This window comes from Anopheles moucheti, chromosome 3 (genome assembly GCF_943734755.1).
Source record: "Anopheles moucheti chromosome 3, idAnoMoucSN_F20_07, whole genome shotgun sequence".
NCBI classification, from domain to species: Eukaryota; Metazoa; Arthropoda; class Insecta; order Diptera; family Culicidae; genus Anopheles; species Anopheles moucheti.
The window spans coordinates 7,860,384-7,932,472 of NC_069141.1; the positions used below are offsets into that span (position 1 = coordinate 7,860,384).

Genomic DNA, 72,089 nt, shown 5'->3' on the forward strand with positions numbered 1-72,089 from the left:
AACAGAAAATCAACCTATGGCCAGATCTTTTCCATTCGACAAACCTTGTTAAAGAAAGAGGAGCAGCAGCCGCTCTTATCGACTACAAGACCGATACGATACGATAGCATAACCAATGTCTAAAACTGACGGACACCTGCTAAGATGTAAGATTTGTAATATAAGAAAAACAATGGAGGAGCTGCTATAATGACGATCTGTACGATGAACCCTGTCGTACAGCGAATCAGACTCACCACGGTCCGATGGACTGGTCATGTGATAAGAATGACACCGGATAACTCAGCCCGTAAAGTTCTTTCATGTCATCCACATGGATATCCATATTGAGATGCAGTGATGACGTTGATGCATGTAGCGAATTCAGCGTCTTAGTGTGTAATATAAATAAGTGAATAGGTAAGTAAACACACTTTTACACCTAACTTATATTATTATACTCAACTTTTACACCAGTTTACGATTTACATAAAAACAAATCATGATATTTCTTCTCAAAACATAAATCCCCGTGCAGTGGCGCATACCCTAGCGTACCTGCCATTGCAATCACTGATTTATGGCACTAAATCAATATCTTTCCGCGCAACGAAGGAAATAAATGGCGATCGCCCGGCGTTCTGTTTTTGCAATCGAAATCGACACCGTGATCTGAACCCACCAAGTGCTGCACCGTTGCTTATCAATCATTTTACAGAGCACATCATCGCCACGTCATCGCTAAAATCGCACACCACAACGTCTGACGTCTGTGTTTCCTTACCAGGTAAGTGCACCACGCTCTCTCCGGCTCTTTTTCGACCAGATTTTTAAAACTTCACTGCAGTCAAACCTTAACCCCCACCAATCATAAAGCTCAACCGAGTGCAGCGCCCTGCGCGTGGGTGTAAATCCAGCCCCCCAATGAGGCGCGGGGGTAAGGTGAAAATAAATTATGATTGCACCTCGATAGGAGTCTGGGGCGCTTTCAGCAATCAATCTCGTAAGCCCACGAACCTTAGCAAGCCTTTTTTCTGCTTTCGCACGGTTTCGCGCCGGCTCGCCGTTTTGCTGATGACGTAAAGTTTGATCCGGTAAAGAGAAATTGTGCAGCACCGATTGTGGGTGCATTTTGTGTGCTTTTTAGGTGTGCATAAAAGTGGTTTTCGGTGCGAAGGCGAATGGAGAATAGTAATTTCTAGTGCATTCGTGCTCACTGTGGAAACGGGACGGTGAAAACAGAAACCGTCGCGATGCGATCTAATATTTAGACGTTACGAGACATTTTGCGCCGTTACGAACAAAACGTCAAATTTGTAACGTCTCACCGGGTTTTTGTCATAAATCATGTAACCATGATCAAGGGAGACGAGTAAGGTAAAGGGAGAACCCCTTTGCGAGGGGAGCAAATTTGCACAACCGATGCCGTAAGGGATTGTGTCTAGCCAATGTTCGAGGCGCCCTAGACACGGTCTCGACTTGAACAGCTGCACTTCCTGTCGCGCCTCGTCTCGGCAACATACTTGCACCGCCCTTTGATGGACAAGTCTTCGCCAAGCCTGATTTCACCGGTGACCCTTGCCGAACGCGCGTATTTACACCCGTGCGGATCCGTTCAGCTGCATCTACCGTGCACACCATCTGGAGCAAAGATCGCTTACGAAACGTCGTCTAAAAACGGAACCTTAGTACTTGGCTTCCACCTAGACGACACACAATGTTGCAACCCGTCCCAGTCAACCAACTCTCCACGGGAGCGGGCAGCAAAAGCCAAAAACAAAAAGAACAGACAACAATCGTTACAGCTCAACCCATCGCATCACCGAGCATCGGTGATCTTCATCGTCGCTAAGATCATCACCGTCCGCAAATATCTGTAACCCCTTGACGGAGGAGCAGAACAGAACAAAAAAAAACCCAAACCAGCTGGCCAAACTTTAGTGGCTCCGGCGCGTTGGTGACTCCCGCGACTACACGGTACATTATGACAGCCGGCTAAATAATGGACGTTATTTATGTTTGCTCCTGCGCTGGGGTCGCCCCGGCGCGACCAACTGACTCGAGCACGAAGGAATCGGTGACGCAACGCAACCGAAACCAGGTCGCTCTTAGAAATATGCAGCCTGCTTCAAAGCCTACCACGGAGAGCTGCTAAATAAATTATTGCAATGCGTCCAGACAGTTTTTTGCTGTTGTGTTTGTCTGCGTGAAGTAAGTGTCATTTTCGATGAAACGATATACTTTTTGATTGGTTGGAAGGGTTGTGCAGAAACGTTTTTGACAGCGCCGTGAGTCATTCATAAATGATTTCAGTTTTTTATTGGGACTTGAGTTGTACCAAGGAAGTTATTTTAAATTTTGAGAAAAATTCCCATGGCAGAAACCTCTGAAAAGCATTTTGTCTAGGGTAACCAAGGGTACCCCTTATCGTACTAGAATCGGAATAAAATTGCTACAACACAGAAAAAATTACGGCACAGTGTTCCTCCGCAATTGAATTTGACATCGTTTTCAACTTGACAACTAATCAACTCAGAACTTGTTTCAGACGACTTGTTTGAGGATTATTTAATCTGTGGTTTAAGATCTTCGGAAAGTTGCAAAGAAAGTTGGTTTATAAAGCGACAAATCTTCAATGAAGTTTCGTATGAAAGACAGTTTTAAAGACATTCAATAAGCTCAACACGAATATGTACCAAGCAGTACTTTACGCGTTGCGAGTTTTGGTTATTTAAGATTAATTTCAATGACATCCCTTCGTAATCATTTTATCAAACTTGTCAATCTTAAACTAACAATTGAACCAACAACAAAGTGCGGTACAAGCTTTTCCACTTTAAGCAATAATTTCGCCAATAACAAAACACTCTACCTTACCGACAAAACAAACAATCCCTTTTCTTCAAAAACATTGCTTCCTTCTAGCACATCAAACCCGAACCGTTTTGAAAACATAATTTATACCCCCCCAACACTTATCGTTGCGGGTCATTCGATAACAACTATCAAAAGCCTGTACCGTGCCCGAGTGGTTTATCAAAAGTGAAACAAAATATTTTGCTTGTTTCGCTTGGTAAAGTGTGCCACCTCCACTGGCACTGGCACTCATACCCACCATAATGCGATGGCCGCACGGAACAGGTGGCGGTGTTACGGTCAAAGATCCGATCCTGAGCACGCAGTTCGAGTTGGTTTCTTATCTGCACTCCGAAAGCATTACCCTCAACCGTTCGATAGGCAGCATATCTCTCCCGACGCCCGAAGGTGGACTCGTACTCGGTAATGGCTGCCCGATATCTGTGGCTGTGAGGGGTTTTTTTTCTTATTCACATCATGCCAGTGGTTGTTTTTTCGCGTGTCATTTTGGTCCGTACCAACCCCACCTCGTTGTCCTGCCGATCCGGTAGTGAACATTCCGACCTGTCCACACTCGCATAACTTCCACAACTCGAACCAGCCCGCCTGTTGATAGTCCGATTTGGGGTTTAGTTAAGCGTGGCTTTTTTTCCTGTTGTTTCGTCTGTTTTTCCACTCTCCCGTCTGTGTGCGTTTTATTATCTTCGGAACCATGTCTGGGGCGTGAGGTCTATATCTAGAAGCGGACCGAAGCGACCAAACACGGTTTGCCAACTGTAGGCGATGCGGACCTTAAAGCGAAACATGCCGGAATGCTGACGCTGACATGGGTGTACACGGTGTAAGCCACGATAAAACGGCATTGCACCGTGCCGTTTCACAAGTGGCGACCCGTTTCCCGGCAATGTCGAGGTCAAATAATTGATTCCTCAAAATTGTTATCACATTTTTGTACCGGAAATTGCAGACCCGTACCAGCGGAGGTGCTCTTCGTAAGGGCACTTGTCCTTCGAATGTCCATTTGCTGCACAACGGCAACAGACGAAGGAATTGTCCCGGTTGGGAGCGACGGGCCCAACATGCATTCGGTAGTCGGATTGCAATTTTAGCTGGAATTCGGTAAGTTTGTCAACTACATTGTAGTACTGTCGCGAACAAGATCAGTTTACAAATTAGCTCACCATTGACTTTATGGTCACAAAGATTGCAGATAAAAAGACATTATTCATGAGTCACATATTATTATTGTATCAAGGCAGAAGAGACAGTCCAAGACACAACTGTGTCTCTCATAAATGGTAGATGAAATTCTTATTACTTACTTAATTCTTCAAGTCATATAAAAAATACTGCTAATTCTCAAACTTCGAATTTTGAAGTTTAAGGTTGAGTTCAAAGATCTCCGGAAAATCTTGTATAATTACGAATCATTACATAACAACAATCAAATTGATTTCATCAATGTTTAACACGCAGAATGTCCTCACAATCTGAGAAGCCACATCAACCATAGCTCCAGTTAATAAGCCGCAACAAGTCTTGTCGTAAGCCTATGTTTAATGTCCAAACAATGTATTAAGCTTCAATAGACCACTGCAATGGCTCTTTTCAACGGTTTGCTCTCAAATAACTCACCTTCAAAGACACCGAAACCGACCTTTTCCCAACCCCATGGTACTACTGATGAAGTAATTTACTACACCACCGAGGCATACTTCAGTCCAAATGCTTCATCGACTCATTTAACCCGCTATCCGTCAACCTGGCCTTATCTCGCATCGACTACTTCGTATCTTTCTCCCGCCCAAACAAACAAAGCATCTGTTTGAAACGGAACAATCAAAGCTCAGTTGCGTCCATAGTTCACCATCCCGTGCGACTGTGCCGGCAGCTTTCCCGCGATCCCATGCCTAACCCCACATCGCACCCGAAGCTTCCAACCCTTGGGCCGATCGCTTCCAAAGTACCCCTTGGCTTTGGCAAAGTGCGAGTTTCGGAAAGGCCAGCCCAACCGAGCCGGACGAAAACAAAACCGAAACATGAGTAAACCGTCTTGCACCCTTTGCTGCACGAGAAGGGGAGACGCTTTAGTTTGAAGACTTCCTCCGACAGCACGAAAAAGAAACCAAATCAACCGAGATACAAGTTACTCCATGATCAAAACTCAAGCGGCGGCAAAATCATAATCGATGCTATCCGTCGTCGCGTCCGGCGTACCGGTGCGGCATTTCTGGCGTTCGTTTTCCGTTTCCAATGAGCGATCGGTTGTGGTATGTGATTCCTTTCTTGCGCGTTCTCCAGCACAGCTCTTGGTCCCTCTTGGTGTGCCACATGCCCCGCCGTAACGCTTATTTGCAAGTCAACCGCCGTCCTCGCCTTGTCACGATTTTTCCACCGTTTTGGCATTTTGCCTTCAACCGGGCCCTCCCGTATCCCTATCAGGGGGGGTTCATCTACCGTGCCACTCCCCAAGCATCCCATCCCACTACCCCGGGCCCCGATTTTTCGGGACGGAGGCCCGGAATAGTTGCAATTTGTAATGACACGATCATAATTTATGAGCTGATTATGCAAACAAGCGATCGATCGGTCGATTCAGTTGATTCCCTGGTTCGATACGCGCCCTCCCCTTTCCCTCAAGTTCGCCGCCACCCAGCCGTGGAATGTCACCGATCAAAAAAACGAAGGAAACGGCCGTGTATCACATCATAAGTTCCCGCCTCAAACTCCTAAATCTTGCGCGTCTCGTTCTTAGCGGATTAGAACGCGGTCCCGACGTTTGATGTGCGGGGTCTGAAGGCTAAAGTTCGGGCGAGCGAGTGAATGAGGCTCAAAACAGAGGAAAGAAGAGAAAAAAAGGTGTGATCGAGAAATTAAATCACTGGTTTTGTTTGTATAATAAAAATGGTTAAACGGTAAATTAGCTTATGAGCAAACAAACAAACAGTTTGATCGAATTAACACCGCAAAGACCTAGAAGTCGTTTTGTTTGGTACATCATTTTTGAATATTTAGAGTAGTGCCTCATATAATATAATTAAATATTTGAATAGCTCAACAATAGTTTAAAATAAATCTTGCACAGTTACACACAAAATTCAAATAGTGCATTAATTGAATGTAAGAATACCTAACTTTTGAAACCTGTCAACCATCGCCGTAACCTTCAGAATAATGCGACCACGGTTGGGAAGTTGCAGAGCATTACGGTTCAATATGCTGTCTGCTGCATCGTTGAAGTCTTTCGAATGTAGCATTCCATAGACTGGACTGAAAATGCTGGACTTCTTGGAAGAATTCGAAGATTCGTTACCATGAATTATCTTGGTACCTTTCAAATTCTGGTTATTCTATTATTGAATTGACATCATACATCAGTTAACAACTTACCAAACATCATAATGTTTTTTTGCAATGCTCTAGAAGCCGTTAAACAACATTTTGTTGAAGAAAAAAAATGAAACCAGAGCATTCTTGTGAACATTATTGCAATGCTTATAAATAATGCAGCTAGCAACACATCATCAGCCTCCACATGTGAAATTATATCGTTTATTTCCTTTCTTACCATCCATATATATCTTCCTCACGCCTTCAAAAAACACCACGCATAGCACGTCCCGTAACTAGGTGGCATGCGCTACCAACCCTGAACCCCCTGGGCATGGTGTCTCGGGCGACACTTTCCCGCTCTGATTGGCATGGCGTATGGAACGGATCCCGTGCAACCGAGCAGGTGCGATGACATTTTCACTACGCTACTACCCACCGGAGAATGTCGTCCACCATCCGAACTAGTCGGAGATGGCCTTCCGTTACCACGGCATCGGTGCAGCGCTTATGGCAGTACCATTCCCGGTGTCGTTCGATAAATGGTTCAACCTTTTTCCTAAAATCAACACCTCGACCGCAGGTGTCTGGCCGTGAGCCGGACGCTGATTTAATTAGAGCAACCAGTACGAATGTGAAAATATGCCGCATTGTTCGTCGCACCTGTAGGAGCGTTTTTTTTTTGCTCACCAGTAACTTAATGGCTATGATGGAAAAGGAAATAAAGAAGAATGTCTCCGATTTCCATTTGTATATGAATCGGTCCTCCTTTCGCAGCTTTATTACGGGTTTATTTTATTGGGCAACATAATTCACATTTATAGTGGTTTTTAAGTAGAGATCATTTAATTATAATTCCATCTCTTATCGATAAAGTGTAGCGTACTACATTGTAACTTGCTCCAAGCGTCATTCTACCATAACTTACTCGCATACATATTCATCTTCTGTGCGATCTATCATACTAGACCGCTCATCTGTATGTGAGCCACGTGCAGCGAGAAGAGCTCTCTTTCACCCTATCCATCTGGCCTCATTCCCCTACAAATACTATTCTCGATCGCATCTTCTCAGTTCTTTACTCGCTCTCAACCAACTGTTGCACGGGCAGCATAAATGACACACAAAGCCAAACCTTCCCCGCGATCGCGAATCCGAAGAAATAATTAAAGCCATACTTCCAACAACCTTTTGCACTTGCCAAATGGTCACCAATTGATGTAATGCTGCGCGGGAAATGCGTCTCATGTGCAGCACACCATGATTTACAAACCTCTCGGTTTCGTGAGTACGTTAATGCGCACACAATATCGCCTTGTGCCCCTCTCTGCCGCCGGGCCAGACCATGCCAATGTAACTGGTTTTAATCAACCGACCGGACTGTGCAGGAAAATATTTTATAATTAAAGCACATATCTATATTTCATTTAACGTCGACTGCGATCTACGAAGCGGAAACCGTATGACCGACAGTCGTCCAGATGGACCAGGGCAGCTGTTGTTCCAGGCAACGTCGAATGGTCGTGCTTGCGGGTTAAGCAAAAGATTTCAACGATTGCACAAACGACGAACCGGCGACAATCATGATGCGATACCAGCGATAGCAGTGAATTGTCGCACGTATGCTAGGATGTGCCAGGGTTTGTAGCGTAATATGCTGCACTGGCATCAGAATGTTTTCCGATAATGATGGCCCTATGATGGGTGTGCCATCCTTATCTTCGTAGCTATACACTCTCACACACTCCTTCAATTTCGAAGAAAAACTATACCGCTCGATCCGGAAAGTATCTGCCGTGGCCTTCAAACGTTTTCACCTGTCAAACCGTTTCTGTCCGACACAATGGACAATGGTGAAACACTGCTTCTTCTACGGTGTGACGGTAATAGCCAGGGAAAAGCATCCTTACCCCATGTATGCACGGAAACGGACGAATCGTTTTCATGCGACTGCAACTATCAAACATTTCTAAGGTGCAATCGTCCAAGTGTGAGAAGCGCACAGGGAACTGATTTCTCTTGCGTGCGGTGTTCGTGGTTTCGCCCTTCTGCGCACCGTTGTCACAGAATCATGCCACCAGTGTAATTACTTCTAATGAAATTTTCAACATTTTGGTCCCGGTTCAACCTGTTCGGTACGCTGATCAACGGCGGCATTCTCAGGCGTGCTGGAATACCCACCACAAACGGCCCCTTTTTTCCATGATCATAGTCTCGCTGTGGCTGAGGTTGAAAGAAACAATCCAACCGGGTGCCGGTGCGGGATGGAAATAGTGAAAATGGGAAAAAGGCTTTACAGTTTCCTTTTTTTTCACGCGTCATCTGGTGCCTATTCCAGCGGTTTTATTCCCTTTTTTCCTTCTTCCTTTTCCATGTATCATTAAGCTTTACGCCATCGTCCACTAGCACACGTCCGGTTCCAGTGTGTGATTCTGTGAAATATCTAAAATAGGTTGCCGAGTGACAATAAACGGTTTTCACAAGGATTGTTTCCCCCCCGGTCCACCGGTGTCATCGTGCGCGGGAATCCATCCGTTTAGCTGCAGACGGTGGAAAATGCTGTTTCCATAAAAAGCCCGCCCGCTGTTGCCTGTCGATCATTCATCATCTCGTCGGTGTCGAAGCGTCGCGCAAAACCACGCACATTTGCACCGGATAGCGCAAAAGTAGCGCGAACAAATAGGAACAAATGAAACCCTCGACGAGCCGGACGGGGCTGTGCCGAGGCGCGGTGGAGTGGCAAGTGGCCAGAAAGCAAGTTGTAATATTGATTGACTGGATTGAGTGTCAGGCTACAAAACAGGTTGATGGGTCCGTGTATATTCGCAGCAGAGTGTATTACATCAGAATTATCTTGCTAAACAGTTGTGTCTCTGTGAGGTTGGTTTTTCTTTTCTTTTCATTCTCCTTTATTTATTTACTCTGGCACTCTTGTTTTGCTGCTGTATAAATGCAATAAAATCTGGATAAACAATTGATACAGTTGTGCACCGAATAAAGCACACTAGGGATAAAAACCGACCGAACGGTGTGGCTGATCGATACCTTTCCCAGCACCGATTCGGACGGCGTAAGGTATGACCCGATCGGGACCCGATACGCGAAATGATTAATGCGAGCGTCGTACAAATACCTTCAGCCCGATGGGACACGATTTGTTTACCGTCCCGCTTGTCTCGATTACGATCAAAATAAAAACCGAAACCAAGCGTACGAAGATCCATTGCAACAATTATAAACGAATTAATTTCACTGCATATGAATGAGGAAATGCAGGATTCCGACACACAATGACCAGAAGGAATCCAATCATTTGGCCCCCGGGGGTTGGAAGGAAGAAGAAACCAAAAAATAAAAGCCGTAATGTAAGCACTCAAACAACACCATCCAAACGGTGCGCGGTTAACCAAGAGATGGGGAAACAAATTCCAACTGCCGCTAAGCGAGCACCCGCACGATATAAGCCGCCGAGTGAGACAAAACAGCTTTTTCCCAGCTTAACCCCGGGGTGGGGCACTGTTGCGAAGAAATGAACAAAACAACAACCGCACCAGGTTCCAGACATATGGCCTGTGTCGTCGTCGTCGTCGTACGACAAAACGCGGACGTTCCGGACGCACAAATCTGATTACGATATGATCGAGAACCGTTCCTAAATGGGAATCACTTTATCACCGAACGACACCCTCCATTTACTGATACGGGGTTGGGTGAGGCGTTCGGTGTAGTCGGGGGCAACCCACGGGGATTGAAACGGAACGTTCCGTTCCGGAGCGTAAAATCTTGATAAAACGATTACGCGCCGGTTTGTCACTTTGCCACCCGGCGATCGAATTTATCTGTCACATCGATTCGATCGCGCGCGGAACGGGTCGGACCACACCGAGGCATACGAGATGAAACATATACACTCGCACACACACACATATGGCGAGTCGTATTCCCATCCCATCTGCCACCAGATTGTGCGAAACAACGATTATTATTCGCTGTGTCCGGGGAAGGCTTTCTTTAATATCATCTAAAATAAAAGACTTCAACGATGGCGAAAGCGACGAAACGCGCGACGATTGTTTTTTTTTTTTGCACAGGACCACAATCAAGAGATAAAACGCTCGAAAATCTTACCGAAATCTCCACAAGGGTTGCGTAGAATGCAAGTTGATTAAAAGGGAAAAATCAAACATTAAGAAAACTCGAAACGGACACAAGATAAATAGCTTTTCACCTCACATTTCCCTGCGTTATTTGCTTGGCGATCGTACAGCCACAAATACATCATGCATGTGCGTGGCTGTGTGTGTGTGTCATTCGTCGTTGTAATATTACATAATCGTTCACATACTTAGTGCGACTTTTCGACCGCCCTCGACGATTCAAGTACTCGCCGGTGGACACCATAAAACAGGAAAAACCAACCAAAAAACCCACCCCGTCCACCAAATCCATCGAAGCGTGCAACCCTGTATCGCTTCCACACCAGCCCGGGCCCGGTTTATCTTGCGCCCGCAACCCAAAAAACGTATCCCAAAAAAGGTTAAACCTCGATCCCGTATTGGGGGACCTTCACATGCGTGTGCGTACCGTTTTCATACATGTGTCCAATTTACAAATTGCATCGATAAATCACGCAGTACGACGACGATTTCGGACACCTCCGCGAGCGACGGCCTCGTCAACGGTCTGTCCCCCCGGTTTGACACGGACACCCGTTGACCGATGCAGTGTCTGGGCCGTTTTTTGTTTTATGCCGCTCGCTTTCACTGCGTCGTCTTTGGAGGTTTTTATTTTCTTTGTTAACTTCTTGGAGATCACTTTTTTTCCAGCCAATCTTGAGTGGTGTGTACACTACAGTTGATTGATCCGAATGGGATTGTGTAAGTGATCGATTAAGATGTTTTGTTTTTCGTGTGGTATGATTTAAGATCATTTTAAGATACACAACAACGCAAAAAAACTATTGGGATGTGATCCAGCGATCCTTTCGTTTTAATACCTGTCACGACCGAGGAGAAATTCTTGAAGTGGTCTTGAGCATAAAATATGATTATCCAATTTCATCTCAAGTTTTTAGGACTTCATCTTTTCTGAAGCTGTAATTTTTGGTAATAAATATATTCCATATATTTTTATCACGGAAAAGCACACATTGTTACACGTACGAAAGATACCGAAATGATACGTTTCCTTTTGGATATCCAAATATCCTATTAAGGCACCAACGTTTGGTGAATTATACGAGGAACAAGGTACCGGATACTGATGCTTATCGGGTGCATCAAACATGATGCATCGCTTGTTTGACGCACCGTCAAATATTCGTCCATACATTAACCACCCATTCTGCTAGATCACCACGCATCGATACGGGCATATGTTACGTGGCAGCTTGCCAGGCTGTTCCTTCCGGGGACGGATGGTATTAAGTACCAAACCGAGTGGAGTCAACAACCACACACACATATCCTACAAAAATGTCAAAAGCTATTCAAAACTTTGCCGAAAGCGAACATTTAAAATATGAAACGAAATTATTGACCTTTTTTCAAAAAGCAAAAATTGAATTGCCCAAGATGGAGTTAAAGTGGACTTTTATAATTTTTCCGCTCCACATTGAACAACGACGCAGGCAGTATGGAAAAGCTCTTTGATCGATATTCATCCATAGCCCGAGGACTACACAACCATCTGCGTTGTATTCGCGCGGATATGCCGCAACCGATCGAAAACCTCGCCAACGATCGATCCATCAGCTTTTACCGGGGTGGTAAGGATGAAATAACCGTCCAGCCTGCAGCTCGATATTTATATGTTTATTCCTACGTCACATTTCTTATCAACCCGAACATTACGAGCTACTTGCGGTGGTTCTGGCGGAAATTACAGCAAAAACGCACTGTGCCATTTGGTAGGCCTGACTTCTTGACGAGCAGACCCTCGGCCGGTAGCCGGGTAACCGTCACATTATGCGTACGCAAAAGCGACGAACCTCCCGAACCCAACCGCCGGATATCGGATATCGGAGCAACCGCTTGTGGTTGTACTCCGCCGATCGGATGCTCCTATCGGACGCGTATTGCTTCCGGCACTGATCGAGTGTTCCGATACAGCGTCCAGCGACAGCGCAAGACATTCTACACCCGCAAGACGCACCGAAACCACGGCAGCCATCAATCTCTCCCGTACCAGCTAATAAAACGCTACATCCGTAAGGACCCGAAAGAACACAGGAACACAGAACACGAGACACAGCGTTACCAACACTTCCACCCGGACTCCCGCGGGAGCGGGTTGGAGTGATGGACGTACTGGTCACCGGACAGTTTCGGGATGTTATGGGGCTGTAAATTATGAAACCGGTCCAGTGCCGGGCGTACAGATAATCTTCCAGGCGACCGTTGTTTGTGCGAACCTGTGCAATCGGCGGGCGATCGATTTCGGATCGATAGACCATAATTATGGGGCTACATGCTACGGGGGTTGTTTTTTTCTACCCACCCTCCCCCCCCATCCCTATGTTTGACCCGCGCCGGGAGCGAACCGTTGTTCGCAAGAAAGAGAAAGAAAGGAGAAAGGAGAAAGAAAGCGAGGTCGGTCCAGCGTTCGCTAGAAAGGGGAGTTTTTGATGAATGCAAAAATCAACAGCAATAGCAACGGAGTAGCAGAGAGAAAGAAAGGACTAAAACACGGGAAAGACAGCGTTACACTAACGATCTGCAAAGACATCAAGCATCATAAAACGATCAACGGTGACATGTTTTGCTGTGGGACCGTTTGTGATCGAGTTTTTTAAATGATTCGCGAAAATCCCACAGCCTCTTTGTGGGGGATGTAAATTTTAAGTAAACAAGTAAACGGTTGTTTTAGCAAAACAGAACCGGTCAGTCCGTTTATAGAGCAGAAATGATTCCAACGAGAAACAATTCTATTGGGGGTTGTTGTTCGTTTGTTTGGCTATCGTTTGGTGAAAGATGCTTCAATAAACAATACTTAAAAATAAAACAAATTTGTACAAATATTGTTGTGCTTAATGAATCTTTTGAGAAGAGTCATTAATATGCATCTTTAACATGGAGTCATTTAAATCAGGAGTCGACTCCTGCAAAATTCCACCCTTCCCCCTCGATCCGCGATTGCCAAAAATGGACCCAACTATCATTCCGCATAAGGTCTCCAAGGAGCATGATCTACCACTACCACATCGATTGCGATTTATCGATTTTTGATTTGAATCACTCGTAACTAACGATTCTTTCGATTCGATACGAATGACTCTTTCAGGATTCAGGAATGTTCATGAATTCATGAACCCGAATCAGATTCACCCACACGCTAGGTACAACTGTTCACTAAATACCACAAACAAATCATAATAACAACAGTTTCGAGTTCACATTTTTTCCCCTCCTGCAAACCTCTTCCAAGTGTGGACAAGCAAGTGTTACTGTCCAACCATACCTAGCTCAGCAATCTATAATCCTACAGGAATGCAGCAAGTGAGTACACACGAAGTAGAAAAAAGGATTCCAAAACCAAAAAAACCCAAGCTCCCACAGAACAGAACAGATTAAATCTGTGAACATGCCAGATACAAAACGATAGAAACGTTTGCGATCGTTTGTACTTTTGCCGCGGGATCGCGTCGCACCGATTCCGTTTGGGCACACCGGACACACAGAACAGAACTGCTCTCCCCAATCCGGGACCCGGGGCAAGCGCCCCAAAAGTAATAAAAGTACCACAACGCGCCCCGGCTCGATGAAGCATAGCGTGGCGCGCCCGGCCCCGACTGAATGGTGAAACGGACCAACCACAATAGCAGCGCCGCAATGACATCGTGCGTCGGGTGTGGACGTGGAAGCGAAGAGTTCGGACGATTACGTTGTAGGTATGGAATGGAATGGAAGCGAAGGAGAGGACAGCGAAAATCGAAACACAAATCTTGATGTGTCGTATTTTTGATGGCAATCAATCTGTTTCGGGCGTAGGATTAGTACCGGTTCTACATAAAAGTCTCGCGCCACAACTACCACCGGCACCAGTATCGAGCATTCCTGCCTCTGGCCGCGAACCTTCCTGCGTTCGAGCGGTCACCATCAACCGGCCCAGATGCCCATTAAATCATCTGATTACAATGAAACGCTTGACAGCGGAGCGTATCATCGACTCGGACCCGCCAGCAAATACCAGGTTCCTCTCCGCAAAAACCCCTGCTCCCACCCCGGTGTGGCAGTTGACTATTTTATTGTTACCTTTTTGGCAAAAAACCCTCCGCGAGATCGATCGTGATCGATCGTGATCGTTCGTCGGTGCTCTATATGGTCCGCTTCGGTTCATCCGGTGCAATCAGCCACTCGTTAGGCGTTTGTGGGCTTGGTACACTCGCCAATACTTGATTCGTATCTTGCGAAATCAATCGCACTTCATTTGGGTGATCATTACGAACACAATTGCATGTGGTAGGACTGTATTAGGCACGCTAGGGGAAGATATGCTGTAGAGAAGCATCAATAAATGGTGGCTTATGAATAGACGCTATTGTTTTAAATATTGGCTATGGAGCAGCGCTTTTAATTGACTTTCAAAAGCATTCACAGCTACGAATTGAGTAGGAAGGGAATGAAAAGTATCTTCAAGTTTCCTCTCTTCACCGGGCATTGAAGTCTACCGTACAAACTCTTCCGCCTCCTAGCACTCACACGACGCCCGGTGACGCCACCAAAAGGCAAGTAACGGCCAAAACTGAGTTGCATTCTGTCATAAATCAAACGAACGCCCTCTCTTAGCAAATCAACTCACGCGCCATACGCGCTGGGCACTTTTGGGCGTTTGGTTCATTCGAGCACGGGTGAAAATTTATTCCAAAAACGCTGTTGTAGGTCAACGAAACCACTCGGACGTCATATTTTTAGCTGCGCTCACGATGGGCAATCTCGCGTCCCGCGAAACGGTGCGCCGGTAGCAAACCGAAACCGCACCGTCCACCGGTTTTCCACCGTGTTCGTGTCTGTCGTCTTTCGGAAGCCGTCGCTTTGAAGTGTGCTGATACGCGATGGTATAGGATTTGGCAAATACAGTTTCCCGCTAGCCGTCAGTTTGTCCGGTGGACGGACCCGCAAAACACAGCAGGAAGTCCCGGGCCCAAAAGGAACCGCCCGTCCGACGGAGACCGATTTAATATTCTACGCCAAACCGATTCGTCTCACACACCCGCCGTGGATGTTTTTGGAAGGAAAACTCTGCTCCGCATGATGGCAGAAGGGGAGCGAGGGATATGGGTTGGTAGAAAGCATAAAACTTGCTGATAAGCCGCCGGCCGGCCGAACTGCGGGAATGCGGGCTCCGAACCGCCACATTTAAGTCTAATTTACGATAATAACATTTAAAACATTTGATTTACGACGACACGTTCCCCACGTCTGCGACGGCCGTTTCGGTAGCACCCGAGCCCCAGGTTCAAACAGGTAGCTGCTTGCCTGCAAGGCCACCATTATCGTGCAGCATGTACACCTACCGAACAACGGAACCCGCCAGCCGGAAAACTATTCGGTACGGATCATAAACCGGGATGATTGTTTTTTCCTGGCTCCTCCTGTCGCTTCAATGCCACCAGTTGTATCTTACCCGCTGGGATCGTTTAATAGTAGCCTTCAGCATACAACGACGATCGATTTTTTTCACCAACGGCACGCGGAAAGGTACATGCATGTCATAGCCCTCGGAAAACTCGGTTTGCTCCAGAGTCGTCGGGACGACTCCCTTCTTCTTCCATTTGTTAAGCGTATCCGTGCGGATGCAGCTCTACTCAATCATATTTCATCGCAAAATGTGCCTCGTGTAATCCGCTGCTCAGATCCGCGGGGTGGGAACTTTCACTACCGGTGCGAAAGTGAAACGGGAAGTCAACCTTTTTTTACTGACGGAGGTTAAACGACACATTGGCTGTGTGTATTTGCTGTTAACGATGTGTGCACTTTCTGAGTGATTAATGAACATTTTACTACATTTGCGTGACAAGCAGTACTACAAAGCGCTATTAATCTTTAGCTGTTTGTCTAAATTTCTGCTGCTGGTAGGGAATCGCTATTAATCGTCCGTAAATACACAGTTTGGACGAAAAAAAATACTGCTGCTAAGGTTACTGAATCTTTTTAGAAGAGTCATTAAAATGGATCTTCGCTGTAGTCATTCGATTCGTGAATTGACTTTCAAATGTTAGATTAATCTTCAATAATCTTAGAAGACTATTGAGTTACTTAAAACTGCAAAAGATTTTCAATCTGTTCAGCGCTCGTCATAGATTCAGCGCTCGTCACAGTAGAGATTCAAGATCACTTATTCAAGAGTTAAAGATTCATTCAGATTAGCTCAGCAAACATGAAGAAACTTTTCGACCAACCTAAAGCACATCTTCTCTCTTCGTTCGCGATCTCCATTACCATCGTTATCGCCATCGAGACGGCGCTGTCATCATTCTCGTCAGCGTTTCTGCAGCTGCTGCTGGCCTACTGCCAGTACCGTGGCCGGACAATTCCCATCCCCGGCATCCATTCATGCCTTTTGCGGTGAAATATGATGACAGCCACCGGGACGGAAAGGAAGCAAACGTACCGGTCAACATGCGCAAACCTCGCCAACATAAACAGCGCCCAGCAAAGTCGATCATTTCCCATCCACCCTGTCCGCTGCTTGGATGAGATCCGCCGGGAAGGATCAGCCGCCGGATTCCACTCGACGGCGCCCGCGTTACTTTTATCTTTCATCCCGTACGGCTAGGGCGAAAGCGAAAGTACTGCGGCTGATCTTTTCGGTCGGGGAAAATTCGAAACGCTTCCCGATGACCGATGACCACGGGTGAAATTTATGACATGCGATCGGCACTGGAAGGATGGAAAAAAGCAGCAAGAAACCCTCTCTTTTCCGTTTTCTCACTAATCCAGTGTAGCAAACATCCAAACCCCGGAAGGTCTCGCGGTGGGTCACGCGATCAACCGGCAAATAAGGATCGGCTTGGGAAATACTAATCCCACTCGCCTATGGGCAGAAGGGGGTATCGAAGTCAACCGTATTCCATTTCGTCGCAATTTACTTTTTTAGCTTTCGATTGCGAAACATCGCGCAAAACGGTTTGCGACCCACGCCAGCGGGATTCTCCAAACGGTCGAAATTTGACCCCCAATCGCAATCGCAGCTGAAAGTAAAAATCAACTCATCAAGAAGAAACACAAAGTAACTCTCGCCCTCGGATAGATCCACGGGTCCTCGCCGATGCAAAAGGCACACGATGCGAGGGGATTTGCTACTTTCAATTCCAGCTAAATTATTTCATCCATCCATCCAACAATCCATCCGTTCACTGATGACCTTCCGAATCGGTTCTTTGCCGGTTGATGATTACGTGACGTGGTAATGGGAGTTTCGATGGTGAAATCAGTCAATCGTTAGATTTTGAGGGTGTGTACGTTACGGGTTGCGACTGTTGCGCCATCAATCGTCACAGGAATTTTGAATCTCTACCAACTTTTATGCAGAGTTGGGAATATTAATATTGAAAGAACTTGAGAGAACTGAATAGTTCGTTGGAAAGAACTAAATGAACGATACAGATCTTTCGTTCTTTTCGTTCGTTTCCTACATTCGACAATCACTTCGCTCAACTTGTCGTTCCCGGTCGCTCGCCAAAAGTTACTTTATTCGACGGGTAGTTCCCTCAACCAACCGTTCTAGTTCGCTCCGTATTTTAAACTGTAAACTAGCAGGTTTAACTGTTTTCAATAATTGCCTTATTAATTTTTCCCGAATATTTCAAGCTACCTAACAAGTAACGTAAAGCCCGATTTGCATTGGAGATTGCATACTTTCAGGTGTGTTAAAGTTCATACAGAGCATCAAGCAAGTGTTCCATTCGGTAACTATGGAAATTCTTCTATAAATCATCCAATACACATAAAGTAAGATATTCCTCATTAACACCACCCCTATTCGGACGGCATCAAGCCAAATCCATAGTAGTATCGCACCATCCATTTGCTCGCCTGTCAACAAACACACCAATGATGCATGCGTGGCGAGGATCATGTCAGATCCAACGGGTAAAGCCTAGAACCCATCGACGGCGAGTCTAACTTAATAAATACAAATACCCTCATCACTCACCCGATTAAGCAGACACCGTGGAGGGTCTCGGCTTCAGCTCTATGACTACTCCATTCGATGCGCCCGCCAAACGGTACGCCATCCATGCTACGAGCACTTCAACACCGTACTTTCTACCGAGCGAATTCCCCGTGAGTGAGGAACAATCCCTCACACACCAACACCCAAAACTTCGCACACTTTACAGGAGCTCGGAGTCCAACGCGCCCGAACACGGGTGTTTTCCCTCTGTCTCTCCTTTCTATTCTAGCTGCAGTAATTGAATTAAACCCTAACTAACGATGGGCCGTAAAAACAGAAATTGAAATTTAGCACCCATTCAAATCATAATCAAAACGCATTTTACATCCCAGTACCAATCCCGTCATAAATTCAGCGCTTCACTTCACGTACGTCCTTGCGTCGTCGTTCTATTCCGACATTCGCGGACAGCGAGCGGGATGACCCCGTGCCGAAGAATGAAGGCATAAATTACACTTTTATTTAGCACGTACCTGGTTCTCTCTGTTGGTGGTTCCTGTTCCGCCGAAGAAGAAGATGGTCTCCAACGGTCTCACATCCCCTAGGCACTGCCGACTTCTCCTCACAGTAGTGACACACTTCCACCACCCCCGGGGAAGGTTTTGCCCAAGGATTCCCAAGAGCGATACCTTATTCCATCCGGGCCTATTGTTATTAATGTTGATTATTTGTTAATCGACTAGCTAGCGCGCGTACCTGGAGGCTGCGATGTGCGTGGTGCGATAGTTCATTTTAATATTCGTCCCCCTAGTCGCGGTACGGAATCGGACCGGTATAGATCAATTGTAGCGTACGCGTCTGGTCTGCGATACGCGTCCAGGTCTGCGACACCTCCACTGTTCCTTTACATCACGCGTAAGCCTCCGTTTGGTGCGATCGCGCTGGTCACTTATTCACTTTCCATTAAGAAAAGAACAACACGACCAAGCAGACGGGATTTCGATTCCGTATGGCTTTCAGCGGTTAATGAGATGGAAAGGAACTCGCCATCTCTCGCCATTGCCATATTTGCCGCAGTTGTACTGTACTGGTGCCCTCACATTTCGTTGCCCGTACTGTTGGAGATCAACTTTTAGTTGCTGTGGCTGGGACACACACTCTTGCCTCTTAGTCGCGAGTGTAGGCCGCATGCTCTTATCTGCCAAAGCGTTATTACCTTGCGGACCGCCGCGCCAAGTAAATCACCCAGTCAAACGCGACTCACCGTGGACCGATCGTTCGGAATCGACCAAACTGCCCCGCGAGGTGTTATTTACATGTCCCTGAGCGGCTTATTAGGACATTTCAGACTACGCACCGTACAGCCGTTTCCATCTCGTTGCTTCCACCCGGTGTTCTCCGGCGTGAGATAGGGCAAGGGAAATTGATTGTCCGCCGTTGCCGGCGTTGTGCTTTTCCGTTTCGTTTCACACTTTCTGAACTATCCTGAAATATTAACACTATAACAATGCGAGGACTGCCCAGTGCGTATCTTAACTTCACACGGGTTGATGGTTGAAAGTTGCTGCAGGTTTTTACGCGGGAAAGCTATTTGGTTGGAGAAATGGTACCACATTAATGGGATGTGATGATTGTTCGAACGACCCGTTTTGCTGTATTTATTTTTACCTTTGCGATTTGATGACCTTTACAGGGACACATGACACACGGAAAACACATGACTTATATAAAAATAACAAGTTAGTTATCACTAAAAATTGAAAGTATGATGAGCCGAAATGCCCGGAAAAGTTTGTTTATCCAAAAACCGCGTGTCTTGAACAAACACTAGCGCGTTTTGGTATAATACTCTGGCGGAGGATTTTGAAACTACGGTTAGTTTTTGTCTGGGCTAAAACTGCAATAAAACATTCAATGGCGAGAAAACTAACACGGATCACATTCTTTACTTAGCCAAGGTTCTCTATTTACAAAACACTCAAAATTCTGCGATGCGTTTAAGCGTAAATTTTATTTCCTTTGGTGTTGCCGCCCCTTTCAAAATATGTTTTATAGCAAACTGAGCAGCTGTGGTATAAAATATCAGTTGATCTCGAATGACAGCTGTATGCTATTTGGGCCATTGTTTACATTCGGAATCCTCAGTTGACGTGTCAAACCGCAACAAAACAGAGATATTCGGAACCAACATTTTATCACTCGCTTTTTACGGTGTTTAAAACACCAAGTGTTATGCGTGTGCCCCTGTTTTTACACCATACAACTGTAAATTTTCTTCATATTGTTCTAGTATAAAACATAATTGTCCCAGAAATGAGCAAAGTGGTGCTGGTTACCGGCGGTACCGGTCTAATCGGAAAGGCTATCGAAACGGTGATAAAGGAAGAAAATCCTACCAATGAGCGATGGATTTTCGTCCGCTCAAAAGATGCCGATCTAACGTAAGTTTTGGGCTAAGGTAGTTTTAAAATGTACACCTTTTTCGAGATGTACAACCGTAGCTCCATGTGGCATAAGCTTGTGACCTAATTTTCAAATTACCATCGGTGAAAATTTCTCTTATTTAAAGTATGAATTATTTTTGTAATTTTAGCGATTTAACTGCAACCCGGCAAATGTTTCTTAACCATCAACCAACGCACGTAGTTCATCTGGCAGCGATGGTCGGTGGGCTGTTCCACAACATGAGCAATAATTTGGATTTCTTTCGTAAAAATATGCTGATCAACGATAACATTCTCCTGCTAAGCCACGAGCTGAAGGTGAAGAAAGTCGTATCGTGCCTATCGACGTGCATCTTTCCCGATAAAACTTCTTATCCCATCGATGAAACTATGGTTTGTTACTGTTGCGATTGCATACAGAACATGTGTGTGATAATGATTTCGTACGTTTTCGTTTTAGATACACAATGGTCCACCCCATGATTCAAATTTCGGGTACAGTCATGCCAAGCGTATGATCGATGTACTAAATAAAGCCTACAATCAACAATACGGCGACATTTTCACCTCCGTAGTGCCTTGCAATGTCTTTGGACCGCATGATAACTTTATGCCGGGTGTAAGTCATGTCATTCCCGGCATGATTCATCGTTTGCATGAACTTATGTTTGTTAAGAACCCTGACGTGAGTACAATGACAAGCAATTGTGCGCAACCGATATTTGCTTACGCCCCTCTTTACTCTCTTCACCCGTTCTCTGTACAGCAACCGCAAGAAAGTAAAGTATTCTCCGTGTATGGCACGGGAAAACCTCTCCGGCAGTTTATCTACTCGCTGGATCTTGCCAAACTCTTCATCTGGGTGCTGCGTCAGTATGACAGTGTCGAACCAATCATCCTATCGGTCGACGAATCAGCCGAAGTGTCGATCGCTCAGCTCGCCGAATCATTGGCGAACGCTTTCGAATTTAAGGGATCGCTCGTGTACGACACCACCAAAGCTGATGGCCAGTACAAGAAGACGGCCTCAAATGCGAAGCTGCGGAAGCATCTGCCAAACTTTCAGTTTACAGACTTCGATGTCGCAATCAATGAAACTGTACAGTGGTACACTGCGCACTACGAGCAGGCAAGGAAGTGAATAAAGGAAGAACCTTCTTCGATACATAATTCCCTCCAGTACCGTAAGTAGAAAGTCATCACGAAATGAGAAAGGTTTTGCTGAAGTGAGAAAAACACCATTGAGTTATTTCCTAAAAACGATGAAAGCTTACAATATTTATTATGTACAGGTAATTAAATAATATTACAGATGTAAAAAAGAACGTCACGTTGTGTGCTTCCGCTTCTCGCCCTGGTCAGTGTGTCTTGTGAGCCTTTTGCTGCAGTCCAGTGAGTGGGTGTGTGACGTTGGTAGAGCTTTTCGATGGTTAAATTTCTTTAAACTGGTAACGTTAAGACTCTCGCCATCTCCAATGATCAAAACACTATTTCCCAACCAGATCTGTTTGATGCTAGTTGGGTTAGCTCTCTTCTGGTGATCGTGCGCTTACTATAGATTGTATTATGTGCTTCAACACCACATTTGTAAATTGTCATGTGCTGCTAAGATGGTAATTACGATCTACTTACTACCATTCGATCTGGATACGAGCGCTATTTTGTTTACAAATAAAAATGTATGCTGGATCACTTAAAGGCTAAGGGGTGAAGTGGTGGTACATCTGGCTGACCCACATAGTAGAACGCGGAGCGGATGCACATTGGGGTACGTTTGGGGGACGACTTGTGTCGGGTGAAAAAGACGAAGAATGGTCGAGAGTAACGTGTATCGTGTGTTTTGTTGGAAACTGTGTTTGAACAGTCGATCGGATCGGGCATCCGATCGTTTTACCGCCTGACGGTGTGAAATAGGGTAGTAAAGATTGTCTTAACACCTAAATAAGCACCACCGAAATGGTGTACTCGTGTTTGTGTGTGTGTGTTTGTTTGTTTGTTTGCATTCATTAATGCTCTAGTGTAAAATGTTTTTTTTTTTCATCAATGTAATGCGCGTGTAATCATGATGCAGATGGTGGTTGTTACGTGTGGAATGGTATGTAATGCTTTGTTGTTGCACGGATTGCACTACCATGGCCCAAATCGTCAAGGACCTGATACGGGATCTGCTTCCGTGCAGTAGTGTATTCGTATGTACTATCACTGGATGTTAATTAGTTGGTGTTGATGCTTTGCTTCTGCCGTGCCACTAGACTCCTTCTCTAGTACGGTGGCAGGTACTTGTTGTTGTACGCCGGGCCCTGAGTGGACTGGAGCTGTACTCGCGTCACCTGTGGACTGTTGGCCGCGGTCTGATAGTTTGGAACCGGGGTAATAAACTGGTTCGGGTTCTTCAGTGCCTGCTTGATCCACTGCACGTCGATGTTCGAGAACGAAACGATCTGATCCGGACGGTTGCAACCGTTGTCGGCTGAGTAGACACCCTTCAGGTAGTAGGCACCGCTCGTATCGGCACAAGCCAGCGCACTGCCTACATCGACCTCACACGCATCACCCGACGGTTTGCCACAGATGTGCGATTCCGGTGCGAATCCGTTCCGCTGCAGCTGGCTTTGGCTTTCCGCTTCCGACAGCAACGAGATCGACATCTGTTGCATCAGTGCATTTTGGATGTGAACTGTTTGGACGAAATGTTGGTAATAGCGAATTTAAGCAATGATCTCCAACGCGCGAATTGGTGTGATTTAAAACACTTACTCTTAAGCACTTCCTTGCCCCAACCGGTGGTTACACAGTTCTCGTACGAAGCACTCGGCACCACGTCGTTCTCGTCCAGACAGATAGCACCGATGTGCGTGTCAAATCGTAGACGATCCTCTAGCACCAGCATGGCTACGTCGTAGTTCAGTGTGGTCGGATTGTAAGCCGGATGGTACACGATGTCCTTTACGCGCACGATCTGGAATGTCTTTGGTTCCGCGTCAACTCCAAGGCGCCATTCGCCTCCCTTGATTTGGATCGTTCGTGGGTTTAGTCTGCAAATGACAAGAAGGAGGATAAATATCTTGAATATCTAAAAAAAAACTCGAGATTTACCCATAAACACAGTTGGCAGCAGTTACGACGGTGTTATCGGAAATGATAGCTCCACCGCACAGCAGAGTTTTGTTCGTCTCCAGCAGCACCATTGCCTGCCAAGGGAACTCTCCGAATCCAGTTCCCAAAGGTCCTGCACCGCGTGGCTGCGTGTTCTGCAAAACAAATGGTAAGACATTAATAACTCAAACAACAAATTACACGTTGCTCCACTTATAAAGACATCAAGAAGTGAGCTTATTAATAATAAGTAACAAAGAAATGACTCTCCGCTAAAAAATACCTATTGCTCAGACACATCGGATGGCATTTAGAATCAATTTAACGACCACTTCAATGTCTACACCGCGGACTAGACGCGAAGACGGATGATATACGGTAAAATAGTCATATTCCATTTAGTACCGATGCATTAGCATATTATTATGAACGGGTCGGGCAGGGAGCAAGTCTCCAGATGGAGATTCTTGCTTCAAAGCACAGATTCATTTATGGCACCCATAAATCCATTGACCTGAACCATCCACCGGCGATGTGTAAACTGTTGGTCAGCGGGGAGTCAGCTCTGTCTCTACCGAACAAAAACGGCGGTCGTTTTAAGCGTGACATTGACAAGTGACCCGGCCTCCACCATCGCTCGCGGAGAGGCGCATTCTCCGGGGTCATAATTCACCTGGCCAGTAGTCAAGTGGTCGCAATATACTTACATAGTTTCTCGGGGCACACTGTTGCGGCTTAGCGAACGTGCTCTCCGAACGTTGGTTCTGGAACGGGCGGAACCGTGTGTTGCCACTGTTGGTAAACTGCAAACCTGACGGTACGGCATTGACCCGCTGGCCGACGGTGGACTGGAAGGAAGCGGACGCTGTTACGCCCCGATCGTACTGCGTTTTCGACTGTGTCACTGAGGCCGTCTGGCTGACGAACTGGTTCGGTGCAAACGATTGTGTGGACGTTACCTGTGACGGCGATGCCTGAATTGGTTCGCCCGGACGGCGTCCATTGCCGTTATCGTTACCGTTTCCGTTACCATTTCCATTACCGGTCGGTTTGTACGAACCATCGTCGAAGCCGAGAATTTCCGGATTGTACTGTCCGAGCTGACCGACCGGCCACGGATCAACGTAGTCCGGATCGCGACAGCACACACCGGTAAAGCCACGCTCTAAGTTGCGACAAGCGGTGACCGGGACGCGGAACAGCTTCTGCTCTTCCGTCAGCACAACGGGCGTCTTCGAGATGACACCGGTCGAGGAACAGTACTCCTCCTCGGTACAGTTCATCGCGGCCGAACATCCTACCGGGGGCAGCGGCGGTGGCGCTTCCGGACCCGGCTGGCGTGGCGGTTGGAATGGGCGCAGGGTGGTCGGCCGGATCACGACCGGCGTTTCGTTGGCCGGGTTCGGCAGCTCGTCCTGTGGAGGTCTGATCTTGTTAGGGTCATCATTGGATGAGGCCGGTACCTCCTCCCTGGGTGGGATGTACTCGTCGCCGCGGAACGGTGCACGGGTGGTGGTCGGTGGTGGGAAGTAGCGCGTCGTCGTGGGCGGTGGCACGTACCGGGTGGTGGTCGGTGGTGGCACGTACCGCGTGGTGGTCGGTGGTGGAACATAGCGTGTGGTCGTTGGTGGCGGTACATAGCGTGTAGTGGTGGGTGGTGGGCGAGGTGTAGTGGGTGGTGGTGGTGGTGGTGCGGTTTGAATGTTTGTGACGGTGTTTTGACCCTCCGGTGGGAGGTACTGATTTTCCGGTACCTTAACGACGTAACCTTCGTTCGTGAGGACGGTCGATTGGGACAGCAGGGATTGCTGTTTGCAGCATACTTCCGGTGCGTAACATTCGCCAGTCTGGAATGGAATGGAGGAGAATCGGTAAGAATGGTTAAGTGTGAAGAATGCAGCAGTAGGTGGAATGATTGATCTCAAATACGACGCCTCAAGAACACACATTGCTGGACATCCCGCTAGGAACTGTCAGCGGCCGTGAGTAAATTAATTTATAAATATAGCCTCCCGACACCATCTGGCCCAAAACATCCGACCAAGTCCTTCACCGTACCGATCGATCACTTTTGCAAATGCTTTTGCCCAATTAATCATCCTTCAGCCTTCGGTGTAGTGGAGGACGCGCTGCTTAGAATACGTTGTCCATAATCGAAAATCATTTCTTATTTTTTTGGTTTGTTTCTCCAGCGAAGATGAATGGGGCTTGGCGATCTTGGTTTAAGCATGGATTAACGATCGGTCTGCGATGTGTCGTTCTTAAGCAACACAACATCTGGCGATCATCCTCAGGCGAACTTCTTGAGGCATCTCTAAAGCATGCTCTTGTCCAAAATTGGAGATGGTCGGCTAATGGTGACGAGGATCGCTGCTCAGTGCCCATAAACCAAACGGAGGTTGTTCTCTGCTCAACCCACGAAGCATTCGACAAGCATCATCTTCAGCATACCCATCAGCTAAGCGACTGTGCATAATTAATTGCTACCAGCCTTACACATTTGCCAGTAACCTTCGGCGTTAACGTTCGCGCAAATGGCCTTTTTGGCTTCGGCGAATTAAGCCCCAACCACGGCACGCTACGGTAGCCAAGAAACATCGGCTCAAACTAAGCGACCGACAACTGTGTGCTTTAATCCACCGTTCGTAGTACGCGGCAACGGGTGTCAGATGTCAGCTGTCATAAATGGAGAACGCGCGGTTGAGGATTCGTCCGGTAAAAAAAAGGTACGGGCATTGTAACTTCATACAGGCCCGCTTCCTCCAGGACAAGTGTCCCGAAGCTGTGCCAACATGTAGCGCAGCCCGCAACACACCCGCTTTCGCCACACACTGTTATCAGCGAACATTTCGTAATCCTTGCGAATTTGTTCACTCCTTCCCATTCGCGGCGGGAGTTTGTGACGCGCAGAAAGCCCGACAACCGTTTTGCAGCGCTTCGGGTAGACCCTTTCCAACCGTAGCCGCGTGGAGCGCGTGGATCCTGATCGGCCGGTTCACTGTCGGCCATGCTTCCCCGGGAGAGAGCGGGAGAGGAAACCTCCCCTCCACCACGGCACAATGCGGGGCCACAGACGGCAAAACGCCACCAAAACAGCTCACAAAATCAAAGAAGCCCACAGAAATACCAAACCGGACCAATCCCGGATGTATGGTGGGCCAGTGGTTGGTAGGTCAGTCTTGAACGTGCGCATAATCGTGGCGCGACCCGCGCGACTCGTTTCGGCTGAATTCTTTCGCTTTTCCCTTTCGGTCACGGTTTTACGGGCGAGAAGAAATCATATTGTGTGATGGTTGGTTGTTTTTTTTTTTTGCTTGCTACGCAGTTTTGCCCATTTTTTACATAATCCCTCTCCCGATTGAGGCAGGCACAGTTTTGGCTGGGGACCGGTGAGGCTCGTGATGCAAAGGAAAATAAAGCCAAAGACAAAAAAACCAAACTGAGCAAAACGGGCCCATGATCACGATCGGCAAATAAATGATCGTCCAGCAAACGTTGCCACCTTGGTTCGGTGTCTGGTGGATACCACCCGATAACAACCGGTATCGATCGGTGTCATCCCACCCGGTGGGACACTTATCCGACCCGCTTTCGATGGGTCATCGATTTTGTGTAATAGAAAAATATTGACCCATTTCAAGTGCCGGGACGACGCACACACAAAGTCTCCGCGGATGCGACAAAAAAGAGCACACAACATGCGGACAACCGGTAGCCACTGTCAATGTTTGTCGAGACAAATCGTTGAACAAACGGCCAATTCGTCAAACAAAAGGACGCCAAACAAGCACCGCGCGGAAGGGAAAGATCAATATTTGATTGGAGCTACGATTGGTCGCCATGGCACACTGTCAAATCTTCAACCCGGAGCACATGTCTGACGTATGGGTTCTAGCTGCGGTTGGGAATTCCTTGAATTTTGGGCGGCAATTTCCATAGCAAAAGAGCTTTCCTGTTTTAAGCGGTGCTCACCACATCCTGGTTGATCCGATCAGAGAGATCCGTGTTATCGAAACCATTCAGCCAACTTGATGTATGCAAATCGTATGCTAATCGTTTCTCATTTATTTGATTGCTTAGAAAGTGGAAGGGCTAGTAGCAGCGCGGAGCAGGAAACCCATCAGAAGAACCCGCCAAACACTAAAGAGACAAATCGTCAACATCTGCTGGAGTTCTTAGCCACCTCTTCGAAGGGATGCGCGGAGCAACTCGCGGTCTCCGCCGTGAGCGTGTCCGTGGATCCGGGTGCTCTCGGTGAAACATAAAACGCTGCTCTGCGTTAGAATTTATGACAATCCGCAAAACAACCCCAGAACCACCAAATACGTACAGCGCGGCCGTACAGATGTCCGCCGGGTGCGCTGTTCGATCGTACCGCATTTTCCAATATGGTTATGATGTGCTTCAAATTAAGCCACTCCACGCTAGTCCGGATGGCTGGTTTGGCGCAACCATTTGCCATTGACACAGTTGCGTACCGACCGTAAACAAATGTCAACCGACAGCGGTCGCCGGAGAACACAATCAGTTGACAGCATCACCGGTGCTGCGATCGATTCCGCGATCAGCGGGCCCTTCAACGTCGGGGGTGTTCTGTGGAGACGATCCCGTGTGGCTTGCTGCTTGATTTACCGGCCGCGAAAACGTCGGTTAGCTTTGGTATGTCACTTGTTTACCACTTTTACGAGCTCAGACAAATCCTGCGCGTGACAGAAGCATCAAACAGAGGGCGAGTGTGGGGTTTTGTTTTCCACCGTGAGCTGCTGACGTTCTGCCATCTCAGGAGATTTATTGGACAGATTGGTTCTTGACCGACAGCACCAAAGACTCATTCAGGGTGAAGATTGTGTCGCCACGCAAGTTTTCGGATGGAAGGAATGCTCTTTGAACTACCAGCATCGGTCTGACAACAAGACAGTTTTTTTTTGCTACTGGAGCGACGCACGTGTCAACGGTCCCGGGATCTTCGCTTAGACGAGGCGAAACATCTTCAACGGCAAACAGTGCTGCTCCACGAAAACGCGAAGGACGATAAAAACGAAACGAAAACAATAAAAAAGCAACTACATAAACATGACTTTCTTACCACACCGATCGGGTGGAACGCGAAAGAACATAAAAAAACACAACATCCATCAAAACATCTTCACGTCGACGTCCAAAGTCACGCGGGGTTGCGTACTGCGACAAGTTTGTGCTGCAGTACTGCCGGGCGAGGAAGCAAATTAGAGACTAGAAACACCATACGGACCGAGCGTTTTCGTGTCTTCGCCGTGATGGAGTGGGCTGGTTTAAGGGCAACCATAAATTTGACCACCGACACACTGACACCACGTGACCTTGTGGACGTCATGGGGAGCTTTTGTGTGGTTAATAAAGTGCATCGAAACAACTCATTAGATGGTTGTGTTTCAAGGTTCTCACATTGACTCCCTTAGGTCGTCGTTTCACGAGGGGTTTCAAGCTGGAAGCGGTCACACTAAAGCAACCGTCTAGTAAATTTATAGTTTAGAAATGTTAAATAAGATTTGTTTTATGTAACACATCGAGGATTTGTTTTATGGCATCTCTGTCTCCAATTTCATTGAACCACATTCAATTAGGGGTCGTAAATTAAGCTTTACGCTAAGCTTTCCTTTTCTTAACGTTCCATCCCACTGGCGGGTGGTTGATGTGATCCTTTTGTCGGTGTTTCTTTCTAACCATTTCGATGTATTCAATTAACCTCCCACGAGGTGGCGCCTGATATACTCCCCATACTAACCGGCTTATCGATCAATCTCTGTGTCTCTCCGTATCGCAACACCCCAATTTTCTTGTCGTCTAATGGCGGATGCAAAAAATGCGGCTTTATGAGCAATAAAAAAATATACACAAATAAGTAAAATGTAGAGCACCGAGAAGAGAAGGTGTCATAAGACAGGCCGTGAAATTTGCTAGCACTTTCAAAAGCGTTAGCCAAATTTGTTTGCCATAAGAAAAACAGGCACGTTGCAAGGAACTTTGGGTAAAGCAAAGCAAATTTTAAAATTGCCTCTTAAACACCCGCCAACATTACACGTTTCTATGCCATTGGACAACTAATTTGCAACAATTTCACCCCCACGCACTCCGGCACCTCGCTTTGGCCCAATGTTGTATAATTTAATTAGCGTCGTTGATTTAGGAATCCTAGCTACAAACTGTGCGTTTAACTGGTTGAAACATGCCAGTTACCATGTACGGTCATAAACACTATCACCCTGTACCTGTTTGGCACCTTTTTGCCGGTGGTTTGGTGTTTTTTTTTTGTTTTTTTTTTGCTAGTCAAAAAATTAATCAAAGGTCGACGATCGCGTGGGGAATGGTTTTCCTTCGGACAGTCATCACAACCTGTGCCTTCCATTGCCACGATGGAGGCGCATGATGATTCATTAAGGGTGACACATTCCAATGCGTTATTTGGTGAATAAAAAATGGAAGATTTATGACACTCGCGCGTTGCAGTCCGACTGTACAGATAACAACATTGTCTCGGTTCCCGCAACAAATAGTGACCCAGCTTTCTAGTGCAATTTACGGGTTAACGTTGCATAAGAGGACACCGTTCGGAATTACCTTCTCGCCTTACTAGCAGCACTGGTGATAACTTATCACTATCACTTAACTCTCTAGGGTGAGAGAGAAAGAGAGATAGCTCATGCACATAAGAAAACAATATCTCTTTATTCGCGCGTTCCCTTTTTTTTTGCTTTCCTCCACCGTTAACGTAACGAAATCAGTGAAAAGGAAGTTACCCGACGGAATGCAACAAGCGAGCCTGACAACCGAAAACAAAAAAAAACCCCGAAAGCTAACCATGGTCACCTGTTGCGGAGACAATAACCGGGACAGCGAGCGTGAATTCTTCCTGCCCCTAAACTCCCGAACCCGGTATCATAAACCGGTTTCGCGCATAGGAAAGCGTGTACGATCGTTCCTAGCTAAAACGGTGATCGGTTCCACGGGGAAGAAAATTCACAAAATCAAGTGTGAAGTAAAGTAAAAAAACACACGCTTTCGGGAGTGTGTTGTGACAGCAACGAACCAAATTTGCTCATACACACATTAACAAAAAAACTTGCCAAAAAACCACATTCTTCGTGCCCGGTCATGTGTCACCGGGCCGGAGGACCAATTTGTGAATTGGATAAGATCCATCCGCGTTCCTACCAGGTGAACTTCGTTGCTTCGCGCCCTTCTCGGGTATACAAGCATATCAAAGCATAAACTGTCCGAACGGTTCCGCTTCCCAATATAGCTGTGCTCCACTCAACGGCTTAATAACTCAATGACGGAAGGCTACGTAATTGTGGTTCTGAGCGAGCCACCGGCCCTTATCCATTCATTGTTGCGTTGTCCCTTTTCATTCCCGAGGCGATCCACCATCATGTTCGCCGCATGTTTCTGTATCAAAACCGAAACCACCAACGTTCAGAGGTAAAAAAGGGATCCCAAAACAATTACACACACTCTGCGCCTCGGTGCGCATTGACATAACGCTGGTAATTTATGTGCATTTCCCAGCTGACTTTGCTGGTGATGATAACCGTATATTGGTACTGCTGTTGTTTTGCTTTAAACCATTTCGGGGTGGCTTTGCGCCGCAGCGAGTTGTTACAAATCGATAAACAATTCGCTGGATCGACAGTGAAATTTATAGGCTTTCATGTCAATCGAAAACGGGGTCGAAATTGGTATGATACCGGTTGGTATGCCGGGGTATTCGGTCGTACAGGTTCGAAAGGTCGTCTACAGGGATAGGGCAAGAGTTACTCTGGATGTACATGGAACGAGCGTTCAGGATAATCATCAAGGATGAATGCTCTGTTTAAGTTGTGATGCAATCGCTCACACATCCATTGAATCTTGCGCGGGTTTTACGCCCAGTACAAGACGATCCCAACAAGGTACGAGACGACGAGAACGAGGATTGTTGGCCATAAAAATAAACAACCGCCTAATTATGCTTCATAACGCCACCAAATTTCGGCTGACTACTCCATCAAACCACGAACAACAAATCTTATTATGCATCACGTACCGACTTGCTCGATGCGATCTTCCGCCGACAACAGTGAGTCATTACCATGCAACCGAATTAAGCAATAAAATCATTGACGGAAGCACCCAATTTACGTGGGATTAGCGCACTCTCTGACATCAAACTAGATTTTGAGCATTTGCTTTTTGTCCTTCTCCATTTGCATTTGGAGTCCATTTTCCCATTCTCTCTCTCTCCCTGTTACTCGCTTTGGCAGTTTAACCTTGTTAGACACAACCCCGTGCAAGCGCGTGCTAGCACGCGTAGGCGGCATACCTAATGAGGCTCTGCTCGGGGTGCAAGAAACGGCGCCTCGCAGCAAGCTGTCGATCGGCAACGTACTGCAGAAGGAAGACGGTGACACACAGCCAGCCAGCAACGGTACAGCAGCGCACGGTTTGTGAAGCATCCGCTTAATGGGAGTTTGCGTGCGGCTCTCCAGCCACTAGCGTTTGGAGATCATCTACCACGGACCGGCACACTGGTTCACATTTTCCTTCCCCCTTTGTGCCAGACGGAATCGCTATGACATTCAAACCGAGCTCGCTACGATGTACGATATTAGTTTACCCTTAATATGAGTGGTAATGGGTTTTGTGTGCTGTCAGCGGTGAAGATTTGTCACCTGGCACCGATTTTTTTCCAACCGATCGCTGGGAATGTCACCTCTAGCTCTAGCCATAGCCATGCCAAAACAACCGGTTCCACAAGGGCCAAGAAAGAGCCGGCCATTTTGGCGAGGATCGTAAAAGTGTGCCAAAATAATTGCCCTTCTTCGGCTAACACTGTGCGACACTTTGGTGCTCAAACTCGAACACTTTATCGCACGTTTCGCGTTTTTATTTTCGTGTATTTTTAAAACAAACTCCTCACTTATGGTGCACTCGTTTGCAACGTCTTTCGAAACACGATCAATAGAGGATTCGTTCGTCACCTATACGATCGTTGAAGTCTTCTGTTTGCTTGTCGCGCTTACGGGGGAATGCGGTTGTATGTACTGACCGTCTGCGGATACTTCGCCCGATGACTGCCTTGATGAGCAATGTGAACTTTTCTTCGTGCCGTGTGCTGCACTTCAGCCCATTTGCGGAAGCAGAGAATATGTGTGAATTATGCGTGCAAACATCGCGCACTATCACGGGGCTGTTGTCTTGAATGCTTTGCAAACTTCTTTTATCGGTGATTTTTATGTACACCTCTGTACCTTGTGGCGTCCGTATAAGGACAAATAGTCCAGTGTTGTTATCATACGGCGGGTAAACGAATCGCAACACAAAGGATAAGCCTGTTTGAATGGTTGTATGCTATCGCCAAACGAGACCCGTCCGATTGGCATAACATTAAATTCGTCATTAAGTGTTTAGCTATCGGATCGTTCGACAAAACGACAGTTTAACAAACAGCTTGCCAGCAAAATTCCAACGCGCACCCAGGGCTACCAAGGGCCGCTTAAGGTATGCTGTCAGGTGCGAAACCATGCACCCCCAAAATACAAACGATTACCAGCTTTTGGGCGAGGATTTGTAAACTGATTTGCTACGGAAACAAGCAACGCGCTCATTTGAATATTCATTCGTAACGCTTGATTAGCGATTCAAGAACGAACCGCCTTAAAATGAAGCCCTTGGTTCATTATTTGCTCGTAAAACTGGTCGACGATCTTCGGCAATGGTGCGCCCAATGCGATCGGTTATGGGATTACGGGAAGGTTTGTTATTTACGATCCGAATCGAGAGGAAGTCCTTCATCATATCGTATTACTATTCAATCCTGTTCCTAAATCTTCTGCTGTTAAAGAAGAGTATCGATAAGCTCAATATTTTCTAGAAGAATCGTTGCAATCAATTTGTATTTAATCTACGGTTGGCGAATTACTACGATATTTTCCCACCGATGTATCCGGTACGAGGAAAAGCTTGTGGCTGGCTCGTAGACTTATACTGTCCGGTCCGTACACTGTACGTCATTAATTCGACATGCGCATTGTCTTGTACGGTGTGTACTTAATTAACTGATTAGAATCAGCATCACCATCAGCACACCGGCCTGCCTTGCCTTCCGTGGGATCCACAATCATTGATGGTACGTGTGTGGAATGGGCAAACCAATCCAACACACAATGGCCACCACTAGTGTTGTGGCAAACATCCCATCGGTTGCTGAGAGTTTTTGTAGCCTCCGAATGCGCCTCGGAGGAATTTGAGATTGGTTCGTTTAGATGCGCCGAATGAGAATACGATTGCACGCGGCTGATAACGATCGGTACAGAAGGCTCCGGAGGCGTAACTTAGCATCCTAGTGCAACAAAGTATCAATCGACGCAGGTGCAGGTGACCGGTCAAAGGTGACAAGCGTGGTAAACTCTTGACGCCTCCAGTGCCTAATTGCGCCCCGATGGAAGTAAAATATCTTACAGGTATTAATTAATAGTGTGGGGTTAATGGCTACTATTTATTATCCGTTGGTGATTGTTTATTGATTTCAGGATGTTACATTTTAAGCACATGCTACAAAGAAACATTTTGTTTCCACTCTCTTGCGTTATGAGGCATTTTCTTGGATATTTCTTATAAGCGCCACTCAAAAGTCAAACAAATCATTTTGTAGTTTTTGTACGAGAATAACAATTGCATCGAATAATCATAATCAATCGGTCAGCGGGTGGAAACAGCTACAAGCGCAAAGGAAACTTTAATGCAACGCATCGTTACCCTCCAGTAGCAGTACAGTGTGCCGATTGTATATCATGGGAAACTTGATTAATGACACCCTCGATCGTCGGTCTCATTATGCAACGCGAGATCAGACCCTGTGAAATGGACCGGCCGGGACCGGGACAATAAGTTCACCGAGCGATATATAGCGAGCATTTTCAGTGCGAGTGCGAGTTTATTGTTTGAAAATCGTTCCTATTCGCTTGCAAGAAGCAAAAAAAAACAACAACGAAAAACGGCCTACCCATACAGGAGGCTAGCAATAAAATCGTAATCATTTAAGGAATTCGGTCAGAAACCGTAAATGACACACAAAAACGTGCCCGGATTGGGCGAACGCAAACAACCACAAAAAGGTGCAGCCTATTTCACCAATCTCCAATCGATCGCGAAACCACAAAACTCAGTTATAATTAGTCCCTGGTCATCATTTGCATAATTTGATCACGCAGTTTTTGCTTTCGTTCGTGGCAGCCAAAATGGTGTAGCATTGAGCCGTGGCTACGGCAAAGCCGTGATGCTCTAATCCGAGGATAAAGCTTAAAGCTATCGCTTAAAACCTTCACAGCATTTTTTTACACGCTGTGGATCTTTTTTCATGTCGTATAATAGAGCGCTTGAAAAACGGTTCTGCTCGAAACGTAATGATTTATATAATATCTATATCAGCCAAATCTTCCAACGTAAATAAACAACGCCAAAGAACGTGTTGTACGTTCTTTCGAAAGATTTCCGATCTCGATTACAGCGACAAGCGACGAACCCGGATGTGTGAGCGTCACAAGCCCCAAGCCCGACCATTATTCGGTCAAGTAGCAAAGCAAGTGGGCAGCGTCTGCTATTCTTTGCTTTTTTGGATGATCATAAACGGTCCGCATTGTCGATTGCCGAAATGACTAATTGCTGACTTCACTGCCATTCCGCTGTGGCCCGGTGGCACTTTATGGCAGGAAGATCATCATAACCGTATTGACAGGCAGCTCTTGTTAATGGAATAAAACAAAAAATCCAGACATTTACCAGTTCCGTTTACGTTTCCATGCCTAAACGCTACTACTGGACGACTGTGGACGCCACTCGGTTTCGGTCCAACGGTTTCAGCACCCATCCTGTCGTCCGAATAGGAGATTGCAATCGAGCTTCCTGCCTCCGTGATTTCTCAGCGATTTTCGCAATTCAATTACTGCCGCAAACCACCCACTCGGTGCATCGTGGTAACCCCACCCATGCAGTCCACCAGTAGACAATTGAGCGGATCCGGGTTCAAATTATTCTACTCGTGCGCCGCGATTCATTCGCGATGCACATTCAGAATGAGGTGTGAGCTGTGAGGTACCGACCTGGGAAGGTGTTATGCCGCCATCATCATTAGCGTGATTCGGAGCAATTGATGAAAAATGCAATGGAGGTAGTCAACGCCGGGCCGGTATCTTTGATGGTTAATCGTTTTAGAAAACAAAGCATAAATCCGATGTATTCTGACATGCATGCGATGTAATTATTGATAACGTCCGAAAGGAATGCGAAAAACGACAGCAAACACTGCCTTTCAATTCGCAAATCGTCACATGTGTCGGGTAGGATTTAGTCACACGCACCTACACATCGGTGCGAATTTGTCCAAGAAATTAACTCTGACATTTAGACAAATGAGTTGCGCAACCAGTTTAACCACAGCCGTAAACCTAATTTTGCGCTCATCCACATCTTAACGTCCACCCGCGCTCGGACGATCCGTCCGACCATTGGCGGCTGCTGTCGATCCGCTGGGAAGATGCAAATCATTCGATCCTACGACTCTCCTGACCCGCTGCGTGCGTGTAAAAATAAACTCTCCAGTAATCCTAATAAAAGAAGAAAACAAGCGGTTGCCGCAATCGACCGAAACGTGGACGGATTAACGGGCAACGACATCATGCACACGTTGCACTCGCCCTCGGCCCTGACTGTACGCTGTTCGTCTGCTGACGATATTGTGCAATATGATGCCGCGCGATCATTCGAACTGCAAACTGCATCACCGATCGATTCACTTCATCCGCTCATCACCAGCGAACCCGGGACTGTTGACCTGGCTCCCCCGTGAGCTACATGAACCCGGGGGCATCTGCGATGAATGCGGTCGGACAACCGGCACGGTACCATGCTGCAGTGAAGAAAAGTAACAGCAAACAGCCCTCACATTCACATGTGCATAATGAAATGCCAATCCAAACAAGAAACGAGTCAACCGTTTCTTGGTCAGTGGGACTTTCTGACGTTTCCACTGCGCACATCTATCCCCCTTACGGGGTCCGTTTTCTAAGATGAAATCGAAAGTCACTGCCGGTGTTGGGTCGGAGTGTAAAAGCAGAAATCTGTCCCGTTTTCTTTCTCTTCCCCCACTGACCTTCGGGGTCGGTCGCTTCCAATTCAAATCGATGTGGCAAATCACAATCCACACCCATTCGCAGGTCATCCTGGTCACGGCACCACGGCAGAAGACGGGAAAGCCTTTCCGTCGCCCAACGGTATCAAGTGATGGCCGGAGTAGGCAATCGTCACGATGAAATCATCATCATGAGACTACTGAACGTTGGATTGAATGTACAATTACTTTCTGATGGTGTCGGCACCGATCAACACTACACCACGGTGTCCTTCGTGTGCGAAATTGCAACTAGCAAAAACAGCTGAACAAATCTAACCTTTTCTGCAAACTAAAGGGGTCACCATGGCGTAACAGGAGCCTGCGGAATGGCCACCAACATTCAGGGGTGGGACAAAAACCTTGGAACAGCTTATTTACACTCGTCGAAAGTAGGGAAAGTGTTGAAACTGAAAGTGAATCGCAACGATCTTGAACTTGAGCCTCTTCATAATGGTGCTTGATTGCTGAATGCTTCTCATTCCCCAACACAACAATTATTGAATAATTATCTTTAACGAAAAAGAAACCTACATAACCTTTCCCTCTTCATACAGTGCAGGAAGTGAATAAAGTTAATGCGCACCCGTGCAACGAATCGTTCAATCAACTTCATCGCAATCCATCTGTCCGGAGGCAGAAAAATAACGCTTAATAGTTGTCATTAAGCCCACATCATCTGTAACACCGCGAAGCAACGACATCAACGAACAACAGAAAAACAACATTGCACTCATTGCACCACCGAAATTCACACACTCCGCTCACTCGTCGATCGCGTTTTGCATTGCGTTCGAATGCTTTTGCTTAATTTTCATCAATTACAACTTAATGAAGTGGAATAACGCAGGGGCGTACAACCGGTACTGAAGGGGGATGTACCGGTCCCAAACCATGCGAGCACCGATCGATAAAATAAAACACCACGTTCAGGAACACTGGGCATGGGAAAACAACAACGCAACGACAAGATCTCCCGATCGAAGCGAGGATATGAATTGACGATTTAATTTCTGCCAACAGTTGCGGCTGTGGCTTTCGTTCGTTTGCGGTTTTTGCCTCATATTTGGGTACTTTTTTATCAACGTTTTCTTTGCTTTGGTTCAATGCATGACTGGGGGCTGTGGTTGAAATTTCTCATTTTCAATAAATATATATCGAATGCTTACGCTTGGACCGACCGCAGGACTCACTTTGACTGGTAGCCTTACATCGATCGTTGCATAAGCTTGCAGTGGCACGATCATATTCCACAAAAACAAACCTACTTCCAGCTCGCCGTATCTTTCACGCAGCTCGTTTGCTAACAAATCCTCATGGCGAGTCCTTGACAGACGGCACCTAACACGTAGCCTAATAATCACCTATTAAGCGACCATAATCACCCGCAAACAAGCTATCCTTACCCGTACACGAGGCGGGCGGGCAGAAGGACAGGAGTCGATCTAACCTTCAGCTTTAACCGTCTTCCAAAATAAACCACCATCGAACAAACTGATTGCGAGGTGGCGGCACCCAAATCAAATCCCACCGGCCAAAAACCCCCGACGCAAGTTTCACCATCCACATTTGTCACCTTTGACACTGAACCGCGAGGACGAAAACCGTGCCCGCCAATGCGATCGTCAGCACCGATCGATCGGTCATTATCGATCCGACGTTTATCGCGCTGAGTGAATCGAGAGAAATATCGACATTAAAACGCGTGCTCTTATCCCACTAATGATGGTGGTGTAAATGTCCCCCGTCTCGGCGGTCGGTCGGCAAACCTCCGCAAAATTTAGCAAACAACATTAACCTTGCTATTTTGGGCAGACGAATATTTCTGAGATTAAACTGTCCGAAAAAAAAGATTCCGCACCGTTGTGTGGTGCGGGAAGCAAGATAAGCCCTCCGGTACACTAGCTACGGCTTGTCTATTTCCATCCCTCCACGGCGAACTCCTAAACCGATGCGATACCTTGGCATTTTTGAAAGTCAACAGCTGTGTTGCACCTACCTTCCGCAGCGCTTCCAGCAATTAACGCTAGAGGGCGTTTGTAAGTACATCACGGCGAGAGCGCTTCCCACCTTTCGCTACTGGGTAGTGGGAGCAGGAAGTACACCTGCACAATGTACTTAACGCTTTATTTCGCCTACTAGTGCAAATGATGCTGCTTTCGCACCGAACTCTTCCCACCCCTGTAAGACGGAACGCAGGAGACGCGAGGAATGCGACGGGCACACGCTTCTACACACTAACGCACCAGCACCGAAAGTCAAGGTTAAGACAACACCGCCAGCAACACGCGGCGCACTGGCATCATCAACATCGCATCATCGTCATCGCAGCCCGCGTCAGCACCGATTTTGCGTTAGGTTTTGTGCCGTTTCGCACCCTCACCAGCTGTTTGCACAATACCCCGGTGATGGTATTCGCGTGCTACTTCCCAAAAAAAAAACAACAAAAAACGCAACGCAAGAAGAAAAACCACACATGCGAAAGCGCACGACGCGTGCTCAACCCGCGATTACGCCATCGCTCAGGAATACCTTTGACGTCATCGCGGCACGGTGCCCTGTAGATGAGATGCTCCCCGTCTCCCGGCCATTGGAGCGCGATGACGCCGACCGTGGCTACCGGTTCGTCCCCGCCGGGAAAACTATCCCGGGTGAGTGGGTGAGTGACCGAAACCCAAAATCGTCCCCTCACCCCACCCCACAAAGACACCCCAACGCATCACATCAGCAGGGCAGGATTTTACGTAACCCCGGGAGGACGTCTCGTCGTCTCATCTCATCTTCCATCCTTTTTTTTTCGCGGGGGTAAATGGACGTTACGCCAGCGGCATATAAACACCCGAATCCTTGCAGCGTGCTGTTTTGCGTTGTGTTTTTCGCTTCCCTTTTTTCACGTCTTTCCGGCTCGTTTATTAGTTCACTATCAACATGTCGATATCGCTGTCGGCTGGGACGGTGCTGGGTTCGGTTTTTTTTTTTTTTGGGACTGTTCAATGTTGGACTGATCCTGCCCAAAACGCTTCGTAGGTCACCGCGGAAGGTACCACTAAAAGGATGCGAACGTAGGAGCGGAGCGGTCCGGTTTGCAGAGGTTGCCTTGGAGGAAAGGATGGGAACAAAAGAAACACTAAAGAAAGGTCTCGAGAGACCCCCATTACGCAATCGCCATCGGGTCGATCGCAATTATATCGTAGGAGTCGCCATCGTCACCGCTCCCCGCTCGTTGTACCGTCGCCGCTACTTTCTCTCGATCGCGTTCACAGGATGTCGTGTGATCGCTACTTGATCGCCAATCGTCAAGTGAGCGAGGCGCAGATGAAAAAAAAATGAAAGCATATATACATAAAACATTTCACACCCCAGCTTCCATGCGATCCAGGCCGTGAACCAGCTGGTAGAGCGTGATGATAGAGGGCTCCAAAAAAAACCCTCCCTCAAGCAAATCGATTGGAAATGACCTACAGGAGAGGACACCATACCCAGGAAGAAGTGTAACAAGATTCCTTCGCCGAAGCAACAGCCAAACCGCCAGAAAAACATCGACCGAAAAGCAAAGGAAAGCGATTGTTTTGTTGAAGCCTTCGTACGTTTGGGACCCTCACGTTGCCTGCCCACCAGCATGCCCTTTTCCACGAGCGGAAGCTTTCATCGTACAGTCGGACGGGGTGAAAAGTCAGCCAGCGTTCGGCAAGGCCGTCTGGGGACGTTCGACATTCGCATATCCCTTCTCCTGTCGAAATGGTGCCACCATTAAGTAAGACAGGAAGACATACCCCGGCACAGGCTATTGGATAACACGGCTAGCTGGCAGCTTGTGGAGTCACCGGGTGGCGGCGACACGGGAAAGTGAACCCAACTTCCATGAAAGAGTCCCCCATCTCCCCCCTATGGCATATTTTCGGCGGAGGAGAACAGCGTCCAGTTCGACTTACCGGTTGTCTCGTGGAGATGGCATTCTGTGCATCGAAGTTCAGCAGACCATTGTTGCATAAGTCGGGCGATACGCAGACGTAGCTATCGTCGGGACAGCGCGTGGCTGGCGTTTGCTGAATCTTACAGCACTGCTCGGTGCCGGAGTTGCAATTCTGTGAAGGATACCGAAAAAGAAAACCGTCATCGAAGTGTCTTGTAAGTGCTTTGAAACAAATCCTCCAATGCGAAGGAAATTCCTTAAATATAAGCAAAAACGAAGCATTATCATACATTCTAGGCGATGGGCAAACATGGTACGGAGTGTGTGACTCTTCTGCACACGCATTCTCCCTTTTGGGTGGTGATGTAAATAATGGTGTTTGACTAATGCTTCGTGTCGCCCCCCGGGGGTGTCACGAACGCCCAAATACAATGAGCCGGAGGAAGAATGGGCCTCCGATGAATATTTATGCGATGGTGAGAATTCTTCAAACAAGCAGGTGCGTACGCACTCACGCTTTGCATACATTAGGCCGCGTGGTTGAGATTCAAATGTTCTGTACCAAAGACGCACCCTGCGCTCGGTAACGAACAGCAACCGTGCAGATGGTTAGGAGCGGTATCTCAAGATGATGACGAATCGGGCGGTACAGATCGGTACAGGCCGGCCGTCATAATTTGTTCGATCATCGATCTCGGTGAAGGTTGAGAAGCGATGATTGATCCATAATTTCGCAATCAGGAAGTGATTGGTTTATCGAGGTGACATCAACTCTATGGTAGATGTTAAAAACACGTGTAAGGGTTGACATCAAAACAAAATCCCTCCAATAGCTCTAGAACTTCATGAGACTATGTCATTGGAATTTTTGGGTAAAGGTCTTATTTTAATCGCTCGCTCGCAATGGAACACCTGTGGAACACCTGTACAAACTTCCCATCCCATGTTTCAGTAGTTCCATCCGACCTGGATGGAAAACGGTTTCCTGCAAAACACACCCTCCAATGCCAACACTAATCCCAACGCATTGGATAAATCGCAACACAAAGCAACACGAAGATAATCTACTCATTATCTACGCTAAAATGTTAATCTACTTCCTTTTGCCGCCCGATGCGTGTGGATTTGTTCTGTGTCGGTGTGGGCCTGTTTGCACAAAAAGAAACATTTGATGCACTGCGGCAAACAACTGTTGGCATGCAATAGCATCATTAATATCCATGGCCACACGCCGGGGTTTGAAACCCGAAAATTCTACAGCCGCAGCCGCACATTGCTCACCTACTCACTGCACAACAGCATCTCGTGAAGCATTCGAACATTTCTCCCACAGCAATACTTCACACGCTCCCGTGTTGCGGTGCGGGCGTGTGGTGCGACGGGCCAGGTGATTTGTTTACGTTGTAGCTGTGTGTTTCTCAGTTATGCATCATCGTGTTGCAAACAGCATGCAAAACTGCATGTCCACGATACAATCGGTCGGTTTTTTTTTTCTTTCAACGAACAACACCATCTGATAAACCACCTTTTGGCCCACGACGTCGTCGTTGTGACAAGCCAGGCCTCCACACGCATTCGCCGCCTCGGGTGCATCCCTTCGCCGGTACAGCGCTTGCGGGAGAACGATCCGTGCCCGAATGGAAAACGCTAACGGTGTTGCAGAAGTTTCACTCTCTAACGACAGGTGAATGTACGCCGTTCGCCGTTCGTCGCCTGATGATCGCCAAGTCACCGGTTGGACGATACGCTTTAATCAGCCCGCTGAGCGTTTGGATGATTTAAAAGCGATTTAAATGGCACTCATGTTTAACCTTTCGCGTGTCTGCCGCAACTGTTCTAGTGGCGTTAGCCTGTAGTGGCGCCATTAAAGCTTCCTCTACAACCACCCATGTGTGACCTCTCGCGCTTGGTGGGGAGGGGTTATGGTCGGGTGGAGAAGGAGAGGTCCGGAGGTGTTGCACCGTTGTTAGATTAATTCCCAGCGGGACGGACACATACTCTCGTCTCCTCCATTTCGATGGAACGCACGCATAAACCATCGTCAAATGGCTTCGGTGTCGTCCGCTCCGAAAGGTACCCGACGGGACACGGGGTGATATATTCAGGTGCCTGTTTTCCACCCCTACGGGGATCGGTGGAATGTTCATCGTTTTGCAAATTTATCGCTCAATGATTCCATTTTAATTACCGTTGCGCATTGGCAACTCTAGCCCCCGTAGGTGCCGATTCGCTTCACGGCGGTACCGGCTTCTGTTTCGCTAGCAATAATTCACCCCACCCCGGGGCTTTTGGCAGGATGCGCCCTGTGGACGGTACGGTTTTTTTGCGTTCTTTTTTTTTAAACTGCAGAAATGGCAAGGTTGCTTCATTTGAATGACAAATTGTACGGCCGCGTACGGGGCGCATTATGCAATAAGGATGCAAATTGTGATCGCAATGTAGCTGGTGATGACACGCCACTTGATTGGCGGTACAAGATATGTGAGATCGGTGGTACTTTCGATGAATTGCAATGTCGTTACTGTGACCGTTATTAGATAAAGATTGTGGAATAAATTTTCCCACCGCGCCGTGTTTTGTGATGCAAAACCAGGAACTTGTGCACGGGAAGGATGGTTTGACAAAATATGCTCAAAGCCATGTACAACAAATTGGTAACAAATTACCATTCACTTCCAGCAAAATAAACCTGCCGACAAGCGCAACGTGACCGTCAACTACCCGTAATGTAAGGTACATTCACAACCGCACATTCATCTGTCACTTGCGCTGGCCGTTTTCCCCGAATATCCGCAGGCACGTGCGCCAGTAGTCGCGCGAAACCAATTTATTTAACACCGTGCGGTACGTGGTCCGAGATTGCGTGAACTATTTCGGCGGATGGTTTTGCATTCGATTTTCGAGCGCCCCTTTTTCCGACACCCGCTCACCCAGCCTCATCACCACAAAGCGGGTAGCACGCCCGGTTCGGTAACTAAACGAAAGAGACGTGGTTTTGAAAACTGTATCTTTAACAGAAAACAACATTCCAAAACAAGCGCCCGGGCCCGGACAGTAACTGCGCGATCTTCCAAAAATCGGCGCGAGCGTCCAAAAAAAGGCAACACCGACTCCGCGACACGGCGTCAACGGCATGCGGGGCGCGCGTATGCTGTTAATTTTAGATGCGGCACAGGAACACGGCAATCCCCCCTTCCAAAATCAAAAAATGCGTTGACGGCGTGTCACATTTCGCGCATTCCGCTTTATTGATATGTCACTCGGGGTCGTGTTTTTGTTGTGGGATGAACGCCATTACTTGCCCACCGTTGCGTGCCCGCGCACCAAACGACCACTGTGGTGTTATATCACAAAACACGACAATTTAGATGATATCCTATCAATAATAGTCAGGGTGGATAGGTATAAGCTCTATCTGCCTGCAGATTTTGAATGAATTCGTTGCGGTATACGGCCTGGCCTGGCCTGTAGGACCGAATTAGGTCATCCCGCATGAAGATCAATCTTTTCGATCGATTAATCGACCCAACCGCACACCGATGAAGCGATGTCAATTATGAAATTATTAATCATACCGAGAAAGCGAGAGAGTGCGGTGTGTTCCATCCTTCACGCGATTAGTGACGCGCAATCAAATCGCTCGGTTGAAGGTTGGATTTTGGAATGAAAATGTTGCGCCCGCTCTCTGCCGAGTTCACCGGCGAAATGTCACGCCCCGCACGACGTTCTAGCAGGATACTGCTGTGATGACATTTCAATAAGTAACTTCGATGGAGGCTAATGATCACATTCAACGTGCAGTGTGAATAGCTTCGCTACAAGGCATTAAGCAGCGACACAAACTGCTCAATTTGTGTCACATGGTTGTACTTCATGTTGACGCAAACTTCATACGGGGATGAAGAATTGTAGCAGTACCTTTAAAAGTGAAAGTTTAATCGACGATTCATCACCCGGAAGGTGCCTAATACAGTCATTGAGTTGACCAAGCCATGGGGTGCCATTGTGGCCATTACGATTTCGACGTAATCGATCCATTGGCCTACTGACACGCGATGAGATGAAGTTAGTAGAAATAGCGCAGGAAAAAAAAGCACCAATCGAAAGTGACATCTTCCCTGCTCAGGCTGTTCCCTGGTAGTACACGGGGCCGCGGTACGCTGCGTCCATTGTCAAATGTCACTAGCGCTCAAAACAATAATCGAGTGCAGAGTGGAATTCCACTCGCAGCCGTCGCGATTAAACGCACTTCATCAATCATTTACATCAGCTGATGATCGCCACCTTCCACGCCGTAACCTATACCGTGCGCACATTTCTCAAGGTATGTGTCGCGAGCGCTGTCGGTTGAATAATTCCTTCAAATTACCATTTCGATTCGAATGGCGAATGCCGCTCCTGGAGACGTGTCGTGTCGCATCACGCACGTTCTGGTTTGAAACACTTCGTCACTTCGAAACTATCCCACCGATAGCTTGTTATTTATGACATCCTACCATTACCAGCGTGTCTACTTGGATGTCCAAGGATGTCTCCAGTATGAAAATTGCTTCTTCTACCCCAAAAAAAAACCCCATCCCACCTACCTGGTTGTTCGTGTTGAACAGGTTCAGCTGAGACTCATCGACGACGCCATTGACACAGTACTGATGCGGGGCACAGATTTTGTTGGGTTCGTAGCAGGGAATCGTTTCCGGGATGGGATAGTCATACCCCCTCTCGGATGTCAATGTGGTTTTCTTGAAGTATGGCCGCGCGATCGTGCCGGTGGTTATGACCTGGCTAGTGATGCCACCGTCGGTACGCTCCTGCGTCTTCGTAACGGTCGTGCCGCCATAGTTATCTGGACGTGATACAAATTGGACTATTAGTTTTCGCAGGTTTGGCAGACGTGTGGAGCGCTACTTTCGCTAGTCTCGACTGGCTCGCTAAACTCTACGAAGCTAAATCAATACAAAAAGGAAAAACGTTCAAAGCAGACACATGCAAAACTGTACACTACAAATCAAAGCAGAAAGATAGGCGAGAGAGGAAATTGAGACATCAAAAGCCACAGGTTTGTCTAATCTACCGCATGCAAACTACTTCGTTATCGATTAATCCTACGCGCTACGGCACACTAACTTGTCGAGGGTTTCTCGCGAAACGCGAGCAAAACCCCACGTAAGCTGAAAATTGAAACGGATATTAGCGGAAGGATAGAAAGGAGAGCAAAAGCGTTACTTGGTGTTACTCCGGTCGTCCTGGTAGAGGTCCCCACGACCGACGCGGTGGAAGTACTGCCCGGCTGGCCCGGATAGAGGTTAGTTTGGATAGTATTGGTACGCTGCGTATCTACGTTAGTCTGTTTAGTAATGTCGACGGTGGTTCGTGGCACCGGGCTGTTAACGTTCGTGATCGTGTCCGTCCGCACGCCGGTAGTCGTGCTCTGGATGGTTTGCGGTGGTGGGGCGGGAACCGGAACGGGCGCGACGCCGGTCGTCGTTTGCGTTTTCGACTCTCGGATGATGGTGGACGTCTGGATGCCGCCGGCCCCAACGCCGGGCTGTACCGTGCCCGTGTTCACCTGCGTGTTGGAGGTGGACGAAGTGGTTCGGGAGCTGCCTGCGATGACACCGGGCTGGCCAACACCCGCCTGCGTCCCGAACGTGCTGGTTGAACTCTTCCTGATGCTCGTTCGCGTCCCACCGAGTGTACCGGCGACCCCACCCGTTGCCACACCCGCCCCCTGGAACCCTTGCGTTTGCGTGCCGATCGTACGCGAAGCGGTCGACGACTGGATGGACGTGGTGGTACCACCGGCCCCAAACGCTTGCCCCGCCTGACCGGTCGCAGTGCGCGCGGCCGACGCTTGGAATGCCGTCTGGGACACGGTACCGCCGGCCACGCCACCAGCACCGACCGCTGCACCCGCTACGGCACCCGCACCACCGGCCGCACCATCCTCACCGTCCGTACCGGGCGGATGCTGGACACCACCACCGATTTTAGTAGCCTTGAACGGGGTGTCCGGTGCCACCCACCAGAAGGTGGTTTGCTTCTTCTGGTCATGCGGTATGACATCGGCACCACCCGCACCGCCACCACCGGGAGCCTGTCGCTTAAACTGCTGGACATTACTGCTCGAGATCTGCGCCGACGCCGACTGGAAGCCTTGACCGGGCGAGAAAAACTCCGGACGGTAGCTTTGGTTGAGTTGACCCGTCGCCAGGCCCGCTATGCACAGCAGCCCCACCAGGGCCCTCGTTCGATGGTTCATCTGATGGAGGGAAAGGGAAAGGGAGAACAACCGATTAAAACCTCGAACACGAAACAAAAGCCACACGCTGCTGAAGATGCTGAAAGACGGCACGAAATCCTCTCATTAACGCCCGTCGAACGACGACATTCTTCTTTGGCGTTTGCGTGGTTTACTCGCAATCGAAAGACTGCATGAGAAGCAAGCGACGAACCCTCCCTTTTTGGTCGATAAACGGCAAACTTTGGCCGAGCGGGTTTTAGGTATTTTTTTTTTATTTACGCAACGTGTACCAAACGCATCTCACAATGTCCTATGCACACACAATAGCTGCCGCACGCTCTGCCCGGAACATCGAATACATCTCCCTTGCCGTCGCTGTACACTGTAACACTGTACGGGGGGCGAAGAACAAAAAACAAAGTTCTCACCGGTACGATCGTTAAAGTCACTCGACAGCCGTGGGGAACAAAAAATGTAAAGTTTGTAAAGGGTTTTGATTAACTACGGCCCAATGTTTCCCTGAGGTTCTTTGCTGGGCCTGTTCCACCTTGCTCGGCCGCTCGCCTCCTACCAGCAGATCGGGTCGCTAATCGATTTTTAACCCAACCGCTTGGCCCACGTTTAGCGGGAGCGATCGTCACCCATTCGGTACACCCTGCACTGGTACGCCCTACCTGTACGCTGCGTCCGAAGGCCTTTTGTCTCTGCAAGATTATCTCACGGATAATCTTCATGCCCGGTTGGCCCTTGCTGGGTGCGAGAGCTGTGAATGTGTCAAAAAGCTTTTGTCTACCGACGGTAGCGAACAAAACGGTACCGTGGAATGCAGCGTTGCAACAGCCCGGTCCTAATCGCTCGATATGCTAATAATTCGTGCATCAACTCGATCGACAGCTTCATTAGAGTACGTTGCGTGGTTTGAACACACGCGTTTAGGAAGGATGTTGCGAAAGTTCCAACCGGGGACGGGAAGTTTCTCAACGCCGCCGAAGAGGACACCTCCTTCAGGGTGGGTTTTCAACCGTCTTCGCTCGGTTGGACCACAATATTCGTGTGTTTATTATAGCGAGTAAGCAAATTTTGATTTCAGCTCGAGGTATTTCTGTCCTATCCCGAGGTGCCCACCACCTCAGTGGGGAAAATCGAAAATTCCGTAGCAAATAATACGAACTTGCCAACCTTGAACTTCGTCATCGGCTTCTCGCACACGGTGGCGGTGCGTGAAGATGATCATCTTCACAACGTGTTTCTTGATCGTTGGCGATGGTTCTTCTTTTGTTGTTATTATGCTTCTACTACAACCTCTAGGCTTTTTAAATTCACATTATTTACGCGAAGCGCGCGCGCGTGCGTGTGCGCACAACACACACACCCTGCGGTGGTGGGCCCATTGGCTTCTTTTCCTCGATCATACCGTTTTTTTTATTCCCCCAACTCTGCCACAGCACGATCGTGGAGGATCGAAAAAAAGTTTAATGTTGCCACCAGGGTGCACGAATAAAATTAAGTTAATAATAAAAAAAATCATACACATTCGAGCTGCACGACCTTATGGATGTTGTGTGATCTTTTTTTTCTCTCTCTTCGTGCTCATGCGAGAGATGATCGACTCTGCTCATCTTCTCCGGAAGGCAGCATCTTGTCGCGTGTGGCTAAGCGAGGTTGACCTTAAGCCTCAAAACGCCAAAGTGAACCACTGGCCGCGTACAAACCATCACCAAAGACGGCTGCCCTATAAGGGACAAATCTTCATCCAAAAGGGTTTTCTGCCCGTTGCCGTCAGCGGTCTTCTTCTGTGCGGCGGAAGTGAAGACCTTGTGACGCCTCCAAAAACGGTCCTCCCTGTCTATCCGGCGGGGGTAGTCTAGTCGACAGCTATTTCGGTGGTAATTTGAAACGGGCACATTCAAAAATATTTCGCTTTTGTTCAGCAAAACAGAGCTATCAAATAATTGTATGGCCTTTGCAGGGAACTTCCACGCCAAAGCTCCCTCGCACGAAATTTTTATCGCTTCACATATCTGACACTTTGAATAAAAAGCTTTGTCCCCAAAATAGACGAGCTATTCAAACAACAAAGCCCTTCGAGCAAACAAATCACACTCGATTGCATAAATCAAATGAGGCAAATCAAAGCTTCCTCTATGGGGTGATGATTAGAGGAGAAGATTTATATACGGAACCGCAACATAGATAGCCCTAGACGGTTCTATCTTCTCCGCTGCTAGGGCAATCGCTCTACGCACCAATCGGCGATGGTAATCTTCTAGCCGTAATCTAGCCAGACTATCTCAACGCAATCGTCAAGGTTAGCGCTACAAACATTCGTTAAGGTGATTAGCTTAGACGGTCGGAATGCGTTGATCAGCTGTTTTGTTCGTGAACGGATGGAGTTGGAAGAACAAAATTTGACTCATTTTGCGGATGTCGATTTTTTTGATAGACAATGGGAAATCATTTATAAAGTCAAAAAATCGTGACGTCAACACCGAAAATGATCTTACTCCGGGAAGTGAGTCAAGGGTTTTGTTGATAGCTGAAAAATTACCTCAATTCAATAAAAAAACTTTGAACATAATAGAAGAACATTAATTTCGACATTATATATTTCAATGAATTTATTTTATCAAGTAATTGTTCACGTTTAAGATGTTTTTAATAACTTTTTTATTAGCAATCTACTTCCGACTATTGTTTGCAGATTTTGCATTGTTTCCCCTTTTTTTGCTCTACTACGATGCGCTAATTGCAATTTAACACCATCAATCGTCCTCGTATAAACTCTCTCTTTTTGGAAATTATTGTGTCATCAGTCAATTAGTAAAGTCACGATAATTTCCAATCACACTACCGGGTGGGCACCACCAAAGTTGTGGCCGCCTGTATCGGGAGTAATATGAGGAAAAGAAAGCTTTCGTGTGGGATTGCTCACACCAACCATCGAACTTCTTTACGCTTCTATTGAAAGGAAGGTGTGAATTGGCTGGTACGAAACAAAGATCAACGATTGTTTTTTACATTGTTAACATGCTTGCTTGTTTGAACTTTCATGCTCTAGTGCCATACTGACCGTTTATGTAACTCGATGCAAGAAGATCTGTAACTAGTTGACCCTAACTACGATTGCAGATGGTTGCAGCATCTCTATCCTGACCTAGGGTACGGAAAGATGTTTCAAACTTCTTCGAACCAGGTCAGTTCCAAGCATTCGAGCAAAAAGAGATAGAGAAAGAAGAGTAGATTTCGGGTCCTCTATAAAATTCGATGCAAGGAAGTGGATTGAACAGTCACCCCACTAACGAGTGGGAGACATGGCAACGCGTGGAAACCAGTTCCTCTCAGTTGCATAACGCCGTAATGTTTGCTATCTGTCTTGTTTTTCTGTAAAATCCTTGCAACATTGAGTCACGCCGAAAAGGGATGGAAATTAAAAACTATTTGCAACAATTATGCTAAACCGTTTTTACATTGTAAAATGGCTGAACAATCAAACACCTTGCTTGGATAAAATTTTGCAATCAAATTCCAAAACCCTTCCCGAGCTGAATTAATTTAGATGTTATAAAATAAAAATAAAAACCCCACCTGAACCAAAACCATTCGGCAAAGCACGAACAAACCGCACATATTTTTCTAACCACCAAAACGAACCTGTTGTCGATGCGTCCTCGAGAGGATGCGAGATGGATTGGGTAACGTGCGCCCCGACGTGGAGGCTTTCCTCCAAAAATAGCGATTGATTAAGCGCTATCGAGAGATGCCGGCAACGGCTTGCGCATTTGCCTGCCGTTTCGTCTTCAAACTTGACCTTACCGAACGTGCGCGTACGCATACGCATCGGTTGGCTGGCCCGTTTTAGGCTAACCGTTTTATACATTGGACGGGGTGGGTTTTTTTCATAATTTTTCGTCATTTTTTTTCTTCTAATCTGCTCAAAGGTGCTGTTCCGATGGTACAGCATCGCGTCCGTTTGATCAAACGAGTAAAAGTTGGGGCTGAATGTTTTGTTCATCGTTTTCTTCACTCGGCTATTCAACGCTTTGACACAATGCGTGCTTTGCACAGTGTTTAGCAAGCGTAAGAAGCCGCATCGTACAACCGTGCTTGGGTGAAAAATAGTTATTCCGGCTGGCATTGAGCTTCTGACCGGGCCACCGAACCAGGTAAATCACTCATCGCCGAGCGGGTTCTTCGATGGGTTTGACCTTTCCCCCGTTACCTTCAGCGATAAAAGATGAACACGAATGCGTGTCCGATCGCACCTGGATTGATATTTCATGTGTCGATAAATTATTGTTTTCAAAACTTTGCTTTTCTTGCTGAGGAAGTCAAATTTCTTTGTATCGCAACGAAGCATACAACGTGGGTGAGTGTTAAATTTTACTAACAGCGAATAAATGACTCCTTTAACGGGTATCATTTCACCCCGTTCACCCCACGCGGTGTCAAGTTTTACTATCCCATTCGAAAACGATCAATTTTATGTCTTCTATTTAATTTTGAAACTGATGCAACAAACGCTCCAGATATTAGAAAACTAATAGCCAAGCTAATGATAGTCGTTAACCACTTTGCGATCTGTAGTCGCACGCTGGTGGCGCTGTGATACCCTACGGGGAAACAGGAATAAAGTGTCAATTACAGTTGCATTATTTAATGCTAACACGGCCCTGGCGGCAACCAACCAAGCAGATAGTGCTTTGTAAAAGGATAACAACATCAGCTCGATCTAAAACCGATCCCGACACGATTACAGACCCTGACCATGCCCTCGGGGTGAAGATTTGGTTTTCTTGCGTGGCATTTTTCTTCACCCTCTTATTTTCCCTCATCCGTGCCATTTCAAACTTCGAGATTTGAATTTTCAAACCATGCCGAATCGCACTGGATAGCGAGGCGAAAAACAAAACAAAAAATAATATTCATCGTGGCGTAATTAATGATACTCTAATATTATGTGTTCAAACCGACACAGCTGACAGGGTTCGGGATAGGAAGCAGGGCAGCAGCCACTCATAACTCGCAACCCCTGTCCAAGCGGACGCGCGTATAGAAATGGATACTTTCACAAACTTCTTCCAACGCATGGTCACATGCGGTTTTACGGGGTACGCGATTCTCGGCACAAGCGTCCGGTGGAGATGGTGAAAGAAGCAGATCAAAGTCAACGATAATTGAAAGTGTTTAATCAATTTCGGATTAACTCGAAATCCGTTGACACGCTTGCCCGCAGGGCTGTCGCGTTTTGTCCAGGCTCGGTCGAACAGCGTGATCGTTTTACAGGGAGGCAGTTTCGGTGGAAGCCACGCGTTTGCATGAAGCGTATGAAACGACCTGAAGATTACGGAGCACCAAAAATTAGACTGATTTTAACCCCTGACAAGCGGATGTGTCATATCTGGGCAGACTTTACGATCAACCTAAGGTGATTGTGTGGGAGTAGAGCATTTAATACAATGCTTTTGAACGATGTACAATATATTATTCAAGTATTTTATTGCAATATAGAAGCCATTCATCAAATAACTGAATTGAATTGGTCAAATTGGCTTAATTTTTTTTCCAAAATGCAAGCTTCACTTAGACATTTGTATTACAGCTTTAAACTTCAGAAATAAGCAATCCAAAAATGTCGAAATTCGCGCAAAATACAGCAATTTTCCGAAAGGGTGTTCCAGTGATGCCTTATCCACTCATCGCTATTACGATGAAAATTAGCATTTGCTGCCGAAGATAAGCACACTGCAGTTTACATGCTTCACCACTCAATTCTAACAGCATGATCGCGATCATAGCACTCGATCGATTTTCACTGTATGCAGAAAAATAAAATCCCAATCACAGCATCGATGGTCCGAATTTCCCACCCCCAAGCAAACAAACGTTTTTAAACGAACGTTCGTCGCTTTTCGCATGTTGAAGTCTCCTTTATATTTCCTGCTTTAAAATACAATTTCTCGTCGCTGTGTGCACTGAAATTGAATTTTAACGTAGTATACAGCCACGGAATGTATGTTCACTGTTCCCGCAGGACTTTTTTACACAAGATGTCCTTACTATGCTATGTTCACAACATGTTTTCCCAATGCTTACTTTGATATATTCGCACAACGCTCCACCTAGACCAAGAAACTTGTCACGAAACTTCCAACTGCACTGCTGTGCTGCACTATTCAGATGCAACGAACAGAACACAACACACAACTTTGGTAGACTTTCGCTTTCGTTTCACTTTCCGCGTTCGGGGCACGGATAACGGTTTATGCGCGTAAAACCGAACCTCTTCGCTTTTTTGCACTTGCTTTGTTCTTTGCCCGAATATGATACGGATTGGTATTTTTTTCTTCTCCTTTTTTAAAAAAAAGCTGCCAAATCACTGTGCAATCACCGTGTGGTCCATGTAAGGCCCGGCACAAATTCTTGTCGCTTCGTGCCCGGGTTCGACGAAACCAGGCGAGTCGCTAAAAACGAACGATTTTGGTGAACGACCACCTAAACTATGAGTGCGGGTCGCCAAGATCAACACTTTATATATAGCCCCGCGTGTGCCGGCGGCGGGGATTTCCTTAGCGTCCGGGGTGCCCGGTCGCGTCCAATTTGCGCGATCTTTCTCTCGCAACCCGGCCTGGGCCTGGTACCGGGCGCAACGCGGGAGGAAGGAAGATGATTCCGCGGGTGGAATTTGGGCACGTGAGTGCCCGGCGCTCTCGAGTGGCCTAGAAGTTACGGTCGTCATCCGCACCGCCGGTCGCGATCTTTGCAATCTCCCGTACCGCAGCACAACAAGACGCACGGGATAAACACGCGTGGTTCTCTCGCGAGACGGAACTCAAACCGACACTCACTCTCAGAAGCGCGGTGCGAACTGCAAAACGAAAGACTCACGAGCCCTGCAAACGACGAACCCGTCGCAGCTTCTCGTGAGATACGCACGGAGCCACTCACCAACGAGCGAAAGATGCAAATTTCTTATTCACCTCAGCATGACGATTGTTGACACTGGAACCGCATTCATTCCGTACTGCTAAAACACGGTCAACAGTCACACTCGGCCGGAGCAAGCGGCGACGTTTTTGGAAATTGAATTTGTTTTCACAAAAAGCAAGCTATTAATGTGCTCCATTATTGAACGGTGACTGTGCGATGTATTCAACCCTCGGGTGCGTAAAGTAAACGCACCAGGTAATGCGTTTCCACCGGTCCACATCGGTGGCATCGGTGACGAAAACATGTGTCAGCGTGTGAATTGGTGAAGAAAAATTGATCACTTAGCACAATGCCATTATCGCGCTTGTCATTGTCCATTTTTTCTCGGTTCATTTCGAATTAATGACAACCCAATCAGGTGACCAATTAAAACCACACCACAATGCGCTCCCATACACTCCACGCGCCATCCAGCAGCGAGTTTGATTGATGCGCTTGCGCTCGTTTAAACGAGAATGCAACAGCGGTAATCAATTGCCGATTCTTACGACCGACCGAGGTATCGACCGGGCTGCCAAGCTGCAGAACTATCGATGTCACCGATCCGATCCGCACAAGCGATTGACCTCTTCTTGCGGTTTTCTTGTGCGCATCGTTGCCTCGATCTTGACAGCATCCTTCGATGGGTGATTTTTCATCCGATCGCTACCAGAACCTAGCACCGGTTCGTACTTTGCGTGGATGCCAGCACGGTGGCATCGGGGTTTTCTTCGGTTGAATACGGAGTTCGGAGTTCGGTACGAGTAAACATTTTAATTGATTCCATCCCGGCACGATGCGATCCGGGCCCCAGCATTCTACCCGGCAGACGAGTAGGTGAAGGTGACTGGCGTGATTATTGAGCCGGATACAGTTCACATACCGAACTTGAGTGTCCTCAAAAAAAAAGCGTCCAAGCCCCCCAAACAGGGGACCTCCAAGAGGTTTTCTTTCAGCTTAATCTATCGACTGGCATTGAAGCGCCTTAAGACAGGGTCATAAATTGATCGTTCTTATTGTGCCAATGTAACTAAAACGGTGACTAAGCAACATGTACCATTAATGTTGCCTGTTGTTGACCTGACCGAAACACTTGTCCATCGCTTTGTTCCAACCGTGGCTACGATGCAGTCGATCTCTCTTATGCACATCATTGCACTTCCATAGACGGTAGGTAATGTTCAGGTTTTATTTCCCATGGTAACGAGTCATTTTAAACTCAACAGAATCATTTGCGGGTAGTGTATGGTAGAATAGAGTCTGCCGGACCTAGAGAGAAGAATTCTACAGACATTGTTTATGGGATGTATTATCCTTCCGTTGATTGCTGAGTGTCTTCTATGGTGCAGGGCATTATAAAGATAAGAAAGAGTAATTTCTGCACAGGAATATATTTTATCTTCCAGATTGTACCATGCCAGTGCTTTATGATCATGCCATATATAAACAGATAGATATGGGGAAATCGATCGCATCGGAACTCAGACACAAGATTCTTGAAACCCAAGATTCTCAAGAGAGTTCAAGAATAAAGATGATTTTATTGATTTTTCCATATTTCATCGAACCATGATCACACAATATATTTTTTTTGGGTTTAATTTCAGTACTCTTCCATTATTTGGCATGTAGTATATAAATTTAAATTAAGAGTAGCGTTATGGTTTATATAACGAATAGTAATTTTACGTTGTACTTGAACCAACAGAAAATGAGCGTTTGCATTGAAGTTGATGAGTTACGAGCGTTTTTTTAATTACTTTCTCAATGGAAAATCTACAACAAATGCCCCTTTTCGCGCAAACCGTGCGTACGTACAAAGGTTAACAGAAAACCATAACACCTCTCCTACAACTGATTGTAATGCTTCAACGTGTTCACCATTGCTTCCGGTAGTCGATGAAATGTTGCTCGACCAACTAACGCATCTCGCAGCTCGTTAGAAAATTGTTTGCAGTTTCGCTTTCTATGGTGTGCCGTTGGGTGTTATTTTTAGAACGCAATGTTCGTACAGGTCGTACTGCATATTCTGTACAGCGTTGTGCACATTCCGTCCAGTGGTGATTATCGCCGGTGTATCTTGAGTGCGATGAGTAAACACATTCCAACCGATTTGTCTTCATTCTACCAGCTTGTTAAGTTCGCAACCCGTTTTTTCTTGCCGTCATCTTCTCATCGCTTCGATATGCTCTTGAGATGATAATTAATTAAGCTCGATAGGCATTACGACTTTTTTTAATCGATTTTTAACCAGCTGAAACACTTTAATGTGTCAGACAGAACGAGATGAACCACTTATAACATATGTTTGCAATCAAGCAGGAACCTGAACACCACTTCACAATGATGTAGCTTTTAGCCCAAACAAGCGTCACATGGTAAAGCTGCATCAACAGATTCTTTGGGGTTTCCTGCATTAAAAGTCGCATTATACTCCACATCCTTGTTTGTCTGGATTTTCCCAGTGCGGTCCATTCTTTACATCAGCAAAAGATCCCGTAGCAAAATATGTCCGCTATTTTTTGGCACACGCCCTATCATTTCAAATTCTATTTCCGGCAGCCAAAGACTGAGAAAATATGACGAAAGATATCCCAAACAAAGTGTGTGTTTTTTGTAGTGCAACAAAGCCACAAACACTGATTGAAGCCACTGAAGAACAAGATCGCTAACAATAATGGAAATCTGACAATAATTCGAGAAAAAAATCCAGCTCCACTCCACAACTGCCCGAGGCACTACAGATCGTTGACCATTAAACAGCAAATCAGCACCATCGGAGACGCTACCATGGAACCTCCGTTCGGTGCCGATTAGCCTCCCGGGCGCGAACTGATTTCCATCGCACCCGGATGTACCCCGAATGGAACCTTCCCTCTTTGTTGGAGCTTCTTTATGGACGACTCATCTGCGCTTCAGCCGGCCCCTTCTCGTAACAAAGACGCAAAGAATGGGATCCGGACAGTCGATCGCACTGAATGGCACTAGAATTCTGTCCCATCCCGGAACTGCACAGTATTCCTGAGCGTTTTGTTGGAATTTTGGTTTCGCATGGAGCACAATGAAAAAAAAAATACACAGCTGCTGCTAGTAGCGTGCAGACACTTGGCTGAGGAAATTATAAATTTTAAATTGCCCCATGTTTTTGCCCCATCCCACCGTTAGGGCGCCAGCGGTATAAATCTCGGAGGGAGCGACGAAGAGGATTGCCCATAAAACATTCTCATTTACAATTTTTCACGCTCAGCTGGTGTCATCGTAGTGACTTATTTTTGGTACCGTCCTCACCGGCACCGCACGGTGCCAATCATCTACTACAATCAAACCGCGCCTTACGAACCGAGGCTTTAAGCTGGGTGTGCGAGAATTATGCTAGATTTAATTGTATTTATTCTTGCGTTCAACAAAACGTGTAGGACTGCTCAACTTAAAAGTACATCCGGAAGCCCTTTTAGTAACGAAATCTAAGACGCACTACTGAAACAACCGACCAAATCAGCGCTATAAGCTTCCATAACCAATTACCCGACGTTTGGGATGGTTCCGGGAAATTTGCAACACACGACCCCACCGCACAATCCACAACCGATAGGTGGATATCTCGAAGGGAAATATTATTCAGCCTATTTGTCCATTGTTCTACCGCGGTGCTTACGTCCAACGGAGGAAACTTTCCCACGGGGCGCTTCGCGTAGCACAACTCCAGTTCTAAATGTAGCACCGGAACATGAGCGAACGTAAGGTCGAGAACGTATTGCGTGAGCCTTGAGTAAAAACGGTCCCAGACGAGAAAAATAAATCGATTTTGATTACGGACGTTAAACGAACAAATGTTACGGCGACTAGACTAATCTCAATGGAATTCTGATTGTCTACAAATACAAATACAAGACGATACATTCAACGTGTAGAATCTTGTTTAGAATGATTTGTTAACATCGATATCTTTTGTATTTCGGTTAGTCTTGAATTATTATCCTTCAAGAAATCCTTGGTGTATTCTAAGACACTCAAATGTTCCTGATTAGACACCGCGTGGAGCTTCTTGAGTTGCAGAGTTCCTATCGTACTTCCAAGCTTGGTAAGCTCCTGTTTCCTAGTTATAGGGCTTCAACCTAACATAGCCACTAGAATTTGAACGGTAATTTTAAATGTCTCAGACATTTTCTCAGGAATTCTTCATATTTAGTTGGTCTTAGTTATATTATCATTTTATCTTCTTTAGTGCCAGTTGCTTAACCACAGTGGACTGTAACTGAACTTAGGCTGCAAATTCCCCAAACTTTCTACAATTGTAGATAAAAATAAGTTTGGGAAACTTTTTGACACCATGCACAGAAACCTTTGATCCATTCCATTTCTTTTCCAACAAATCAATTTATTTTATGCTTTTATAAAACCCAATTTCATTTCTCAGCGAAAGCAACGGGAAGCATAAACTTTCTCCCCATATTTGTCACCTCAAAAGCGGGATTAAATTTCGGCTTACCACTTCGCAAAAAACAACCCCCCGAGTGCATTTCCCTTGAACTTGACCATCAATAAGCGACAAAAAAAAACTATACATACACGGCTCATCCATTCTCTCCGTTCGTTCAACTCGGCACGTCCACGATGCCAGCCGCACACCGCAACGGGCGAATCTCCGAATTTAATGAACAACCTGCGAAATGTCAATTACTCCCTCCGGTGCTATTCAAACAGCATCTCCGGATTTAATTCGGACTTCCTTTTCCTGTTCGCTTGTTGCCGCCTTTACATTGCTGCTATTTTCAGCAAGCTTTGTTGTGGACCCGTTTGAACCGCGGGCTGGTGTGTTGACTGAGAGGGTTTATTTGGCCGGCGCTTACAGTTTTTGAGGACATCATCATCCGCCCCGGGCGCAGTAGATCTTCACCTTACGCAGGGTTAGCACAAATCAGCGTCGATGCAAATTGGCCAGCGACGGCCCGGATGAGTGGGCTATAAAATTTCACTCTCCGCATTAAAGCAAGTTTTTATTTTTGAGGGTTTTTTATAGACGAAAAAAAAATGCTTTGTGACACTTCCGCATTTAGTTCATTGTCTTTTGCTCACAGGGTGTCGTCCAGCGGCTACAACCATTTAATTACTGGTCCCGTTAATCGTGGTGTTTGATTTGTTTCCCGTTGTCAGAATCACAAACCGACCGTACCTTTGCTGTTTGCATATTAAACGTAAGAGTTCCGTGTAACATAAACTAAACAATTAAGCTTCTTTCTTCAGACTTAACTCTTTTCACACGCCAATAAATCACTCCTAACCAACATAACCACCACCACACACGGCGGGCGCCTGTCGCAACATAATCCCCCGTTTGCCATAACGGGCACGCAACCACAAAAACGATATAAAACGGCAGCAGCAAAATATGATCTTGCAGAATTAGCGAAAATAGTTTTATAACACACCCAACCTGACACAAAGCTGCCCCTAAATTGCCCCGAAAAGTTACGAACGGATTGGCCCGGTTGGGCCGGGCACCACCCAACCACCGTATAAGCTTCCTAACCTTGGTTACGCACATTAGCCCATTAGACGGCGGCTTAGTGATGCCACCGGCGCCGACGTTGGTGGCCTCGAACGGTTCGAGTAAACTTCCTCCATTCCCGAACGTCAGCACGTCTTCAATCACCTTGCCACTACACTCGGTGCAAAAAGATGAAGAAGGTGTGTTTGGTTGATTCTGTGTACCGTTTTCGGGTAGCACGTGCCTATTAGCGTACTTCATCCGTAAGCGCAATGACACTGTTTGCTGCCTTCATGGAGGACGATTGACGTGACATTCGGGCAGGATGGTACGGCTCTGCAGCAGTGCAAATGGTCCTTGCTGGATGTGTGGCAAATGTACAGAGTTTTCGAGTTGGAGTTGCAATTTAACTCTACAAAACTCTCAATGTTTCTGAAAATGCTGACGTTTCCAGTTACACCTCAACTTCACCTCTAGTTCCATTCGAAATAGTTCGATTCGAGTTGCTTTTAGTTCAACTTGAAATAATCCAGAAAAGGGTCTAATTTTCCTTCTTGAATTCAAAACTTCTCTTAACGGTAAAATTTGCATTTGTGTTTATCGTTTTCTGAATAAATACTTTTTTTTTTTATTTGCCTTCTACCGATCAGGTACATAAAAAAACCTCACACAAATCAACAAAGATGCAATCAACCTATTTTCCAATGCTCGTAATCTAATTGACGCTCATTATTCGCCCCAAAATAGAGCAACTCATCATCCTTTCAATACGAACATAATGGCACAAAATGTCTATCCGTCCATCATCGAACAATCACCTCCATTTGTACGTCCAAGAGAGGGATGAATCGTAGATCAACCGTGGATGAATTGTCTCCTCCAAACACATTCCATTTGCATACCGACTATTGCTGCCCCATTTCTTTGTATCATGTCTGATGTGTCTTCTTCGGTATACGTAAATCTTACAGTGGACCCAATCTATGCGACAAACGGCCGGTAAATGTATAGAAGCAAACATGCTTTTAAGAAACTTAATTTCAAACCATCACCGTTCGCTTGCTTGCATCATCAACCACCCACGGAAGAGATTTCACTACGAATGTTTCCTATTTTGCAAGGGTACGTAGTGCCAGTGGTCTGGTCGCAGATAAGAATGCAACTCTGGCTAGCGAACCGCAACTCACCAGACAGACCCGGTCAAACATTTTTGTCGTCTCGGGTTCTCCACTCCGCACGCCCCTAGTGCAGCTGGGCAAAATTATACTTCCCTCCTCTGGCGGGTGATTTCGCAGGTCCAACACAATGGTCCATTATTAGTGGACTGTAAATGTGGAGCAGTAAAGTCGATGAGCCATGTACCGTTTAGCCGTTTAGCAAGCAAGATGCCACACCGAAGTTGCTCTTCCCGCCAAAGATGTTTGCGCTGGTCCACTCTGATGGGGTGAACGTTTTCATTGTGACAAGTGAAGGGTACGTCGTGTACTTTTTGGATAACATTTTGCACCATTCCCGGGTAGTTCCAGCTGTGACTTAGTTCGTTTTTTTTTGCTAGTGCCATATTACTCGATCCACACAATCGCCAATGTGACAGCTAAAGATTAGCAAACGTTGCGTTTAGCTTAAATCATTCGCTAAAAAATTGCTTTTCAACTTAACCGCTCCGATTAGACCACTAAAACACACACACAATTAACGGCGATCAAACAAACGATCGCCCTAACGTTGGACACCGGTCGGGGCGCCTGCTACTCCGGCATCTGATCTGGAATTGGGCCATTCCGGCCAGTGTCTTGCCAGGTGCGGAATCTCCCTGCAGGCAGTCCATCTCACTCCCAGTCTCTCACTCTCGACCACCCTCGAAACCACATCCACGGTTCCGCTGGTGAATTTGAAGGGCGGAGATATTACTACACCGTTCATAATGAAATGCAAATTTCAAGTAGCAATCCTCTCGGTTGTATTTTCCTTTTCTTTGTTTTTCATCGACATCATCTTTTTTTTCTTGGCCCATTACTTCCAATTCATCCACCATGGTAGAGTGTAAGTGTTGTGTTTTGCTGCCGGGGGCCCGGGTGATTGGTAAACACACACCCGGGCCGACCTATTTCTGATGAGTGGGTGAAGAAATCATGTGCACGCGATCATTGCGAACCAGGCCACCCGGACGCACTCGGAATGGGAGGAATTTGCCTGAAATCGGCTGTCGAAATTAGCTTTTGGCAGTGCCGGAACACGCCGGGGGAAATATGGAAGGATACGGAAGGTGTTTGGTCAGCAGGCGGGAGTATGTCCAGCGATCTTATGACATCCAATTGACGTGAGAAGGTTACACCGGTGACACTTAAACGGTTGACAGCTGTACTTTCAATCAAAAGCGGTAGGATGGGTAACCATTATGGTCTAAACTGTGTTTTCCATAATAATTTTGTACTATTATCCACCTACGTGAGAAGTTCTTGAAAATGTAATTTACTGAGAACCATTTTGGGCTATTCGGCAAGATTCTTTGGAATTCGAGGTCAAACTGGTAATTATACAATTCGAAACTCCAATTAAATTACCCAACCAACCCTGTCTACAGCATCTACCTTCTCTTTTTTTTAAACCCGTCTTTTGCTAAATCATTAACCCATCGATTAAACGACACCCACTAGCGGTCATTTGTTTTACTTAAATCCCCCGTTCGATGAGTAGAACCATCGAAACCAGATCTCCTTTCACAAATTTCTCAACGCGCACACCAACTCATAAACATGCACTCATGGATTCTGCCTCGTTACATTCGAACCACATGTCACGGAAAATCACAGAACGTAAAGTGTCGCAATCGCAAGAGACGCATCATTTGCGCAACAAGCTGCCCATCCGATGACATCGCTTCCATTGGGTTTGAGGTTTCCAAAGTATCTCCAACCGTACACAGCGCTTGTGAAGTGGCAAGCTTCTACCACACACCAGGATTATAGGGATTAGTGTCCGGGTGACGGATGCGTTCACTTGACAAATGACACACGGCAGACAGAAGGTACAGAGTGGAGAAAGGTCAGATAATGCCACCAGATGTCACCACCATCATGGTCGATGGATGGTTCAGAACTACGAGATTAAGACACAACGGGTGAGCTGTTCGGTAGTGGTACCCTTCCAGCAAGAAAGGGGGGATATTCTTGGTATAATTGGACCCCCCAAAAAAGATCTGTCTATCTATTTGCAAGAAATTTCAATTTCGCCTACCGCAAGAAGATGTCACGGATCGTGCCCTATACAGTTCCGCACAGCCCTGCGCAATAGAAACAGGTAGGATGGTATAGTGATTTAGTTTTGATTAAAATCACGACTCAATCATACCTCGGATCGTGCCGTTTCGTTGCTTGAGTCGACAGCCGTAGATGATTGCCCTGCGAGAAGACTAGATTGACTGATTTATCGAAAATTACTTACTTAAACTGTTCGCTCGTCGGACCTACCGCACTCATTTACCCAGCCGGAGCGGATGTCACCTTTTGCTTTATGGCCGATCGTCATGCGAAGTCGCATTATTTGCACGTTTGGCAAAATGGCACCGAGTGCGGCCGTAGGGGAATTTTGTACAGGTCCGAAGATTGTCGCAATGGCGCGCAAAGCGTACCGCCCGCAGGTTGGACAGCAGGTGGAAACCCGCGCCTGTACTAAACGATAATCATGATCCAAAACCCAATGATGATTCCCTGGACCTCGGCGTTGTTGAGTACCGCATGATTTATGCTTGTGCGCATCCTTGAGCGATTTGCAGATCGCGCTTCTTTTTTTTCTTGTTTCGTTCGGCCCGGGGACGGTGAATTCACACACCGCAGGACTTGGCCGTTTGGTCAAAACGAGCAAATATCGTTTTAATTGCCCATTCTCGTGCCCAGCTGCATTGACATTAAACCGGATGGTAGCGAAACGATCGAGTTGCTCAAATCTCACGATTTCGGTTCTGGCTGTTAACGGGGCGCCCCGGTCTGGCCAAACCGTAACCTTTTGCCGTCAGCAGTTTGATGCGCTCTCCCCGTACAGGCGTTCGGATACTTAAAAATAGCCTCTTACACACCCAATCGACACTTTGCCGATACGGTGCTCGACACTATTTTGCAAATGTCATTAGCGTACTGTTTAGTGAGACGCTTGGAAGGAAGGGGGTTTGCGATTGTGCCAATTTGCATTCACGAAAGTGAAGTTCTTGGGAGCTACAAACATTAAAACGCAACGCGTTTACTGCACGAACCAACCGCGAACAGCGCGAAGTCTTCTTTGTAAAGGATCATTAAAGTATGCTGGCTACTGGAAATTTTGCGCAACATGATGCAACGCTTCGGATGAGTTGGCGGGAAGGGAAACACACACAAAAAATGGGTGACCTTAGAATGTTGGATAAAAGCGGACATTAACATGGTTTCAGTTACGCTAAACGACCTTCCGGAGATTGATGGAATTGCTTTGAAGTGTGTCTAGTCCCGTGAAGATGTTTTCCAAAAAAAGAAGGAAACGTCGTGTTGGTTTTCTAGGAATCCTAAGCAGTCTTTTAATTAACTGCACTAATGTGACATTCATTGACGATGACCAAACGTCCGGGAAGGGATTTTCCTTAATCCTTGATCGGTATCTTTGAACACGTAATTGCTGTTGTTCGATCGAATCTGCTGAATGCTGACTCAATCCGATTTCCTTATGCAGCTTGCAGATCATTTCAACGCTACACCCGAAGGTCACTGGCATCCGGGGCATACTATCATCACCCACGCGTACAGTTTTAAGGTACACACATGATCGAATCAAACCACAAACGCATATGCAACCGAGCTCGAGGGGCAACGTTCCCACACCCTTGCATCTTAGTCGCACGTCAATTCTATACTCCGTTTAGTCATGATTTCGAACGTTTGCGCGAACGGTGAACTGTGTGTGTGACTCAGTGCCAGTATCCAACTCGAAGCTGCTAAACTCCGGACCAGAATCAAAGTCACGCGAATAGAGGGGAAAAAACATTCGTTCCTTTCAGCTGATGTAGATGAACCGGATGTCGCGTGTGTGATCCGGGTCACTCGTGCAGGCGATCTTGCGTAGGCTTGTTAAAAACTTCTCATCGGGTTCGTCGCTTCTATTTACCGCATGTTCTTTGTGATGTTTGTATTATTCGAATATCATTTCCTGGACGGCACCGCTGTCGACTGTAAAACGAAACATGCCGAAAGAAGATGTCAAACGTCGCACGCTGACAGTACCGTGGTCCTTCACTTGTACGGTCTCATTAGCGACTAATTATCTTAAGTACCACGCTTTATGAGTCATCAAATTGAGGTTCTTTTTTCAATGGTAAACATTCATTTTTAGTTAAGATCTAAGGAATTAAATAAATTTATTGATTTGAAATGAGTAGTAACATTGAATTGCCTTCTTCCTTTTATGAAGTTGAAGTTAATTTATCTTTGGTTTAATTAAAAAGCATCTAAATTTAGCTTATTTCTTGCTCACTTCGCTATTAGCTTCACATCAACGGTCATTACATTCAAATCGCTTCTCGCATACACATTACCCTACTGCATTCAAGTGACCTAAGCCCTTTAGCTTCCTCATTTAAACGCAACCCCAACTATCAACCCATCGCGACAACTCCTCCTATCCCATTTTGTGACCAATAAATCATGCATCATGAAGCATTAAAATTTTCCCCCAAAAGAAAAATGTAAATATTCATAACACATCTTTTCTTCCACATTTTAACACGCCCGCTGATGATAGTGTCTACTTATAAGCGGATCGAACGCTATGTGGCCACATATTGCGCCGGACGACGCGTCAACGGTTTTAGCAGCGTCCTATGACTGCATAACAACATCAACCTAATCGCGCATCGATAAAATTCACCGAAAATTTCCCGCCAATCTGTGAGGCCGCGCGATGGCTCATCGGCGTGAGCAAAGGATTCGTGCGCGTGAGGTGAAGGCAGGCACCGAAACCTTGTTCGGGGACACTGTTCGACCTTTCCTTGAAATAACTCTGCGCCGGTTGGTGCCAGGTGCCACCGCAATCAGCACTATGTCTTTTTTTTATCTCTCCTGTCCAGCCACACCGCACAGTGAGTCAACGGCGATGCGCATGATGGGATGATAATAGACAAAAACCAGCAAACAACTCCACAAGGAAGGCAACTTTTGTGCGGTGTTTCGGTGGCGATAGCACCAAATTTTGCGAGAGGAGCAAAAACTAACCCACAACAATCTGCTACTATCGTAGCCGTTCCGCAGCATTAGCAAACACAATCACGCGCATAGTGATAGAAGCGGCATCGAATGGGAAGCAACAGTAAAGAGGATGGATCAATTTATTTCTGGAAACTCACTGCGAGACGGTTTGTCAGATGTGTGATTTGCTTATCGTGCACAATTTCTTCAGTTGCCTTGCATTTCGCATCCCGTTCGGTGTGGTTCCCCCAACCGGTTGGAAAGATCCGGTTCTACCATCCTGTTTTGCAGATTTGTGTCAACTGGTCGACGCAAAAAAATATTCCTTGTCATCGCCGTTCGTTCTAATCCGAGAGCAGTTCTTTGGCTTTATTTTTGGCTTTGCAAAACTTCTGGTAGGTGCTGCTTGCCCCAAAACACAAACGCGTGACTAAGGCTTTACGAACGCTGGATGATCGTAAAGTAGATCAATGACCTGTTTGGAAATGAGATGGTCGAGAATTCGTTTCAGCACAGAGCCAGCATTCATCATCGACGATTGTTAGCTTATAGATAATTATTCATTATTTATTCTCTTCAGATGACTGTAATAACAAAGCTTATAGGCAATGAAATTTGTTTCCAACCTCATCACATCCCATCAAAATCGACATTTTGCAAATATTTAAATATGATTGACTAGAATTAATCATGGCTCGGGAGGGAAACGAGTTTTCACAGTGGAACTTGTTTTCGAATCATATTAGGCCTACGAAGGACAATCGATGCAGCTATTCGGACGCGAAATTGTGTGTCTGTATTTTTTTGTGTGATAACATAATATTTATGAACATAAACATGAACTGAATAGAATGCAATCAATTCTATTTTACACATTCGTCCAAACCTACTTCCCCCAAACGATACCAGGCTGTTAAAGAAAACGACACATTTCGCAACACAAAATTAACACATGAGACGTGGGAACCGCAACATAGGACCAGGCGGACACATTAAAATATTGCCTCCAAGCTACCCGATCCGTTCCAGCTTGTCAGTCCAGCGGTTGATAAAAGGCAGTGAATTTGAATTTTATCCATTACATCCGGTGAAACAAGCTGATTGAAATGGGCGAACAATGTTGGAACTGTGTCTTTTGCGACTCACAAACCCAGTCAAAGCTAATCAATCGTCCACCAACGGAAAATCGTTAATTATCACCCGTGTCCCATAATGCACCGCCAAAGGAAATGGGTTTAGAGATTCCTAAAATAAATAGTCTATCAGCAAGATAGCGCCAGATTTTTTGCGTTTATTTACATTTTAATATGCTTGCCTTGATATTAAAGATAGAGTCATTTTATAAGAGACCCAGTTTTTTTTGTGTACAACGTCTATTGCTGTGAGAATTAGCAACACGATCACATTTACTTGTCACACGAAGCGTAACCGATCGCGCATGATCCGCAAACAGAACGAATGCAGTCTAAACTACGAGATTAAAGTGAGTTTGATTCCCCGCAGGTGGTAAAGCTTCCCACCAACTCACTAGAGCGAATGAAAAAAGCCATCAACGTCCTTCACCTGCAAGGCGTGGAGAATTAATTTTGGGATTATGATACCAGCTCCCTCGCGATACGTCACAGACAACACGTTCGGCCCTTTCCTAGCGCGATACGTCATGCTGCGCTGGATGTTTGCTGTCCCTCCTGAGCTGAGAGGGCTTGTTTTTCGGCTCCATCTCCCGCTTCTGGGCATGAGAGATTTTAATTAAGACATTGGGCAACTTACAACCGTTAGAGTTGACCCAAACGGCTCCGGTGCACTCGCGCCCTCTACCGGGCGGATAATGTGCGGGGTTCGATTTCAGGTGGCTTTTTCAATTTTATTAAGCCCCACCAGCCTGCATCCATCATATCACGTATCACTGATCTTGCGCGCGATTCGTAATCGTTTCGGGAATACAAATTGCTGCTAATGAATCGTGTTTATTTATTGTTGTTTCTGAGATGCGTGAGGGGTTTCTGTTACACGTGCAGGTATTCTTGGGTGGCCTTAGGATTGACCCTCCGGTGCATTGGCGTCACCAATCAATCGTTGGATTAAGACAAAAGGCCGATGCTTTAACGTGGCCTTCTGGGTGCTCTTTTAGTCAAAAAAACGTGACATGTTATGCGCGATGAGTGATAACTCATTTCAAAGTGAGTTCTCTTTATCGGTCACAATCAAATTAATTCATTTATTGCAATGATCAACGATTCCATTGCGCAATCATCAACCTCAATGGCTCACATCTGTGGAATGAGGAAGAAACTCAATTCTCGAGACTGTTGAACTTCAAAAGCTCGTCGGAACAAGTAGCAGGAAGCGCAACATAATTGAGCCACAATCGAAATAATCCATCATGAGACACCGGCGTCCATTGCCGCGACGCATCTGAATAAACTCATTAGCGTCCTCTGCGTCCTTCTACCCTGCGATGGTGGCACGCAGAGCCAGAGCCTTAAATCGCTTACGGTCGCGTAATCTGAAATCAAATCATAATTTATCACGAAATGCCACCTCCATCCGAGTCTACGCAGCCGAACAAGGTCGCACCTCGGTCTCGTACAGGCCGAAACAGAACTCGACAAGACTGCTGTGTGGCTGTTCTACTTCTTCAATCAGATTGTCACGCGTCTCATCATTCGGCGAATACTTAACCGCGTCACGGTGAAGCCTTCCATCCGCGGTAAGCACTCTGAAGAGGCTCCTTTTGCAGGAAAATCCCCAAAGGGTGAGGTGAGCGTTCCTACACAGCAGTACAAGCAGCAGACAAAAAAATATACAAGCGGACGTTTAATAATTCCATGCGTGCCTGTTTTGATGACATTTAGATTCACGGTTAAGAGGCGGAGTAGCTCTGGTACGCCGTCGTCCAACAGTTGGTAGCGGCGTTTAACGCTGCCTGGACGTGGTAAACACCTTCTTTAAAAGCTATTCCGACACCATCGCAACCCATTCCGGTACCAATTGCTCCCTTCTGTCCCAAGTGACACTGTCCCAAAAAACCTGTGACGACAACGGTGCGATGACTTGCCGTGGCCATTGCTGTGGCTGTGGGCGAAGAAGACAAAAAAACAACCATATGACCGACAGCCAAAGGAAACCGGAGGCTGCACAGACAAAAATGCCAAATTGAACGATTAGAGATGGCAAAGTGATCAATCATAATGATAATGCATTATACATTCATGATTCTTCCTCACACTCACGCCAACTGCGATCGGTGGTTAACGTCGCCTCTGGAGGTCATCAGTGATCCGCCTTCTTCTCCACTGGCCATCCTGCTGCTCCAGAGCAACACATGGTCCGAAAGCCTTTTCGATTGTTTCTGTCTACTTTACCTTCCAGTCTTACCTTCACGCTAGGCAGAATCTGATCTGCAGGATATAATCTTCAAGGAATCGCATGAAAAGTTCACCGCGACAAGCGACGCTCAAGTGTCTAGCGACTTAGGTACTTATGACCATTCTAAGCTGCTATGTGAGTCACTGTCATACGGTGGGGAAACACTTTGAGCTCTTCTGCTATAGGCACACCACTGTCAAGGGTGACGGTGATCACAGTGGAAGTTCCAGTGACGGTCTGCCTTTCCCAAAGCACTCGAAAACAAAAGTCACTGAACTGTCCATCCACCGCTTTTGCAGCTTCGCCGTTAAATAAAACAACAAGTTTCATCCACCGAATGCTGCACGCACGCTAAGAACCCTCCAACCGAGAGCCTCCAACGCGCCGTAGGGAAAGAGTTCCGGTAATTCTTTTCCTTTTCGTTTATCTCATTTGCCCTCAAGCACACCGTTCGCGATCATTTGTAAAGTCGAGCGTGTGGGAAGTACCCGAATTAATCGGTTCGCACACGTAGCCTGCTACTGGTATATTAATCTCAAAGAAGAAAAATATCTCCTCGTCCAACGAATTGCAGAAAATCGCTTTAAGCATTGAGCTCCAGCTTTGGGAAGAAATGTAATTTTTCAGTTTTTGGAAGAAGTTTGAGGCGGATTTTAAAACGCCTTCAAGTACACACGTTCCTGGAACTCAGCACGTGCAAATCAATTCAGTTCTAGAGCTTTCAAAACATTCGCCATAAAACGTCTACGAAATATATAGCGCCCATAAAACATTTGATACTCACAACAAGTCCGTTGTGTCCGGCTGTTGCGTTTCCTTTACGCTCCTTTGTTTTGATCATCATCTCCATGAGTCATCCCTTTCCAAGCCGCTCGTCGAATTCGCAATCGTCAAAAACAGACGTTACCAGCGGCATAATTTACAACCGTTTTGCCGAAATACACATCACCGCCGATTTTGCTTGATTGACCTTGTTTACCTCCGCTGCGGTGTAGTTTAGCGGTGAAACTAAAAATAACACCAGAATCCTTTTTAGAACGCCTACGGCACTTTCGTCATCGACCGGACGGTTAAACCAGTTTCGTTCTTTTATGTGGATGTCTTCTTGCTTCACGCAGTCTGAAGACGCAGCATAACTTCACCGCCGGTCGCGAACGTGTTCCTCTTGATTCGGGTCGCCATGCTTCACCTTCCGTACGCACGAATACTGAACGTTAGATCCGGTTCGGAGTTCCGCCAAGCGTTCCAGATATGGGCACCGGTTCTCTACTTGGTTCTGCTTTTGTAGTTCTTGACGTCCTCTCGATCCTCTTCATGTACGAGCGGGTGCTTCACTTCAACAATGACGTCATTTTATGGCGCTACCGATGGCTCAGACCAAGCGTAACATTTTGTAACTAATGTAGCTGGGAACTCTGCAATCAAGAGCTGGTGGTTTTATTACATTGAATCAACATTAACTATTTAATTCCCATTTAAATTATTTTTAGTGGTAGCTCATCTAGAATATCATTGAATCAGCAAGATAAACCTTTCCAAACTCTGCGCACCTGTGACTCCAAGTGAATATTCCTCTTCCTGTATCTCATTTCCATTTAAGGCCAGCAGATACCACTCGACTTTCTGTTGTTGTCAATCAACAAAACGTTACAGCTGTTGTTGTTTTATAAAGATTTCTCTTCTTCATGTGTATCAGTTGCTACTTTCTTCAACTTTGTTTTGCGATCTGGTGGTAACTTTATGGCATTTTATTTAACACGTGTGAATAAATACTGTCAATTTGCACTCAAGTTTCTGTATTTAAGTACGATCTTCAGTCAGTCAATACGCGAGATATTAATCCTGTTTTAGCCCAGCTGACCTGGAAATATGAATAAGATTTAGTACGTTCTAAAAAATACCGGATATCTGTTAACACTTTCTCCTCGTGGTGAAAGCTAACTTAAAACAGTACGATTGATGTACGGATTTGTTTGCCGATAATAATATTTTTATTTTTTATTTTTTTAAGAATTCTTTTTGCTCTGGAGCTGTTTTTGAACTCTTAATCATGCCACTATTTGGAGACCCGTTCAATTCTTCATAATATTAATATTCAGACAACTCCTAAGACCATCAACTGCCTTTTCGCATTAATTGAAAATCATACCGTCAGCACTGGACCATCACTTTGGTTGTACACCGTCGCAAAAGCTTCCTCAACGCGTAATGAATATTAAATTCAAAATAAAATGATATTAATTACTGTCAAGTGATGCGTCCGGTCCCAGTATCTCTTCGGTGCGTTAACGTTTCTGAGCTTACCCTTTGCTCAAGTCAATCGGCAAGTACCCGACCGGTGGACCTGTCCGAATTGATGGTAATTTACGTTTTTCAGCAAGCTGCAAAATGCAAAATGATTATCCGCTCGAGGCTTCTAACGCTTCTTCTTCCACTTTAAACGATCGACGATGCGTGCGCCGATGCGTCCGAAATATGGCCATACACAAAACCGCATCTGACACCGGTTGTAACTTGGCCGAAGCGGTTAGATTTATTGCCTAATTAATAAATAATAATCGTTGCGGCTGGTAGTGCACTTTGTCCCTTTACCACGGGTTACCACGGCTGTCCGAGGAATTCAAGAACTGTAATAACCAGCAATCGCCGATCGCACTCGCAAGTGTGGCTCGGTCCCATCGGTATTTCAATTAAAGCTGCAGACAATTTTTGGTGAGCCGTTGATGCTATCGGACTGCTAACTGCGTACGACGAGGACCACCAGCCATGCGATGAATCTCGACGACAAAATGATTCTTGTTTGCGGTACCTCGACGCTTAGCAGGCACCACGGATGATTTATGCATTGTGTTGACACCGGACTGGTCACGCTGTTTATCAAAGAAAGCAATCCACGGTTGG

The 72,089-nt window shown here is 46.4% G+C and overlaps 2 protein-coding genes across 2 annotated transcripts; one reads left to right on the forward strand and one right to left on the reverse strand.

Annotated features, from left to right (window-relative positions):
- The first annotated feature begins 20,477 nt into the window (after nucleotides 1–20,477).
- On the forward strand, nucleotides 20,478–21,867 carry LOC128304108 (probable GDP-L-fucose synthase). The gene is made up of 4 exons (XM_053041242.1): nucleotides 20,478–20,723; nucleotides 20,876–21,119; nucleotides 21,187–21,411; nucleotides 21,493–21,867. The coding sequence occupies exons 1-4, from the start codon at nucleotides 20,596–20,598 to the stop codon at nucleotides 21,865–21,867; spliced, it is 972 nt and encodes a 323-aa protein (XP_052897202.1). The 5' UTR covers nucleotides 20,478–20,595.
- Nucleotides 21,868–21,978: 111 nt separating this feature from the next.
- LOC128300896 (uncharacterized) lies at nucleotides 21,979–53,639 on the reverse strand. Its single transcript, XM_053037144.1, has 8 exons — nucleotides 53,253–53,639; nucleotides 46,142–47,177; nucleotides 45,505–45,761; nucleotides 40,938–41,090; nucleotides 24,530–25,669; nucleotides 23,823–23,977; nucleotides 23,484–23,761; nucleotides 21,979–23,403 (listed from the first exon to the last, which is right to left on the reverse strand). Exons 2-8 carry the CDS (start codon nucleotides 47,175–47,177, stop codon nucleotides 22,988–22,990), a joined length of 3,435 nt encoding a protein of 1,144 aa, XP_052893104.1. The 5' UTR covers nucleotides 53,253–53,639; the 3' UTR covers nucleotides 21,979–22,987.
- Between the last annotated feature and the right edge of the window lie 18,450 nt (nucleotides 53,640–72,089).

What these genes read in the sequence shown, in the direction of transcription:
- LOC128304108 (XM_053041242.1), top strand. Translation starts at nt 20,596, where the DNA reads ATGAGCAAAGTGGTGCTGGTTACCGGCGGTACCGGTCTAATCGGAAAG. An exon ending in ATCCCATCGATGAAACTATG is followed by an intron (nt 21,120 to 21,186) that starts GTTTGTTACTGT and finishes TTTTCGTTTTAG; the next exon opens with ATACACAATGGTCCACCCCA. An exon ending in TGTTTGTTAAGAACCCTGAC is followed by an intron (nt 21,412 to 21,492) that starts GTGAGTACAATG and finishes TTCTCTGTACAG; the next exon opens with CAACCGCAAGAAAGTAAAGT.
- LOC128300896 (XM_053037144.1), bottom strand. Translation starts at nt 47,177, where the DNA reads ATGAACCATCGAACGAGGGCCCTGGTGGGGCTGCTGTGCATAGCGGGC. An exon ending in AGTGTGCCCCGAGAAACTAT is followed by an intron (nt 23,978 to 24,529) that starts GTAAGTATATTG and finishes TTTGTTTTGCAG; the next exon opens with AACACGCAGCCACGCGGTGC. An exon ending in GCTGCCAACTGTGTTTATGG is followed by an intron (nt 23,762 to 23,822) that starts GTAAATCTCGAG and finishes TGTCATTTGCAG; the next exon opens with ACTAAACCCACGAACGATCC.